We start from the raw sequence: 72,089 nt of genomic DNA, 5'->3' as shown, positions 1-72,089 counted from the left end.
CTTATTCTAAATTGAAGAAAAATAATTAATAGAAAGCATAATATACAAAATGGAAAATATTAAAAAAATTAATCTATAATATATTTTTTCGTTAAAATGGTATCAGAAGTTAAAATTACGAGTGATTAACTGAAAAATATATCACAGTCCAAGGTATCTTTCTTAGTATACAAGTCTATAATAATGGTCGTGTGCAACTACATTGCGTCAACATAGTATATTAATCGAGATCGAACTTGTAGTCCAGTTGATTTCATCTTTTGTCTTTAGATTAGGCTAAGGTTCGAATCTCCCTATCCTTTCTACTAAAAAAAACTTAGTATATTTATATGTAAAATAATATAATTTTATCATAATTTTTAACTATATATAATTAATTTATCTTGAATCAAAAAGATATAGCATGAACATAAAAATATTTGTAATTGTATTAAGTATAGAATAACTTTATTGTCTAGTCAGAGAAACCGACATTTATAATTTGTTTTAGTGATAGCATTTTTTTCATATGGATGAGGTATTTAATCAATTCAACTTTATGTTAATTTAAAGATAGCAATATATATTTGTGATTTATATCCACTATAAAATAATAATAATAATAATAACAACAACATAAATATTATATATAGGGATGACAACTTTTCCTACAGGTTTGAGGCCCCGCAGGAAAAACCCGAAACGGGAATAGGGATCCCCGATTTTTTCGGGTTTTGGGTTCGGGTTCGGGTTCGGAGATTTTTTTAAATCCCCGATGTAATTCGGGGTGGGTATGGGATTACTATCCCCATTTCTGAACCCGTCCCGAAAATAATATCGATAATAAAATAATAATATTACTAATATTAGTGATATAATAATATTATTATTTTTTAAAATATTAATAATCTTATTATTATTGATATTAATATTAATATTATCTCTAATAATAATAGATAATAATAAGTTTTGTTTTGAGAAAATCTCCGAATTCATTATCGTCTTACAATATTAATATTTTTGAAACGGGGATAAGGGCGGAGATGAGAAGTTGATCCCCGAAGTTTCGGGTTTGGGGATTCCCCGAACCCGAAAAACGGGGATTGGGGCGGGGATGAGGATGGAATTAGGGGATGGGGATGGGGATGGCAAACCCGCCCCCACCCCGGCTCATTGTCATCCCTAATTATATATATAAAGTGAATAGAATAGATAGGGTTATTTTACATTAATATTATATATATTTGCCTTGGTAAAATAGATTTTTTACCTTATATTTTGGGATAATAGAATCAAGAACATCTATAATTATCGATGTTACTTAATTTTAAAAATTTCGAAACTTTTAATGCTATTTGAAAATAGACACATATCTTTTTTTTTTTTTTAAAGATGCTTATGAATTTTAATTTATAATATTTATTTATCAACAAATCAAACTATATCACATGTCAACACCTAATTCCTCTCTGGCAAACTTGTTGCCAAAATAAAGATAAAGAGTTATTAAATAAGAAACTTATGAAGGAGAGAGTGAAAAAAAAACTCTTGTGAATTTTAATTCTCTTGATTTTGGAACAATCTAAAAATTTATTTGAAACTTAGAAATAACTTCTGATTATTTTTTTTTCGGCTGTAAGTTTTCTCATCTTAATTATATTTTTTTCTCAAAAAAATTCATGGAAGTTGGATGATTATGTGGGTGTTTCTTGATATCCATTTTGTCTTCTTCAATTGATCAAGAGTTTCTTGTCGGAACAAAATGGTAACTTTGAATATAATATGTCATTGGTCTTTTATATTTGAATATATACTTCACAAATTTAGTTTTTAAAAGCTCTCGTTGAAGAAACGCAAGCTACTGCACAAAGAGCTCAATTAATTTTGATGTTGGACTCGAGTCCAAAAATCTCACGATCGAATTCGAGTCAAGATACAATATGTATTTGTTAGATTACATGTCATGCAAGCTAATTTATGATTTGAGGATTTTATCGACTTATGAGTAATATAACAATATTTATTTTAATATAATTTATAATTTATATATATTATGACATTATTTTATCTGTATACTCATATAAGGAACATAGATACATGCTCTGAATATATTAAATTACAATAAATATAAGGTTGTACAAATAATGACAATCATGAAACACATATTTAAGTTATTGTATATTCTGAACAAATTCTTAGTCGATTCAGGACGCTAAAAGAAGGATAAATATCACTAGAGATCAATGCTAGTATATGGGATGTTATTTACCATGTTTCATTTCTAAAGACGTAGAGATATTTGAACATACATGTGTGCGCTCGCTTGATGATTTCACTGAACAACCTACCTAAGACTTTCCAAGTGGTTATCATTCATCGAATTAATATGTTCGTTGTTATGATTGTACACTATTAGTCATTGCGACCAATTACAATAATGAGTCTTTACATGTTAGGGCTGCGCTTTGACTCGTTTATCGACTCCATTAAGTCATTAAGTGGCAAAATTAGTCGCGACACATGTAGGAGTCAGTGCGTTGTAGTCGCGGATTAACCGGCTCGTCTACAGGTGGGGATATCCTATATCATCTGATGACATAATAGTTCATATAATATATGGCCAGAGTATGATATGTGCATTGGGTTAAAGAGGCTCCCTAGTTTCACATGTGAAGCCATTGTTTATATTCAAAGACATATCACATTATTGTCGAATTTATATGCAACTCTCAATGAGACAATGATTGCATATTTGAACATGATATATGAGATGAAAATATTATATTTTACGCTTACCATAATCGATTGGTTTTGCAAGCCCTACTAATAATACCTTGGTAATCATGGAGCTATTTTACAAGACAGTCTCACCATAATTCGATGGATGCAATTAAAAATAAATTTGGATATTCTTATGATCAATGTGTTTATGCATAGAATATGGCCAATTAAGGTAAGCTCATATAAGAGACACGTGTTGTCCCGAATCACAATGAGTTGTGAACCTTCGACCCGTTGTATCCATGAACAATTGAGGATCACACAAGCACTGATTTTCGTGTTCTTGTTGAGATAATCAATTTCAAATAGTTGAATTCGAATATTGAAGTTTGATGTGTTCAAATGTTTTAGCTTTATAAATGAGTTTATGAACAAATTCTATATTTGGATATTTTGAGAGTCAGCGACTACTAAAACAGTACGGAGAGTGCAGATGCTAAACTTTTATGAAATCGTTCCAAAATCAACAGCTGCTAAATATAGAGTAAGTGGAAGGTTGACTTTTGACTCATCGGGCAAAAAATTTGACTTTGAATCATTATGGCAAGCTATTTAAACCTGTCACGTAAGTGATATCTAATTGATGTGATCCATCTGAAATGAGTGAGCCGGGTAAGGAGCTCCGACGGATCAAACCAACAATTTATAGTGTTTGAGAATTTTGAGTGAAGATAATGGCTGAGATTAACACCTGCAAACAAGAAAGTAACTCGTGAATGGGCGCCGGAGGGATGTCCGGCGTGGCCACTCCGATGTTTAAGTCAGCAGGTTGAAGATGATCACAAGCAATATTTTAAAGAAAATATGTATAATGCTTAGAGTTCAAAGATTTTTCAGAATCCTTTAATGACATTAATACCTGCTATTTATAGTAGAGGAAATGGGGTAGGTACCTCGATTTGGCAAGTCGATTGCCCATACTCTAGCTTCTGATGGCTTCTAGGACACTCCAAGCCCAAGTTGTTCTGACAGATTAGACGGCATGTATCAATCATACTCGAGTGTGGTTCAATTCTCGAGGTAACCAGGGTAGTAGAGTTCCCGGCTCGTTGGTATAGAGCCCGGGCTATGATGACTGCCCGGGGAGAGGAGAAGTGCTCGGGATGAGGAGATCTGCCCGCATCCTCAGGAAAATGACTAGCTATTGGCTCTGTTTTGGGCTATCCAAATAACAAACCGGGTTGACGAGGACCTGGATCCTTATGGGGATATCACCACCCATCCCTAAAATAGTCGGGCTAGAGCTTGACTCGCTGTCCCGATCAGTCGTACTTGTTCTTCTGTTGAAACACAACTCGGTATGTGTAAGAGCATCGGGGGCTTTAAATATCCCATATAAGAAATGGGATACCGGGGTCTGATACAACCCGGGCCTTTACTGGGATGCCGGGGCCTCCTATCTCCCGGGCTTTAGATATTGTGTCGTTTAGTATTCTCGAGAAATTAATGTAATGTCATAATGGCGCATGCGTTAGTATTGATACCGCCGAAAATCGTTCGTATTCCGAGGTAATAATGAGCCTGCTTCCTCGATATCCGTACATGTCTTTTCACCTGCATGCACAATTTCCTAGACTCCTTTTGATCGTCCGGTTAGATTCGGATCCACGGTGGAGATTAATTCCTTCCCCTATATATAATAGCCCACCTACCTATTTTCCATCACTCCAGCAATTTATTATCCGAGAAGCGCAATGGCAGGTTTAAGTAGTTCGAAGGCTCCCGATATGGCAGAACAGTTCATGAAAACAGCTCTGGAAAGACGAAAGATAGAGCTGGAGGATGAAGTCTTCCATAAAGTACTTCGATTTTGGGAGGAGCTGCAAGGACTGCAGTTTCTCTATGAGTGCGGAAAAGCTACCACTCCTCGACTGGTAGCAAAGCTGGAGAAATATCGGGAACGCTTGTACGTTGCCGATACAGTGAATCTATTCGAAGATGACTACGTCTTCCAGCTGATGCTTCACAAGGAGAGGAAGCTTTTGACGAACATCACCGACTCCGACAGCTTCCTCAAGACGTCTACTGGAGAAATAAAAAAGTGGATGACCCTGTGGAGGGCTTTTGTAGAGGAGGAATATTTTAATGTAGTCCGCAAAAATTCCTATAAATAAAATGCTCATCCAATTTATTTTTGTTTTTACTTTGTTGCAAGAGTTTAATTCCATCAGATGATATATATGTATCACGAACTGAATAAAATAAATGACCATAACTGAAATGCCGGGACCTAAAGTTCCCCGTGCTTAAAGTAAAGTACCGGGGCCTTAAACCTCCCGGGATATAAAATAAGATGCCGGGGCCTTAAATCTCCCGGGCTATAAAATAAGACGTCGGGGCCTCAAATCTCCCGGGATATAAAATAAGATGTCGGGGCCTTAAATCTCCCGGGATATAAAATAAAGATGCCGGGGCCTCAAATCTCCCGGGATATAAAATAAAGATGACGGGGCCTCAAATCTCCCGGGATATGATGTGGTATCATAATGATGCACGAATCAGCATTAAATTCCCGCCGAAAAAAGTTTCATATTTCGAGATGGGTAAGATTGACGCTTCGATAACCGTACACATCCTTTCGTCTGCCTGGTATAATTTACGAGGTGCATCCAGATCGTCCACGTGTGCCTAAATCAACGGTTGGGATTTAACTCTCCTTCTATAAATAAGGTGGTAGAGACGAAAGGTGATCATTATTTCAATATGTCGAGTTCAAGTGATTCCAGTGCTTGCAGCAGTACAATCACTGACAGTGGTACACCTGCTCCAGCATTAGGCGAAATGCACCCCCAGATAGAGGCTTTGAAGAGGACCATTGAAGAATATATCTGGGTAAAGGTCACGTCTACCTGGCCACTGACCAAGTTCTGTTGCATGCGATGCTGTGGAAGGAATGGCATCAGTTGAACAAGATTTCAACCTCCGAGTCCTTCTCCAATCTTCACATTCGGGAATCGACTGATTGGCTAACTGAATGGCAAGACTATGTAGCCTCAAGAATGGCAGATGTAATACGACATCGATAATTTCTTTAATAAAATCTTAATTATTATACTCTGTTCCTTTAATCTTCTGCAAATAAATCGATGTAAACTAAATAATATATAACCAACTAATGAAATTGAAATGCCAGGACCTAATGTATCCTTAACGTAGAATGAAGTGTCGGGGCTTCGTGTCTCCCGGGCTTTGAATAAAGTGTCGGGGCCTCAAATCTCCTGGGATATAAAATAAGATGCCGGGGCCTCAAATCTCCCGGGATATTAAATAAGATGACGGGGCCTTAAATCTCCCGGGATATAAAATAAAAATGCCGGGGCCTTAAATTTCCCGGGCTATGAATAAAGATGCCGGGGCCTTAAATCTCCCGGGCTATGATGTGGGGTCATAATTACGCGTGCCTTTTTATTCCAACGATCAGGAACGTCTCGCATTCCGAGGAGCCAATAGGTCTGACACTTTAATAATTGCGCGTTCCTTCATATACACGCACAATTTCCCAAGTTTAGTTCAACCGTCCGATTTGATTCAAATTAACGGCGTAGATTGATTCCCTCCCTCTATAAGTATTGGCTGCCCTATTTTTCAAAAATCACTTTCAAAATCAAATCTTCGGCGAAGCTCTTGCAAAATTTTTCCTCGAAGCTCCTTCGTGCCAACAACCTACTTCCGGCGATCTTCTACCACTTTCTTCCTCAAAACTTGTAAGTTTCTCTTTCGAGCTATGTCCAATTCTACCTCTTCTACCTCTGGAGCTATTGCGCGAGGATCTCCTAGTGATGAGTCCGCCGCACTGCGCTCTGACTCCCCTCCGTCTCCCCCCCGCCGTTCTATTACCTTAAAATCCCTCCCAACCAAACCATCTTCTTCAAAACCCTTATCCTCGGGCACTTCCCGAGCTCCTGGAAAGGACAAAGGTAAGGGAAAAACTCGGGCCTCTGATAGGACTTGTTTTTACGTGTTTTTAGTGTTGGTTTTGAGTCGCATTCATGCATCATATTAGTTTGTTTAGTTTAATTTTGCATCTTTTTAGCATTATTTAGCATTTGACTGACCTCGTGTATTTTGTGGTGATTTTGTAGGAATTGAACCAAAGAGTGGGAGAAACTTTGGCATAATGTCGAAGAGGATTCGCTAGGGCGGTCAAAAGTGACCGCCCGAGCGAGCATTGTGGTCTGGCCGAGGATTATTTTGCGCAAGTGTCTCGCTAGGGCGGTCAAAAGTGACCGCCCCAGCGAAACCAGGGATATGCTCGAGGAAGCTTATTCGAGGATCTCTCGCTAGGGCGGTCAAAATATACCGCCCTAGCGAGAAGCGAGATTGAGAAAGATTTGTTTCCAAATTTCTAGGGACTCTATCCTACACCATAACCTAACACACGAGAACAGCAGCCGTTTTTTCATCTTTTATCAGACTTTTCATCATTTTTCTTGGAGAGGAGGCTAGGAGCAAAGGAGATTTCGAAGACCTCGAGATTTCCACGCGTCGTGGCCGTCATCCATCGTCATCTTTAGTATTTTCATTATTCAATATTTTATTTCTTACATTGATTGTTGGTTTTTATCATGAATTTCAGTAGCTAAACTCTAGATTTGTTGGGATTTGAGGGGATCCTACCCCGTACTCGGTGTTTAACATTATTTCTCGACGTTTTTATTAGTGATTTGTTTATGCTATTGTTATTTCTTGTTTCAATCGAAGCCTAGCTAACTTCCTTTGATTATTTCATGTTGTTAATGATTTCGATAGAATAATTAACAATACGATCAAATAGTATAAACCACGGATTCACAATTTTAGTAGATATACGGAATTGGGTACGTGTCGATAATGATAGTTCACCCGAATGAAAGCTAGTGGATTCCATAGAATGTAATGCAATCTTGAACTGTTAAATATTTGAGGACACTTGAGTACTGCATGTTTTTTATTAGTATTAATATAGCTCGACATAGTATATTAATTAGTCTAGGGAATTCCGTCGAACGCACGAGGTAAAAGTCGAGTGTAATTATTTAAACACGAGTGGTAGGTGAACTGATAATTCCCAACAAATTCATTTCTCATTTGATTTAATCCAAATTAATCATTGCGTTCTTGAACACGTTTTCTTTGCATTTTAATTATTTTAATTGTTTACTTTACATTAGTTTAATCATCAACTCAATTTATCGTTGCTAAAGAAATTTTACTTGAAAATAAAAATAGTGTAACGCAGTCCTTGTGGAACGATACTCGTATTCACTTACGTTTATTATAACTTGACTATCGTGCACTTGCGATATTTAAATCGAGCTTTCATTTATAAAATAAATTTTGGGATTATTCACTGTGCAAGTTTTGCTCGATCAAGTTTTTGGCGCCGTTGCCGGGGACTGTTGATTCACAATTTTTTATTTTTCATTTAAATTCTTTAGTATTATTTATTTTATTGTTATTTGATACTCTCATTGTGTTGCAGATTTTTCTTGTGGTGCATGCGAAGATCACTCGAGTTTAAGCTTGAGCCTTTTGACCCCGAGATCGAACGCACAGCTAGACGTCGACTACAGCAGCAAAGAGCGAAGGAAAGAATGGAAGGCGATCAACAAAGAGAGGAGCCAAGGCGTATACCGATGTTGGATTACGCACAGCCGTCTCTTGATGGAGCACGTCCAAGCATCGTAAGACCAGTCATCCGAGCTAATCAGTTTGAGATCAAGCCAGCTATCATTCAGATGATTCAGAACACTGTCCAATTTGGGGGAAGTGCACTTGACGACCCTAATTCTCATATAGCTGACTTTCTTGAAATTTGTGATACTTTTAAGTTTAATGGCATGTCTGATGACGCTGTTTGTTTGCGTTTATTTCCATTTTCACTGAGAGATAAAGCTAAGTCGTGGTTAAACTGTTTGCCTGTAGGGTCTATTACTACATGGGAAGATATGGCAAAGGCGTTCCTGATCAAGTACTTTCCTCCGTCGAAGACTATGAAGCTCAGAGCCGACATTACTACTTTTGCTCAATATGAGCAAGAGTCACTTTACGAGGCATGGGAGCGCTACAAGGACTTGTTGAGGAGATGTCCACACCATGAGCTGCCTCTTGGGTTAGTTGTTCAAATTTTCTACTACGGTCTGCTTACTCCTAAACGTACTATGATAGATGCTGCTGCCTGTGGTAACTTACTGAGAAAGACGGCGGAGGAAGGATATGAGTTATTGGAGGAGATGGCTGCTAGTAGCTATCATCCTCAGTCTGATAGGCAGAGACGAGGTGCTGGAGTTAATCAAGTTAATGATTTGTCGGCAGTTTCAGCACAGTTAGAGGCTTTGAATAGAAAGATTGATGGGATGAGCATGAGTGGGTCGGCTATGCGTCTGCAAGAAATTTTCTGTGATAAGTGTGGGGGTGAGCATGATGTGCAGGATTGCCAAGATGGCAATCCATTCTATGTGCCTGAGGGAGCACCGGTAAAACAAGTGGGATTCCAGAACCGTCCTAGAAATGACCCTTACTCGAACACATATAATCCGGGATGGAGGAATCACCCAAACTTTTCATGGGGAGGTCAAAACAACCAACATCGCCAACAAAGAGGTCCACCATATGTGATGCACCAAGGATTCAAGCCAGAACCGTCTCGGGAGGAGAAGTCCGATTTAGAGCAAATGATGACTAAATTTATTTCTGCAACAGAGACGAGATTTCAGAACCAAGATGCATCCATAAAGGGGTTAGAGAATCAAATTGGACAATTGGCTAAGTTGATTGCTAATAGGGAGCAAGGAACTTTACCAAGCAACACGGAAACTAACCCAAGAGAACATGTGAAGGCGGTGGAATTGCGTAGTGGAAAAACACTCGGGTCTAATGAGGAGAAGACCAAGCACGGTGAGGATGAGGTGAAAAATCGAGGAGGTAAGTCTTCTAACTCTACATCTACACCTATTGCACAGAATAAAATTGTTATCCCTCCACCTGTTCCTGCAGCAATGAAGAAAGCTAAATTAGATGCACAATTTGGTAAATTTCTTGAGATATTTAAAAAATTGCATATTAACATTCCTTTTGCTGATGCTTTATTGAATATGCCAAGTTATGCAAAATTCTTGAAAGATATCTTAGCAAATAAGCGGAAGCTAGAAGATCATATGACGGTGAATTTGACCGAAAATTGCTCCGCTTTAGTTCAAAACAAGATGCCTCCGAAGCAAAAAGATCCAGGGAGTTTCTCGATACCTTGCATTATTGGTGACATTAATTTTCATAAAGCTCTATGTGATCTTGGTGCGAGTATTAATCTGATGCCTTTTTCTGTGTTTAGGAGACTGGGATTAGGTGAACCCAAGCCAACTAGGATGTCGTTGCAGCTGGCTGACAGATCTGTCAAGTATCCACGTGGGATTATCGAAGATGTTCTGGTGAAAGTGGATAAGTTTATTTTTCCTGCAGACTCTGTGGTACTTGACATGGAGGAAGATTTAGAGATGCCTTTAATCCTAGGGAGACCGTTTCTGGCTACAGGGAAAGCACTGATTGATGTTGAGGAGGGGAAATTGAGACTGAGAGTTGGAGAAGAAGAAATTATTTTTGATGTTTTCAATACTCTCAAGCACACAATGCACAATGATAGTTGCTTTCGTATTGATGTCTTGGATTCGCTTGTTTGTGATTTTGTGCAGGATGGATTGAAAGAACCATTGGAGGCCACTCTCACTACTGAAAAGCAGGAGGACGAGCTAGACGAGGAAAAGATGGAGATGGTAGCTCATTTGAATGCCATTCCACCTTGGAGAAAGCAAGTGAGGCTTAGACTAGAGGAATTGGGAGACAGAAAAGATTTAATGCCTCAAAAGTCAAGCCTAGAGGAGCCGCCTACTTTGGAGCTCAAACCATTACCTCCACATCTCAAGTACGTATATCTAGGAGAAAATAATAAATTGCCTGTTATTATTTCCTCTTCTTTGACAGATGATATGGAGAGTAAGCTCTTGGGAGTCCTCAAGGAGCATAAAAGAGCGTTCGCTTGGAAGGTTTCGGACATAAAAGGGATAAGTCCTTCGATCTGCATGCACAAAATTATGATGGAAGATAAATACTCACCTCTAGCACAACCACAAAGGAGACTCAATCCAAAGATGCAAGAGGTAGTAAAAGCTGAAACAATTAAACTTCTGGATGCATGTATTATCTATCCTATCTCTGATAGTGCGTGGGTAAGTCCTGTACAATGTGTGCCTAAAAAGGGTGGGATTACTGTTATTACTAATGAAAAAAATGAGTTGATTCCCACTAGAACTGTTACGGGTTGGCGTGTATGCATAGATTATAGGAAATTGAATGATGCAACCCGTAAAGATCACTTTCCCTTGCCATTTATCAATCAAATGATTGAACGATTAGCAGGTCATGAATTTTATTGCTTTTTAGATGGATACTCGGGATACAATCAAATCACAATTGCACCTGAGGACCAAGAGAAAACCACTTTCACTTGCCCTTATGGTACTTTTGCGTTTAGGCGTATGCCCTTTGGTTTATGCAATGCACCTGCAACATTTCAAAGATGCATGACCGCTATATTTCATGACATGACTGAAAATTTCCTTGAAATCTTTATGGATGACTTTTCTATTTTTGGCTCCTCATTTAATGAATGTTTAGAGAATTTGAACTTGGTGTTAGTTAGATGTGAGGAGAGCAATTTGGTGTTGAATTGGGAGAAGTGTCATTTATGGTTCAAGAGAGGATTGTGTTAGGACACAAGGTTTCGGAGAATGGAATTGAGGTTGACAAAGCCAAGGTGGAAGTAATCAAAAACTTACCCTCACCTTCATCAATAAAAGGAGTTAGAAGTTTCCTAGGGCATGCTGGTTTTTATAGGCGTTTCATTAAAGATTTTTCCAAAATTGCTAAACCTTTATCCTCTTTGTTGATGAAAGATGCTGAATTTAATTTTGATTCTACTTGTCTGCATGCATTCGAGATACTCAAGGAAATCTTGGTGACAGCACCTGTTCTGACTGCCCCTGATTGGGAGCTACCGTTTGAGGTGATGTGCGATGCTAGTGATACAGCTGTTGGTGCGGTGCTGGGTCAAAGGAAGAACAAGGTATTTCATACCATCTACTATGCAAGTAAGACTTTAAATGATGCTCAATTGAATTACGCTACTACTGAAAAGGAATTGCTTGCTATAGTATTTGCTTTCGACAAATTTCATTCATACCTTGTTCTGTCTAAAGCAACTGTGTATACAGATCATTCTGCCCTAAAATACTTGCTTGCTAAGAAAGATGCGAAACCTAGGTTAATTAGGTGGATTTTATTATTGCAAGAATTTGATCTCGAAATTCGAGATAAAAAGGGTGTGGAAAATGTAGTTGCTGACCACCTGTCTAGGCTTGAGCATGTTAGAATTAAGGGCAGTGACGATGATATAGATGACTGGTTTCCTGATGAACAATTGATTGAGGTAAATGCGTATCCTTGGTATGCCGATTTTGCAAATTTTCTTGTCACTGGCACACCTCCACCTAATTTATTGTTTCACCAAAGAAAGAAATTCTTTTCAGACGTGAAATATTATTTTTGGGAGGAACCGTTCTTGTTTAAGATTTGTGCAGACTCCATGATAAGAAGATGTGTGGCGGAGGAGGAAACCAATCAAATTCTGAACCATTGTCATGACCGTGAGGTAGGTGGTCACTTTGGACCCATACGGACGACATCTAAGGTACTTGAATGTGGCTTCTATTGGCCAACTCTTTTTAAGGATGCTCGTTTGTATGTTCTCAATTGTGATAGATGCCAACGCACAGGTAATATTTCCAACCGTCATGAGATGTCTTTAAATAACATTATTGAGTGTGAAATATTTGATGTGTGGGGGATTGATTTTATGGGTCCTTTTCCTGCGTCTTTTGCAAAGAAATTTATTCTGGTGGCAGTGGAGTATGTATCTAAATGGGTGGAGGCAGAGGCTTGTATCACTAATGATGCACAAGTGGTGTTAAAATTTTTGAAGAAACATATTTTTAATCGATTTGGTGCACCACGTGCAATCATAAGTGATGGTGGCACCCATTTTTGCAACAAAATTTTTGATAAACTGTTGGGCAAATATGGTGTCACCCACAAGGTTTCCACTCCATACCATCCCCAAACTAGTGGACAAGTTGAAGTATCCAATCGAGAAATTAAGAGGATTTTAGAGAAGACGGTTAATGTGAATAGGAAGGACTGGTCCATTCGGTTAGATGATGCTTTGTGGGCGTATCGTACTGCTTTTAAAACACCTATAGGCACTACACCATATAGGTTGCTTTTTGGTAAAGCATGTCATCTACCAGTCGAATTAGAGCATAGAGCATATTGGGCGACCAAAGCACTAAACTTTGATTTTGCTCTTGCAGGTGAAAAACGATTGCTGCAGTTGAATCAGTTAGATGAGTTTCGGGGAAGAGCTTATGATCTTGCACTATCTTACAAGGAACGCACCAAACGAGCCCATGACAAACACATTATAAGAAGGGAATTCAAAGTGGGTGAAGCGGTGTTGGTATACAATTCTCGCTTACGACTCTTTCCGGGCAAGCTAAAGTCAAGGTGGTCAGGACCATTCGCTATAGCCAAGGTGTTCCCATCGGGTGCAGTGGTGTTGCATGATGGCAAGGAAGGGACATTTACTGTGAACGCTCAAAGGTTGAAGCACTATATTGGTGGCACAATTGAGCCACAAATTGGAGTCACTCGGCTCCATGACAGTCATTGAGGACATGGGTGAAAAGTCGAGCTCTAGACTATAAATTGAGAACTACTTATACTCCTTATATTGATTTTAATTATATTTTCTTTCATTATTAATCGCATCATTTGCATTTAGGTAGTTGAATGGCACTGCATCCATTCATAAAAAAAAAAAAAAGAGAAAGAGAAAAAAAAAACGAGAATGTCTCGCTATGACCGCCCCCGCGAGTGATATTTTTTTTTAAAAAGATTTTAAGTCGAGAACGCCTCGCTAGGGCGGTCAACAGTGGCCACCCCAGCGAAAACTCGTATTTTTCAAAATTTTGTCGGCGAGAACCCCTCGCTAGGGCGGACACAATTGACCGCCCTAGCGAGTCGCGCAGATTATAAAAACATTCCTCTTCTCTTTTCCTCTCCAAATTTCGGCGCCCCCTCCGTCTTTTGTGCTAAATCCGTTTTATTTGGTGATTTTTCAGGGTAAAGACTCCATCTTGGTCCATACCCTCCACAAGGAAGCACTTAGGCTACAAGATTTTCTTCTCCGGACGGCCACCTACACCAGCATACCTGTCACCCTTCCAGTTTCAATACCATTATCCTATGCCCCCAGCGGCTGAAGAGGGAGTCCCACCGCCTGAGAATGAGGAGGAGGACGATTTCTGATTAGGGGAGTTTACTGTTTTCCCTTTCTTTTTATTTTGCATATTCTATCTTTGCATTTAAATTCATGAGTTTTTTTTTTATGTTTTTAGTGTTTGTTTCGTTTTGTGCACTGAGGGCATTGCACAACTCTAGTATGAGGGGGGTAGATTGTTATGTTTACTTAGTTAATTGGTTTTAAATTGTTGCATTTCTTTTATTTGGTGTGGTTGAACCGGGCAGAGGCCCAGCAAGAAGGGGTGACCCGGGATTCCTCCCAGGAAGACCCTGAAGGCCACGTCCCTCTGACCCAGAGGAAGCGAAAGTCTATCACAAGCCCGGAGCAGACTTTGGCCGAGGGCAGCTGGGAGGTGGGTCAAAGCTCCTCTCCTGTGACCCGGTCAACCACCCCTCCCTTCCAACGATCTGACCAACAGCCTCCTCTCCTCGGGTTCGAGCAACAAACCACTCAACAACCTCCTCTCCTTGAGCAGTCTCCCCGAATAAATATTCTTGAGGATGGGCCTTCGCCACGGGGGATGAAGATTTTCAAACAGTTTCTCACTCCTGACGAGGAGGCTCATTTGAAGGATGCTAGTGCTTCTGCTAAAATTTTTGAGGGCTCGAACAAGCTCTTTTCGGTAAGTTTTTGTTAGTCCCCATAACCTTTTCTTGCTCCGATCACTGTTGATTCTTATCGACCTTGTTTTTGGACAGGCCGCTCATGTGGGGACCCGGACGCTAATTAAGTTCTTAATCATCATCGGGATAATTTAATCAATTATAATAAATAGGGTCTAAATTTTTTTTTTAAAATGCGGAATGTAATGGGATTCAATCTAATATACATAACAGTATTAAAGTACAAGTCTTGTACTATATATACAATCATTCAACTAAGGTTTAACAGCTAAATGTCAAGTGTCCAAACCCTATCTCTAATCCAAGTCCGTAGCCTCCACTCTAATCACGATCTATCTTCATCTCCTCGACCCTGAACCTGTCCCACCTGTTGTCATGCACACATACAAATACGATAACAGCCGGATAATTCCGGTTAGAATATAATCCCAATATAAATCAACGAACATGCAATCATATAAACAAAGTAAAAGCATGTAACAATTATCAGTAACATATATCAAAATCTGAAACATAATCAATATGAAATCGTAAATTAGACTCGTGACTCCACGGCTCATACTAGACTCAATCCTAGTCTAGGGATCCCGGTTTCCAGACGTTGGCATTCCATATCGACCAACAGTAATAGAAGAAACTCCGATTCTATCCACGTCGCTATAACCAAGCATCCAGTGTCTTGACCTAACCGTCACAGACTTTGGCGTTTTCACCAATTTCCTATCCTGTGACATCGTGCAATGTGCCCGTGGCGATCCCACCACTATCAGGCACTTCTGTCACAAGATCACTCGTCTAATACTCATATAATACGTGCTTTCTATAAATCAATAGAACAAGCATATCAATTTAAATCAATGAACATAATAATAATAAGTATGTGATTTAGGGAAACTCAAGTATATCCCACTTGAGTCGATGTCCCAATACCACATTGACTTATACCTTTCGTTTGTAGTCTCGGTCTGAAGCAATATCAGTTCTGAACTCAAGACTGTCTCTGTAAATGTCCAGTTGTTGCCTGTGTTGATAGGAACACAGTACTGAAGTCGGATTCAAATTCTGACGGGCGGATCTTTCACAAAAAGCGTAAGGATTTTTCACAACTTTCCCCTGAACCTTTCTCGGTTTTCTTGAGAAGGAAATGAAGAGAATTGCAACTTATATACATCAGTTGCATGGTAAAGCTACGTGGCTCGTCCTTTCACAAAACACGTCTCGCCGCGGGTGCGCTACCCTTTGGACCGCGGGTGCGCTGAGCATACTGGATAACTACCAACATTTCAGAAAGAACGACCGCGGGTGTGGTGCTTTTTGTACCGCGAGTGCGGTGCCTCTACTGTAGAAACACCGCGGGTGCGGTAGATTTTATGGCGTGGGTGCGGTGACCGTTCTGTATCTCTTCAGAAATTTCCTATGAACCACCGCGGGTGCACTGTCCTTTGAACAGCGGGTGCACTGTCTATACTGTCCCAACAATATATTTTGCAACTAAAATCGAATCGCAACGTCTCTTGTTCGGTCTTCGATAAATACATTAAATCATGCATTAATAATTGTTGATTACCAGCTCACATCTCGGGCATTACATTTCTCCCCCCCTAAGATATGATTTCGTCCTCGAAATCTCAAGTAATCATATCAAATGCCATCAAATCAATACAATAACTCAGTCAAAGTAATAGAAACTAAAATAACAGACTCACATCATCAAAATAACTCTGGGAACTCCTGTCTCATGTCTGATTCAGTCTCCCAGGTAGCTTCCTCAGTGCCATGACGAGTCCACTGCACTTTCACGAGCGGAATTGTCTTTGTTCTGAGCTGTTTTTCTTTAAAATCGATAATCCGAATCGGTTTTTCGACATAACTCAATGTCTCATCGAGCTCGGTCTCGTCTGGCTGAATAATATGAGAATCATCGGGAAGATACTTCCGCAGCATAGATACATGGAAGACATCATGTATTCCTGATAATGAAGGCGGTAAGGCGAGTCAGTAGGCACGATCTCCTATCTTTTCGAGAATTTCATATGGACCAACGTATCGTGGAGACAATTTCCCTTTCTTGCCAAATCTGACAAATCCTCGGAAAGGTGAAATATTCAGGAATACTCGATCTCTTGCCTCAAATACCAACGGTCGTCGTCGAACATTGGCATATTTGGCCTGTCGGTCCTGTGCTGCTTTCATTCTTTTCCGAATCAGCTTCACTTTCTCTGTCATATCTCTGATCATATCAGGTCCAATCTCAGGAATCTCAGAGATATCATCCCAATAAAGAGGGGATCTGCATTTCTTTCCGTACAACGCTTCGAATGGAGCCATTTCAATACTCGTCTGATAGCTATTGTTGTACAAAAACTCGCACAGAGGCAAGGCATCTTGCCAATTAGTGCTAAAATCAAGCACTACAGCTCTCAGCATATCTTACAATGTCTGAATCGTCCGCTCTGATTGTCCGTCAGTCTGTGGATGATATGCGGTACTCAGATGTAACTTTGTACCTAGAGCCTGCTGTAAACTCTGCCAGAAGTGCGAAGTAAACCGAGGATCACGGTCTGAAACAATCGACTTCGGCATTCCGTGCAATCTAAATACCTCTCGCAGATAAATATCGGCCATCTGGTCATATCTGTATGTCATTTTGTATGGAATAAAACATGCAGATTTGGTCAATCGATCAATCACGACCCAAATCGCATCACCGCCTCTGGAGGATCTCGGTAACTGCGTCACAAAATCCATGGAAATGTGATCTCATTTCCATTTAGGAATGGACAAACTCTGTAACAATCTCCTAGTTTCTTTCTCTCGACTTTCACCTGTTGGCAATTCAGACACTTTGCTACAAATTCAGTAATATCAGATTTCATTTGTTTCCACCAATATTGTGTCTTCAAATTATTATACATTTTCCTGCCACCAGGATGAATACTAAAACGACTGCTGTGCGCTTCTGTCAATATTCGGTGTTTCAATTCTGAAACATTTGGCACAACAATACGATTATTCACATACAAAATACCATCATGAACTTGATACTCTGATTGATGTCCAGCTCTGACCATAACAATCGAATTTTGTACGTTCTGATCAACTTTCTGTGCCTCTTTGATTCTCACTATCAATTCTGGTTCAGCTCGAATTGCACATAATCTCAGAGGCTGACAATCTGTTTCAAAAGCTAATCCAGACAAACAGCAGTCTTCTATCAAATTCGAGACACCTATCGTCGATAAGGAAAAGGAACATACCTTTCGACTCAGTGTATCAGCTGCTGCATTGGACTTTCCTGGATAATATTTGATTTCACAATCGAAATCCTTCAATAAATCGAGCCATCTTCGTTGCCTCATATTCAGCTCGGACTGTGAAAACAGATACTTTAGGCTCTTGTGATCAGAATAGATCTCAAACTTTTCACCGTACGGATAATGTCGTCATATCTTCAAAGCAAAGACAATGGCCGCCAATTCAAGATCATGAATTGGGTAACGAGTCTCATGTGGTTTCAGCTGTCTCGAGGCATAAGCAATAACATGCCCTCGCTGCATCAGTATACAACCCAATCCTCGATGAGATGCATCACAATAAACCACAAAATCACATGTACCTGATGGAATCGTCAAAATCGATGCACTGGTCAGTCTTTTCTTTAATTCAAGAAAAATGGTCTCACATTCCTCAGACCAAACAAATGGAGCATTCTTCTGATTCAACTGTGTAATCGGTTTGGCAATACTAGAAATATCTTTGATGAATCGACGATAATATCCTGCCAAACCCATAAAACTGCGAATCTCGGGCACTGATGTCGGTCTCGACCAAGAAATCACTGCCTCAACCTTACTGGGATCAACAGCTATACCGTCTCCGGATATAATATGTCCCAGAAATACTACCTGTCTCAACCAAAACTCACATTTCGACAGTTTAGCATACAATTTCTCAGCCCTCAAAATTTTCAACACAGTTCTCAGATGATCAGCATGCTCAATCATATTCTTCGAATAAATCAATATGTCATCAATAAATATAATGACAAAATCGTCAAGGTATCTTTGAAAGACACGGTTCATCAACCCCATGAATACAGCCGGTGCATTCGTCAAACCAAATGGCATGACAATAAACTCATAATGTCCATACTTGGTTCTGAATGCAGTCTTCGAGATATCAGGATCCCTGACTCTCAGTTGATGGTATCCAGATCTCAGATCGATCTTGGAATATACGGATGAACCCTGCAACTGATCAAACAAATCATCAATGTGAGGCAAGGGATATTTATTCTTTACCGTTGCTTTGTTCAGTTGCCAGTAATCGATACAGAGTCTCATTGAACCGTATTTCTTTCAAACAAACAGTACTGGAGCACCCCAAGGAGACACACTCGGTCTGATATACCCATTGGCCAGTAGATCTTCCAACTGTTCTTTCAACTCTTTCAACTCAATCGGTGCCATTCTGTACAGAGCCCTCAAAATCGGAACTGTACCTGGCATCAACTCAATGCTGAAGTCTATCTCTCGAATCGGAGGCAAACCAGGAATCTCATCTGGAAAGACATCAGCAAACTCACACACCACTGGAAAATCCGCCAATGATGGACTCGATTTCAGTAAATCAACTGAATAGACAAGGAATCTTTCCGCTCCTTTCTGTAACAATCGAGTCATAGACAATACGGATATCAAAAGAATTCTAGATCGAGGACCCTTACCATAGAATTTCCACTCATCTGCCATCTCAGGTCTGAATCTCACAATCTTGTGGAAACAATCGACAGTAGCTCTGTACTTGGTCAACATATCGATACCGATAATACAGTCAAAATCAGACAACCCAAGCACAATACAGTCTAATTCAATTTCATGCCCATCATACTGCAGTATACAATGTTTAACAGACTTCACTGATATCAAACCTGTCCCCAACGGAGAAGAGACAGACACTACAACAGACAATGACTCAATAGGCAATGTATGACTCAATGCAAATCGCTCAGATATAAATGTATGCAATGCACCAGTATCAATCAATACATATGCAGGATAACCAGAAATAAAACAGTTACCTGCAACAACATCATCAGGTGCATCCTGTGCCTGCTCCTCAGTCAAAGCGAACACTCTGGCCTGCTGTATCGGAGGCTGGCTCACTGTCTGGCTTCCTCCTGGCCTCTGCTGTGACTGAGTAGACGGTGCTGGCTGGAAAGAATGAACAGCAGATGGTCGTCTCCCTGTCTGAGCCACTGATCCAGATGACTCTGCACCCTGTGATCTCTGAGAATCTCTCTGAGGACAAACTCGAGCAAAATGTCCCTGCTGCCTACAAATACGGCAACTGCCGAACACTCCTCGGCACTGCTCAGTGGAATGCTTCCCTCCACAGGTGCTGCAATAGGGTCCTGTATAACTCTGGCCCTGACCAGTCTGTCTCGAGCCACTAGAACTGGAAGAACTGCTGCCAGACTTCTTGAACTGCTTTCCCTTAGCTTTCAGGAAATCTTTCTTTCCACTCCCACTGCCACTCTCAAATCTGGGAGATGGTGGAGGCATCTGTGGTCTCGGTGTTGAAGGCACAAACGAAGCTCCTCTCTATCTTATCAGACCGGTTTCGGCTCCCTTGGCTTGGTTCAGGGCATCGGTAAAATTATTCGGTCGCCCTGTGTTCACCAATGTAAAAATCTCAGGATTCAAACCATTGATGAACTGATCATCAATAGCTTCTTAATTCTCGGCCACGTGTGGAGCAAATCGCAACAAAGTAGAAAACTTAGTCACATATTCCTCAATATTCAGCTGGCCCTGTCTCAAGTTTGCAAACTCCGCTCCCTTATCCTTCCTGTACGACACTGGAAAGAACCTCTAATAGAATTCAGTTCTAAAGACATTCCAGGTAATAGTCGTATCTCGATGTTCCAATGCCCGTTTTGTTGTAATCCACCAATTCTTTGCCACATCATGCAACTGGTGCCCTATCAGTTTCACTCTCCTCTCATTAGTATAGTCCTAGGACTCAAACAACATCTCAATATCGTCTAGCCAACTCTCGCAATCCACTGAATTCTCAGTACCCTTCAGAGTTGGTGGATGGAACGACTGAAACCTTTTCAATAATGTCTCCATAGGAGTGGCTGTAACGTCCATCGGAGGATTCGAAGTACAACCCTGTTCTGGTATTCTTCTCAGAGGCATGTCTGATAATCAAAAGGATTAGTGACCCCAAACAAGAATTCTATTTCAGTCCTCCTCCGATCATCTTACTGCTGATCCAGAATCGGTGCTGATTCATTCTCAATAAAACATATTACCATATCAAATCAGATAAGCAAGTAACATGTATTAAAGCAGTAAGACATGCTAGCATTCAAAAGCAGGAAAGAACACACATTCTACCCCGCTCACTAGCTCTTATCTCAATCTAAAGGATCAATCGCTCTGATACCACCTGTTGTGGGGACCCGGACGCTAATCAAGTTCTTAATCATCATCGGGACAATTTAATCAATTATAATAAACAGGGTCTAATTTTTTTTTTTAAATGCGGAATGTAATGGGATTCAATCTAATATACATAACAGTATTAAAGTACAAGTCTTGTACTATATATACAATCATTCAACTAAGGTTTAACAGCTAAATGTCAAGTGTCCAAACCCTATCTCTAATCCAAGTCCGTAGCCTCCACTCTAATCACGATCTATCTTCATCTCCTCGACCCTGAACCTGTCCCACCTGTTGTCATGCACACATACAAACACGACAACAGTCGGATAATTCCGGTTAGAATATAATCCCAGTATAAATCAATGAACATGCAATCATATAAACAATGTAAAAGCATGTAACAATTATCAGTAACATATATCAAAATCTGAAACATAATCAATATGAAATCGTAAATCAGACTCGTGACTCCACGGCTCATACTAGACTCAATCCTAGTTTAGGGATCCTGGTTTCCAGACGTTGGCATTCCATATCGACCAACAGTAATAGAAGAAACTCCGATTCTATCCACGTCGATATAACCAAGCATCCAGTGTCTTGACCTAACCGTCACAGACTTTGGCGTTTTCACCAATTTCCTATCCTGTGACATCGTGCAATGTGCCCGTGGCGATCCCACCACTATCAGGCACTTCTGTCACAAGATCACTCGTCTAATACTCATATAATATGTGCTTTGTATAAATCAATCGAACAAGCATATCAATTTAAATCAATGAACATAATAATAATAAGTATGTGATTTAGGGAAACTCAAGTATATCCCACTTGAGTCGATGTCCCAATACCACATTGACTTATACCTTTCGTTTGTAGTCTCGGTCTGAAGCAATATCAGTTCTGAACTCAAGACTGTCTCTGTAAATGTCCAGTTGTTGCCTGTGTTGATAGGAATACAGTACTGAAGTCGGATTCAAATTCTGACGGGCGGATCTTTCACAAAAAGCGTAAGGATTTTTCACAACTTTCCCCTGAACCTTTCTCGGTTTTCTTGAGAAGGAAATGAAGAGAATTGCAACTTATATACATCAGTTGCATGGTAAAGCTACGTGGCTCGTCCTTTCACAAAACACGTCTCGCCGCGGGTGCGCTACCCTTTGGACCGCGGGCGCGCTGAGCATACTGGATCACTACCAACATTTCAGAAAGAACGACCGCGGGTGCGGTGCTTTTTGTACCGCGAGTGCGGTGCCTCTACTGTAGCAACACCGCGGGTGCGGTAGATTTTATGGCGCGGGTGCGGTGACTGTTCTGTATCTCTTCAGAAATTTCCTATGAACCACCGCGGGTGCACTGTCCTTTGAACAACGGGTGCACTGTCTATACTGTCCCAACAATATATTTTGCAACTAAAATCGAATCGCAACGTCTCTTGTTCGGTCTTCGATAAATACATCAAATCATGCATTAATAATTGTTGATTACCAGCTCACATCCCGGGCATTACAGCTCACCTGCTGATCTCGGCTTTTGAGGGGGTTGGAAGGGCTGGCACTATCTCTGGCAAGCGAGCCCGGTCTTTCCAAGATGCTCAGGAGAGGCTGCAAGAGGAGCTAGCCCGGGCTCAAGCCACCTATGAGGAAGAAGTGGCTAAGCTGCGCTCAGCTCTGGACAAGACTCAAGAGGATATTACTGAGGGCGTTATCCGAGAGGAACGTCTGCAGGGCTCTCTATCTGTCTTGGAATTGAGTCTCCGTGCCGTTTTCGAAAAGACAGAGTTGCAGTTGCATCGGGCTGAGAGAGCTGAGAGTGCCCTGGCCCGGGCTGAATACGATAAGGACAAGTTGCAGGCTTCCTTCCTCCAATCTTCTGAGTTCAAGAAGGCCGTGGTGGACAAGGCCTACCCTCTTTTTCAGACCGGTTTTGAAAAATGGCGGAAACAATTTGAGGAAGCCGGACTCTTGCCCCAAGATAAGGAAAATTTTCCTGATTTTGGTCTGGCCATTACATCCCTTCCCAAGGATGGTGAGGAGGAGAAGGAGGCGGCCCAAGAAGAGCAGCCTGAGCCTGAACACGTAGATATAGACTAATATTTGTATTTTCTTACCTTTTCCTGTTCTGTAACTTTTTGGCCCTCGGGCTCTTATTAATGAAAATTTCATTTTCCCTTTATCCTCTCTGCAATCATACCTTGATAAGTCTTTCAATAACTAGGGTGATATACCTGCTTGCATGAAAATAACCAGAAAATTTTCTAAGTGTTGCGAATTAACCGGTAACTTCAAATAAGTACCCGAGATCTTGATCCTCGTAATGCATAAAATGCCTCATACTCCGCAAGTGACTCAGATATAAGCAACCTAAAACCCGGATATAAATCTCGACGCGTATACCAACTAGAAAAGTTGGCCAAGAGAGCATATTTTTGGGTTTAGACTGGTCGAGGTGCGGTGCCCCGAGCCAGGGTGTAGTGCCATGGGCTTTTAAGAACCAAGGTACGGAGCCTTGGGCTGGGGATCATGTCCCAGGACTTGGGAATTGTCGAGGTGTGGTGCCCCGAGCCAGGGTGTAGTGCCCTGGGCTTTTAAGAACCAAGGTACGGAGCCTTGGGCCGGGGATCATGTCCCAGGACTTGGGAATGGTCGAGGTGTTGTGCCCCGAGCCAGGGTGTAGTGCCCTGGGCTTTTAAGAACCAATGTACGGAGCCTTGGGCCGGGGATCATGTCCCGGAACTTGGGAATGGTCGAGGTGTGGTGCCCCGAGCCAAGGTGTAGCGCCCTGGGCTTTTAACAACCAATGTACGGAGCCTTGGGCCGGGGATCATGTCCCGGGACTTGGGAATGGTCGAGGTGTGGTGCCCCGAGCCAGGGTGTAGTGCCCTGGGCTTTTAAGAACCAAGGTACGGAGCCTTGGGCCGGGGATCATGTCCCGGGACTTGGGAATGGTCGAGGTGTGGTGCACCGAGCCAGGGTGTAGTGCCATGGGTTTTTCTTCAATAACCGGGGCCTAGTACTTCACGTTATAAGATAACAGAAACATTCATATCATTCTTTGAGAAAATATATCTTTCGTTTATTTCTTCCATCAAATAATTACATCTGTCATGCATAGTACTTCTTTAAATTAAATACATTCCAAGGCCTTTTGAGGAGATGTCCTTGAGCATCTTCTAAATAAAAGGATCCCGAGCTGACTTTTCGGGTGATTTTATAAGGTCCTTCCCATCGTGCTTCCAACTTCCCAACGTCCCTAGCCGGGTTGACCTTCTTCATAACTAGATCACCCACTTGGAAATCTCGTATCCGGACCCTTTTGTTATATGAATTCATAACCCGGCTTCGATATGCTTCCATTCGAATGAAAGCTCGATCTCTTTTTTCTTCCACCAAATCCAACTCCATAGCTCGGGACTGATCATTGTTGTCCGGGTAAGATTCTACCCGGGAAGAGGTTTGCCCGATTTCAACTGGGAAGACTACTTCAGAACCATATATCAAGTTGAAAGGAGTTTATTGGGTAGGTGCTCGGGGAGTAGTTCTGTAAGCCCAGAGAACACTGGGTAATTCTTCCACCCAATCCCTTCCTTTGCCTTGTAGTCTCGTTTTCAGTGCTTGCACAATAATTCTATTGACAACTTCTGTTTGACCATTAGCTTGAGGATATGCCACAGAGGTAAAAGATTGAGTGATCTTCATTTCCTGGCACCACGATGTAAGTCCTTTGCCCTGAAATTGTCTCCCATTATCTGAGATTAGTCTCCTGGGCACCCCAAACCGGCACACAATGTTTTTCCACAAAAATTTCAATACTTCCTGCTCAGTAATTTTTGCCAAGGGCTCAGCTTCTACCCACTTGGAAAAGTAATCCACGGCTACTAACAAGATTTTTTTCTGATCTCGGGCAATTGGGAAAGGACCCACGATATCCATGCCCCATTGATCAAAGGGGCAAGATGCCCAGATAGGCTTCATGAGAGTAGCCGGGGTGTTTTTAAAATTCGAGTGATGTTGACAGCCCTCACAAGATTAGACCACCCGAGCAGAATCTTGACTGAGAGTTGGCCACCAGAAACCGGCAAGCATTGTTTTCCAGGCCAAAGACATTCCTCCGAGGTGCTCAGCACAACATCCTTTATGAATCTCTCGGAGGACATAATCGACCTCTTTCTCGGACAAGCATTTCAAAAGAGGTCCCTGGAACGATCTCCTGTACAAAATATTGTTTAAGAGAACAAACCTGGGAGCTTGTCTTTTAGTTTTCTAAGCTCGGTCTTTGTCCTTAGGCAGTTCATTACTTACAATGAACTTAATCAGAGGTGTCATCCAGGAGTCCTCTGGTTTTGGTAACATTTCTTCCTCGGTAGAAAGGATCAATCGGGAAACATGCAAGACCTCCCGGGTGCTTACTTCTGACAAGGAAGCAGCCATTTTTGCCAGAGTATCTGCCTCGCTATTCTCTTCCCGGGGTATTTGTTCAATACCCCAATCCGTAAAAACTTCTGCTCGGGTTTTGATGAGCCGTAAATACTTTAACATCCTGTCATCCTTAGCTTCATAGACGCCCTTTATCTGCTGATTAATGAGTTTCGAATCAGAATATAGAATAATCCGGGAAGCCCCGACTTCCCGGGCAGCTTGGACACCAGCTAGGACAGCCTCATACTCGTCCTCATTGTTAGTTACCCGGGAGTCAATTCTCAGCGCTAGTTTAATCTTTTCTCCCAGGGGAGATATTATCACAACCCCTACTCCACACCCAGCAAGGCTAGACGCCCCGGGCATCCACGAATACTCTCCATACTTCCTCCTCATTGGGTTGGACCATCTTGGATAAAAAATCTGATAGAGCTTGTGCTTTGATGACCACCCGGGGTTTGTATTCAATGTCATACTCCCACAACTCTACTGTCCATTTGATCATTCGCCCGGATACTTCAGAGTGAGTCAAAATCCTGCCGAAAGGACTATTGGTAAGAACAATGATTTGATGTGACAGGAAGTAGGGTCTTAGCTTCCGGGCGGTCATGATCAAGGCCAAAACAATCTTCTCCACTTCGCTGTACCGGAGCTCGAGTCCTCTTAGAGCATGGCTGACATAGTAGACAGGCTTTTGATCAGAGCCTTCTTCTTTTACCAGAACTGAGCTGACAGCATACTCTGTAGTAGATAGATAAACAAATAGTTTTTCCCCAGGCTCCGGCTTTACCAACACAGGGAGCTCTGCAAGGTGAATCTTCAAGTCCTGGAAGGCCTGCTCACATTTTTCATCCCACCCGAATTGCTGGGCCTTCCTTAGAACCTGGAAGAAAGGATAACTCCTGTGTGCTGACCGGGATATAAATCGAGACAGGGAAGCAATCCTCCTGATCAGCTTCTGTACTTCTTTGACAGATCGGGGGGATGCCATACACAACACGGACTTGACTTTTTCTTGATTCACCTCGATCCCTCGATCTGTCACTATGAATCCCAAGAATTTGCCACTCTTGACACCAAAAATGCATTTGGCAGGGTTAAGCTTGATCCCGTAATGCATTAGAGTGGCAAATGTTTCTTCCATATCAATGATGAAATTCACAACCTCCTTGGACTTGGCCAGAATATCATCCACATAGACTTCCATATTTCGTCCCAGCTGCTTCTCAAAGACTTTGTTCATTAGACGCTGGTAAGTAGCCCATGCATTCTTCAACCCGAAAGGCATTATAATATAACAAAATGTACCTCCCGAGGTGATGAAGCTGGCTTTATCTTGGTCACTCTTGGCTAGGGGAATTTGATGATATCCTTGGTATGCATCCATGAAGCTCAATAGTTCAAAACCCGAGGTGGAGTCCACCAGCTGGTCAATCCTGGGCAAGGGGTAATGGTCTTTAGGGCAAGCCTTGTTGAGATCGCGGAAATCTACACACATTCGCCACTTTCCGGTGGATTTAGGTACCAGCACCACATTCGAAAGCCATGTGGGGAATTGAATTTCTCGAATGTGGCCGGCCTTCAGCAGCTCCTTCACTTGCTCATCAATAACTTTGTCTTTTTCAGGACCAAAGTGTCTCTTTTTCTGCTTCACCGGGTGAGATCCCGGGAGAATGTTCAGTTGGTGCTCCGATATCAGGGGAGAAATCCCTGTCAACTCCTGCTGGGACCAGGCAAATACATTAATATTAGCTTTTAAACAGTTAATCAAACTAACTCGGGTGGATGCATTGAGGTCCCGAGCCATCCGGATTTGCTGGCCTGGTCCGATTTCTATCATCTCCTGCTCCTCCTCTGCTACAAAATGTACTTCCCCTTTCTCCACCACTCTTCCTCCAACTTCATCCATCCTTTCCTTCTTCCCTTCTCTCTTGGTTTTGCTCTGATCAACCCGGACTGCCTCCACATAACATTTTCGGGAAGAAGGTTGATCTCCCCTAACTTCTCCTACCCGGGCTCCCACATGAAACTTTATCTTTAGATGGTAAGTGGATGCCACAGCCCTTAATTCATTCATAGCCGGCCTCCCCAAAATGATATTGTATGAAGATGGGGAGTCCACTACAGTGAAAGAGGTCATCACTGTCTTCTTGAGATCCTGAGAGCCTAGGGTTAGTGGTAGGACAATCTCTCCTTCCGGGTAGACCACGTGGCCAGCAAAGCCAAAGAGGGCAGTTTCCACAGCTTCCAAGTGAAAACCCTGCAAATCCATCTGCGCAAAGACATCTTTAAAAATCACATTTACAGAACTGCCCGAATCAACAAAGACCCTCAAAATGTCATAATTTGCCACACGGGCTTGGATAACCAGGGTATCACTGTGGGGCAGATTCACCCCTATCAAATCTTCTGGGCCAAAACTGATGACCGCCTCGTTCCTCCTTGCTCCCTCTACCTCCATACACTCCCTCCTACTTCTCGACTTTCTCGCCCGGTTGGAGTCTCCATCAGTAGAGCCTCCTGATATCATTTTAATCAACCCCGTCGCAGGGGGCAAATTATTTTTCCACTCGGGCTCAGGCTCCCTTCTTCTCCCGGGTTCACTCCTCGGGTTATTCCTCATACCTCTCCCTCGGGCACTGGATCCTGGTTTCCGAGATGTCCAAGGTGGCAATCTAGGCCTCTGGTTATTGTGACTGGGTCCCAAGATGGACGGTAAGGCATAATTTCCCTTCAATGTTTTGCAATATTCGGTGTTATGATAACACACTTTGTGGAAAGTGCAAAATTCTCTTTTCTCTGGCAAGGATAATTGATGGTCTGGGGCCAGGTCCCTACTGCATTCTTGTACTTCCCTTTAGCAGGCCATCTTCAGAGGCACGTGCTGAGAAAAGTGCCCTGGATTACCTCTCTTTTGCCCCCTCTCCTCGGGCTTAGATACCCGGTCTCCTCTCTTCTTTTTTACAGCCTCTCTCTTCTGCTTCTGAGCCTCTTCCATATTGATGTACTTCTCTGCCCGGGATAATAAGTCCTCGAAATTGCCGGGCACCTTCTTGGTCAGTGATTTGAAAAACTCACCCTCCCTTAAGCCCTGGGTAAATGCGGTAGTCTTTGTCTCAGTGGCACAAGTGGGGACATCCAGAGCCACTCGGTTGAATCTTCGAATATAAGCCCTTAAACTTTTCTCCGGGCTCTGCTTGACTTCGAAAAAACTGAAAGCAGTCTTCTTGTACTTTTTGCTGCTGCTGAAATGGTGCGAGAACAACTTCTGGAAATCTTTGAAATAACTAATACTCTGGGGGGCCAAACCCTCAAACCATCTCTGAGCCGAATCTACCAATGTTGTTAGGAACACTTTACACTTTATTCTATCAGTGTAACAGTGCAGCATGGCCATGTTCTCAAATCTGGCCAAGTGTTCCTCAGGGTCTGCGTTGCCATCATAGTCTTTTATTTTGGCAGACTTGAAATTTCCAGGCAGGGGTTCCCGGACAATAATGTCAGCAAATGGGCATCCTCTAGTGATTGCTCGGGAAGTGCTCCGGTTCTCCAATTGTCCTTCCAGGACCTTCATCTTCTGCCTCAGCTCCAACAACTCTTCCGCCACGGTTGGAGATTTGGACCCGGCACTGGACTCCTCAGCCTCCTATCTCTCCTCCTCCTCCCCCAACTCCTGCTCTTGCTCCTGCTCACGCTCTTGTCTATTTCCGAGCGGTGTAACATGCTGAGAAACTTCTTTTCTGGCCATAGCTTACTTCACTGCATCGGATATCATCTTTTTCAATTCTTCCGGGGTCATGGTAATGAGATTTGGCCCGTTGTTATTAACACCAACTTGTCTGGAGGTCTGCCCTCCATCTTCCTGAACTCGAGAATTATCTTGGTTGGTTCTTCTCGTACGAGCCATATCAACGTCTTGGACTCAAGTATTTCCCACAGACGGCGCCAATGATGTGATCCCTCTGAAATGAGTGAGCCGGGTAAGGAGCTCCGACAGATCAAACCAACAATTTATAGTGTTTGGGAATTTTGAGTGAAGATAATGGCTGAGATTAACACCTGCAAACAAGAAAGTAACTCGTGAATGGGCGCCGGAGGGGTGTCCGACGTGGCCACTCCGATGCTTAAGTCAGCAGGTTTAAGATGATCACAAGCAATATTTTAAAGAAAATATGTATAATGCTTAGAGTTCAAAGATTTTTCAGGATCCTTTAATGACATTAATACCTACTATTTATAGTAGAGGAAATGGGGTAGGTACCTCGATTCCAGTGCCACCTACTAAGTATGGTAAGTCGGTTGCCCATACTCTAGCTTCTGATGGCTTCTAGGACACTCCAAGCCCAAGTTGTTCTGACAGATTAGACGGCCTGTATCAATCATACTCTAGTGTGGTTCAATTCTCGAGGTAACCCGGGTAGTAGAGTTCCCGGCTCGTTGGTATAGAGCCCGGGCTACGATGACTGCCCGGGGAGAGGAGAAGTGCTCGGGATGAGGAGATCTGCCCGGGTCCTCAGGAAAATGACTAGCTATTGGCTTTGTTTTGGGCTATCCAAATAACAAACCGGGTTGACGAGGACCCGGATCTTTATGGGGGTATCACTAATAATTCATCAAGGTTATGATCAAACAACAATAATGAGTTTTATGGTCAATGGGCTTGGACTGTCTTAGTAAATCCCCAACTAGTAGGAAACCTAGTTGGACTATGTAACTGGTTAGAATCCTAGTTGCACCATGTAACTAGTAGGATTCGTAGTTGGACTATGCAACTAGTTAGAATCCTAATTGGATTCGTAAGCACATGTGGCTTAATTTCTAAGTCTATAGTTTTGACTTAGACAACACAAAATTTCTTAAAATCAAAGCAAAGAATCTTCTATACTCTCTCTCAAAGGAGCCGCACCTCGCCTTACCTTGGGAGTTAGGCCGACACTCAAATTAAAAACTGCCGTATCCGTTGTCATTATCTTTGTCTATTGTGTTTCAATACAAATATTATTTAGTTTTTTCTAATGCAAACTAAAGAAGGAATAGAGATTGCAGTCATGAACCTGATATTGGAGATTGAAGAAATGAATTTCAAGTTTATTATTTGTGGATAATTACAAGAAGAGCTATCCCTACTATTCTCAGGATAGTTAGAGTCCAAAATATTAATCACTTGAAGGTAATCCAATAAGCACACTATGCATGTTTATAATCCATGCCACATCAAAGAGATTTTGTATGACAAAATATTTATAAAAAATTTAAATTCTACTGCGTTCTTGGAAACGAGAAAATAATACACTAATAGTATTCAATACCAAAAAAACTAAAAGAGATAAAAATAAAATAAAATTCTTGCATGTTCTTCACCGTGGCTAGAAAAACTTGAGTAGATCACATGAAGTAAAAAAATTTCCAATGCTAAGTTTCGGAAAATCTTCCTCAGTGCAAAAAAAATTCGTAAAACTCTTTCTCTAGTGAATTTGTACACTTTTATTAATCTCACTCTCGATGTTAAATTTGAAAGCTCTATGAATTTTTGGAACTTACAATAATGATTTAAAGTTGTACTAAGATCGATAGATTTTATATAATGAATTTCAAATTTTTTGACTTGCTTAGAGATACAAAATCGAAGTAAATTTCAGCAATTTTAATAGTAATTTTGACGGATTTCAAATATACCTAATATGAATGTCATTTTAAATTCTTATCTCAAAATATCGTTCTCAAATCAAATATTTGACTCCAAAACAAATCTATCAATATAAATACAATCTAATTTCTTTTTGTCCAATATGTTATATGATTAAAGACATCGAACTTATAAGATAGTGATAAATCTAAATTGATAGGTAAATAAAATTTTAAAATCTAAAAAACATTATGAAAGGCATAAAGAAACTAGTTGCAAATTGACAGGGAGAGAAATCTTTATAATCAACAATAAATCTTGCACATAGGAAATTATGGCTAATTGCATCAGACTCCTTTGAAAAGTTTAAAAGACATAAAAATTTTTTTTTTTTTAAATGAATAGGCTAATATGTCCTATATTTTTAAGAAATCAAGTACATTTAACCAAATATTAACAACATTTACGCACATTTACCTCATTCGTAAGTGGTTTTATGTCTGATTTTTAAAACACGAGGTTTAAATACATTTGATTTTATATCGAGAGTTTTTCATATTTTTAATTAAATTTTTATAAAAGGTGATAATATAATTTATCACAAGAAATTAAGTTCCTTGATTTTAGAATTAAAACTAACCAACCACCAAACATATATCCCTGTAGATTTTTCAAATGAAAGTATCATGGGATCAAGTTAGGTTGCCATTGACACCTTGGTCAAGTGGCATTATCTCTCTCGAATTTGAGAGAAATATCCACTTGTACCAATCTCTCATTCCTTACACGAAATGAATAAATAAAAATACATAGATAAATTTGCATATATAACTGATACTCACGAAAAATTTAAGGGTCCGATTCCAGCAAGTGTCACTAGTCCAGACGCAGGTTTTGAAATTATCATGTGCCTGAAATCACAAATAAGATCGTTAGGAGGGGGCCAGGAGGGTGTCCTAGCGTAGCCCCTCCGACGCTCAAGTCAGAGACTGAGGATATATGAGGGGAGCAACTAAAGGTGCTGCTGAAAACGACATAGTGAATAATTGAATTAACATTCAAACCTGGAATTTATAAGAGAATACATGGGCCCTTGATGGGCCTGTCTTCCATTTGGGCTGGGGATGGGCCAAGGGTAATGGGTCCATCCATGGGGTATCACCAGTCTCCCCCTCCCGAGTCGAACTGAATCGCAGGTTCGAAGTTCGATTAATTGTGTTGTCCTCGGTTTACGGGGCGTGAGTTGTGCATTCTCCTCCTGCCGCACATTAGTCTCCAAAAATTTGGAAACAAATTAAATCACCTTCCCGTCCTCAACGGCCAGATCTGCTCAGGGCCTATCCCCTCCTTACTTCATTGTCATTATTCCCACACAGAATTTCCTTCGCGCTTCATTCATCAGCTCTTCCTCGCCCAGCGACCGCTCGCCTCGTCCCGCTCACCTGTATAGCATTCGTTCTCGCCCCACGTCACCTCACTTCCTCGCCGACCCACTCTAGCGCTCGCCCTGCCCTCGCTTTCCTCTCCCACGCTCAACCTCGCCCCACATCGTTCTCGCCCGTCCTCGCCTTAGCTTGCTGCGCCTCGCCTACAGCCCTTTCACCCTCGCCTGCTGCACCTTGCCTACAACCCACTCACCTCACCTGCCTCGCCTCGCCCTTCGCCATGCTGTCTCTCCCACCACAGCGCCCCTTCACCCCGCCAGCCCTCTCCTCTCGCCCTAGCACTGCGCGAGCTCGCCCACAAGCCCTCACCCTTCGCCTTGCACTCCTCGCACGATCGCCCAACAGCCCGAGCCCACGCCACCATCTCGCCTCGTCCAGCTTGCCTCCTAGCCCTAACCCACCGCCCAAGCCCATGCCATCATCTTGCCTGCAGCAGCCTTGCCAGCACAGCCCGCTCACCCCTCGACCGCTTAGCCTCACTCTCGCTAGCCCCTACGCCCGCACTAGTCTCGCCAGCCTCTCCTCACCCCTCCAACCGCGCGTACGCTCGCCTCCGCCTTCCTCACCCTCGTACGCTCACCCCACATTCTAGCCTCGCCCACAGCCCCTCTGCACTCGTCCCACGCTCCAGCCTCGCCCCCAGATCCTGCCTCTTCGGACGCTCGCCTCGCCCCACATCGTTCTCGCCCCTCGCCCCCTCCTTGCTCGCCACATTCCACCTCGCCCGCTCCACTCTCGGCCATACCATCACCGTCTCGCCCCCTCGCCCACCACGCCAACCTCGCCTTCGCCCTCTCGAAAGCCCTTGTGCTCGTGCACACCTTCTCTCGCTTACGCCCCTCACCCTCGCCACCAGCACTTGCATGCTCGCCCTTGCACGCTCGCCCTGTGTGCCTAGCCATCGCCTTCCCTTCACCTCGCTCCGCCTCTGTCTCGTCACCCAAGACACCCCTCGCCAACTCGCCCAGCTTCGCCCAAGCCAACGCTGCAGGCTCGCCAAAGACACCCATCGCCAGCTCGCCCCGCCCCTTGCTCGCTCGAGCGTTCGTCCAGTACGTTGAGAATTTTGATACATTCCCTTGTGAATGGTTGCAAACGTTGTTCGCAGCGGCAAACATTGTTCGTTAACGACAAACAAAATAAATTTTTCTAACACAGTATGCCCTCGTCGCCCCCAACTTCAAGGTCCTCTACTAAGCTTTTGAAGAGAAATAGTTTCCACTTCCCCACGCCCTTGACTCCTCTGCTAAAATAGTCCTCAGCAGGAAAATAAAACTCTTACCTCATCATATCATAACTTCTCTGCTAAGCCGGGCCTTTGCAGGAAAATAAAAATTCTCCACCCTCATACTCTAACTCCTCTGCTAGGCGACGCCTTAACAGGAAAATAAAAATTCTCCACCTTCACCCTCTGAATCCTCTGCTAGGCGACGCCATAGCAGGAAAAAAAAACTCAACACCTTCACCCTCTAACCCCTCTGCTAGGTGACCCCCATCTTCTAACTCCTCTCTTAGGTGATACTTTAGCAGAAAAATAGAATTCAACACCTCCACCCTCTAACTCCTTTACTAGGTGATACCTTAGCAGGAAAATAAAACTCAACATCCCCCATCTTTAACTCCTCTAGCCACCCCCACCCTCTAACTCCTCTGCTAGGTGATACTTTAGCAGGAAAATAAAATTCAACACCTCCACCCTCTAACTCCTCTGCTAGGTGATACTTTAGCAGGAAAATAAAAACTCAACACCCCTCATCTCTAACTCCTCTGCTAGGCGATGCCTTAGCAGGAAAATAAAAATTCTCCAACTTCACCCTCTAACTCCTCTGCTAGGCGATACCTTAGCAGGAAAATGAAAATTCAACACCCCCCATCTCTAACTCCTCTGCTAGGCGATGCCTTAGCAGGAAAATAAAATTTTTCTCTTCCCCAACTCTGCTCCTATGTTAGGCGATGCCTTAGCAGGAAAATTTAATTCTCATCCTCCACTCTGCTCCTCTGCTAGGCGACGTCTTAGCAGGAAAAATTTGATATCTCCCAAACTCTGCTCCTCTGCTAGGCGATGCCTTAGCAGGAAAAATAAAAATTTCCTCCTGGCTCACTCTGCTAGGCGGTGCCTTAACAGGAAAATTTTAATATCTCCCAAACTCTACTCCTCTGATAGGCGATGCCTTAGCAGGAAAATTTAATTCTCCTCCTCCACTCTGCTCCTCTGCTAGGCAACGTCTTAGCAGGAAAAATTTGATATCTCTCAAACTCTGCTCCTCTGCTAGGCGATGCCTTAGCAGGAAAAATAAAAATTTTCTCCTTCCAAACTCTGCTCCTCTGCTAGGCGACGCCTTAGCAGAAAAATTTTAATTTATCTCAAACTCTGCTCCTCTGCTAGGCGATGTCTTAGCAGGAAAATAAAATTTTTCTCCTTCCAAACTCTGCTCCTCTGCTAGGCGACGCCTTAGCAGGAAAATTTTAATTTATCTCAAACTTTGCTCCTCTGCTAGGCGATGCCTTAGCAGGAAAATAAATTTTTCTTCTTCGAAACTCTGCTCCTCTGCTAGGCGACGCCTTAGCAGGAAAATTTTAATATCTCCCAAACTCTGCTCCTCTGCTAGGCGATGCCTTAGCGGGAAAATAAAATTTTTCTCCTTCCAAACTCTGCTCCTCTGCTAGGCGACGCCTTCGCAGGAAAATTTTAATATCTCCCAAACTCTGCTCCTCTGCTAGGTGATGTCTTAGAAGGAAAATAAAATTTTTCTCCTCCCAAACTCTGCTCCTCTGCTAGGCGAATTTAACTTTTCTCCTCCCCCACTCTACTCCTCTGCTAGGCGATGCCTTAGCAGGAAAAATTTAACTATATCATCCTCATAATACAAGAACATCCGCGAACTTAATATAAGAACTCGGCTTTATTAAATTTCAACTGATAACGTAAGACAAATTCAGGAACGAAATACATCACAAATAAAGTAAAGATTAATATTCTCTAAGGTGGTAAGCGTTCCCTGGCCTCTTTAGAGCCATACCCAGTGCATTCTCCAACTTTCCTCTCTGCTCCTCTTGTACCTCCACAGGACAAAGTTACCCACTTACAAGCTTCTCCGAATTACTGTACAACTGTAAGACTGAGCTCAAGCTTCCATGTGAATGCTCGTGACCTCTCTTTTCTTCTTCCATCACGATTCTTTCCTAACAATGACGTGCGACTTCTTGGTCCCCGCACAAGATTCCAACTCCTTTTCCCACAGAAAACTTAAGCTTCTGATGATAACTGAAAGCTACGGCTCTAAAATCCTTCAGAGATGGCCGTCCTAGAATTCCATTATAAATTGACAAGTAATCCACCACGGTGAATGCTACCATTTTGGTTACCTGCCGAGGATAAGTCCCCAAGGATAGGGGAAGAACAATCTGACCCAAAGGCAGGATGGCGTGTTCTGCAAACCCATACAGCGGGGTGGAGATCAGCTCAAACTCAAATCCTTCCACCTTCATTTGATCCAACGTGCTCTTGAACAAGACGTTCACGGAGCTTTCATTACCAATAAATATCCTCGCCACATCATAATTGGCAATGGTGGCCGTCACCACCAAGGCATCGTTATGTGGAGTCACAACGCCTCGGAGGTCTTCCGGCCCAAAGCTGATGACGGGGTCTTGTGGTAAGTCTGCACCCCTAGATATCTCAAAGTTCTCCAACCTTCTCCCATGTGCCTTTCGAGCTCGCCCAGAGTCTCCATCAATAGCACCCCCCGAGATCATATGAATCATTCCTCTCGTCGGGTGGTTATCCTCATTCATTCCCCTCCTTGGTTCGATGGGTTCCTGAGGAACATCTTGACCTCGACCTCCCCCTCTCTGCTCTTGACCATCTGATTTATCCATGGAGGGCCTTGACCACGCCTAGGGGACGGGCGAGACCTCGGTCGACTCCCGGATGCGGATCCTTCACGTCTGTCCCGTGAAGGCAATCTAGCATTGCTCTTAGCCATTCGCGACTTCTCCCACCTCTCCTCGGGCACCCTCACCTCCATCACCTCGTCACGACTCCTATCCAGAGAAACATGTGATGAGAATTGTCTTCTGTCTCTAGCTTTATTCTCCTCTCTTTCCCCTGCGCCCCTCTTCCTTCCTCCTCTCTCCGCTCCCTCAACTCTTTCTCCCCTGGGCCGCTGCTCCATCCTCTTGTGCGGCTGGGCATCCTCTAGATTTACATATTTTTCTGCCCGAGCTAACAAATCATCATAGCTCGACGGAGGTTTATTGACCAGCGATTTGAAAAATTCTCCTCCCCTCAGTCCTTGGGTAAAGACACTTATCATGATGTCAGGGGTAGCCGCTGGTATTTCAAGCGCTGCACTATTGAAGCGCTGGACAAACTCTCGAAAAGTTTCATTCTCTTGTTTTTTCATCACGAATAGGCTCAAATAATTTTTCTGGTGCCTCTTGCTGCTAGCAAATCGGTGCAAGAAGGTAGCTGAAAAGTCCTCAAAAGAACGTATAGAGTTGGGCTGCAAGGTGTTAAACCTTTGCTGGGCTGACCTCACTAATGTGCCCAGAAACACCCTGCACCTTACTCCATCCGAATATTGGTGCAACAGAGCCGCATTCTCAAATCTCCCCAAGTGTTCTTCAGAGTCAGTATGTCCGTCATATTCTCCCACGTTTGACTGTCGGAAATTTGGAGGAAGTCCTTCTTCCAAGATGGCCAATGAAAAAGGACTTCCTCTCTTGCGTACCGGCGCTCGGCTTCCTACCTGCTGCCTCAACATCCATATCTCCTTCCATGTCTATCCTATCTCACTAACTTCCCCACTTTGGAGGGGATGCGCCTCTTCAACCCGGCTTTGGTGGCCCTCCACATTCTTCTCTTGCTCCTGGTGAGCGGCCTGCTCTTCTGCAAACATAGACTCTCGATTCCTCTTCATTGCCTCATCCACTGTCCGGGTGATAAATTGGCCCAACTGTTCCAGGGTCAAGTTCCCCACATTCTCATTGGGATGGGTTTGCTCGACCCTTGTCTCCTGAAGGGGCTGCTAAGCTCTTGTCTCTTGACGAGGTTGTTCCTGTCTCGTCTCAAGATGCGGTTGTTCGGGTCCCTTCTGAGGACGCGATGATGCTGAGGTAGCTCTTCTACTCCCTTTCTTGCCTACCATCTCTACGTCTCAACTCAAAGTTCCCACAGACGGCGCCAAGTGATACTCACGGGAAATTTAGGGTCCGATTCCAGCAAGTGTCACTAGTCCAGACGCAGGTTTTGAAATTACCCTGTGCCTGAAATCACAAATAAGATCGTTAGGAGGGGGCCAGGAGGGTGTCCTGGCGTAGCCCCTCCGATGCTCAAGTCATAGACTGAGGATATATGAGGAGATAAGCTAAAGGTGCTGCTGAAAAGGACATAGTGAATAATTGAATTAACACTCAAACCTGGTATTTATAAGAGAATATCGGGCCCTTGATGGGCCTGTCTTCCATTTGAGCTAGGGATGGGCCAGGGTTAATGGGTCCATCCATGGGGTATCAATAACATATAAAATAATATGGAAAAATACATTTATTTGATAAAAATATTTCACTTGAGACTGTAGCTTAAATTTTTTTGGAAAAAAATAAGTTTATTTTTCTTTTAATGTGCGCCGAGTAAATTACATAGCTAAGGTAACATACAAATCATGCTAGACAGATAAGCCACATTGGGCAAACCATCTGCAACAAATAGAGTAGTCAATTTGGGTTGGTCCGGCTACTAAAAAAGGACGGGTTGGGTTGTGATTTTGATGGCCTGTCTAGAAGGAGTCAAGGCATGGGCGAGTTGGGATGCCCATTTTTTTAAATATTATATTATTTCTAATAGTTCCTGTATGGTGCACAAATTTTAAAAAATTTATATCATTATAATTATTTAAATATGGTTGATAAGTTTTGAAATATTTATATTATTTATAGTAACTTACATATAATCGATTAATTTTGAAAGATTTATATTATTTATAATTGTTTATGTATTCTTTTTATTTTTTGGTTGGTTGGGTTGAAGGTTAGAAAAAATACCGAATTTTTGGTATACTGATGTTACCGTACCGAAATATTCAGTACGATAACGATATGAAATTTGAAGTTTTCGGTATATACCAAAATACTGAAATAATATATATAAATAAAAATGTATATAATATTTTTAAATAATAAAGTTAAATTTTTAAAAAATATATAAGATATTTTTGGGTATAAAACGATATATATCGATATTGTACCAAAATAAAAAATATAACTTCTGTTTGGACTCATCATGTTGGAATAGTCCAAATAAAAGTTTAGTGAAGCAACTCGACTCATAGTTAAAAATTTAAACTGTTAAGAAGTCTTATCTTTGCCGCCTAACCTTACAGCTAGCTAGAGGATTGAATGCTGAGCCTCGACTTGTTAAAAAGCTGATAGGCTTCAGAAATAACAGGATCTCAGACATTGTTACAAAGATAGCGGATGAAGAAGTCGCACATGTTGCGGTTGAAGTTTATTGGTGTTCATTGATGTCTTCAATCTCCAGACACATGTTGCAGTTGGTGTTTATTGTCTAAATGGATTTGTTTTGTATATATCTTTCTCAGTCTCTTTGACTGTCTTGAGGGATTTGTTTAGTATTGGTGATCACTGGCCTTGTAATTATAAGAGAAAGAATTTTTTTTATATATACTTTCAGTATGACGGTATTTTACCGATACCGTATCGAAACTTCAGCATACCGACTTTTCGATGGTAACAGTATCATCTTTCTCATACCGGTATTTTCGGTACGATATATGGTATCCGAAATTTGATACGGTATACCGTACCGACCACCTCTAGTTTGGTTTGGGGTTTTCCCAACTGAACAAGCTTGTGGTCCACCCACCCCGCCCCGTCCAGTTCAGCCCGACTAGTTTGACAACTCACTCGCAAAAATGTTGGTATGAGGATCAAACTCTTGATTATTGACAAATATTTACCTACTCTACCAATTCGGACACTCACTCATTTGAGGAGTGATTCCTCAAGTTCTCATAATTTAGTTTTCCCGTTGAACCAAGATCTTGGGATCTCCAATCAACAAGGTTGGGTTGCCACTATGAAAACTTTATTTGGTAGGTTTTAAACCCATTTCTCTTGACAAACAGTACATTTGATCTCTATTTAATGCTTTTGTAAACGGATCCGCTAAGTCATCCTTTGATTTAATATAATCAACAGATAAAACTCCATTAGAGATAAACTGTCGCACATTATTATATCTTCGACGAATATGTCGAGACTTGCCATTGTACATACTGTTTTGTGCCCTTGCAATTGACGACTGACTTTCGCAATGTATTAAGATTGCTGGCACTGGACTTATCCAACATCGAATGTCCTTTAGAAAGTTGCGAAGCCATTCAGCTTCTTCTGTAGCTTTATCAAGCGCTATGAACTCCGATTCCATAGTAGATCTAGCATTGCAAGTTTGTTTCGATGACCTCCAAGAGACTGCTCCTCCACCAATGGTAAATACATAGCCGCTGGTGGATTTGGAGTCATTGGTGTCAGAAATCCAATTTGCATCACAGTATCCTTCTAAGCACACTTGTCAACGCCTTCCAGTGTGCATCACTAAGGTTACTCGTAAACCGACTTAACCTGTGGGTTACTTATAAACCGACTTAACATTGTTAACCGCACAAGCGATGTCAGGTCTAGTACATTTAGTGATGTACATAAGGCTTCCAATAATTCTGGAGTATTCCAGTTGGGAACTGGTTCTCCACGATCTTCGCCAAGTGGACATTTACGTCTAAAGGCGTTTTTACTGGGGTAGATTCATAAACGTTAAACTTCTTCAACACTGTTTCTACATAATGAGACTGAGATAAGACTATTACTTCTGGAGTTCTAAATATTTTATTCCCTAGAATTAAATCAGCAATACCCATATCTTTCATATCAAAATGTTTTGTCAACAGTTTTCTTTGTACCCTTAATCAACTCTTGGCTATTCCCCATTATCGGCATGTCATCCACATATAGACATACTAACACATAAGATTCTCGAGTGCCTTTAATATATACACATTTGTCACACTCATTAATCTTAAATCCATTTGACAATACTACCTTGTCAAATTTTTCGTGCCACTGCTTGGGCGCTTGTTTAAGTCCGTATAGTGACTTAATTAAACGACGGATCTTTCTTTCTTGTCCTTTAACAATGAAGCATTCAAGTTGCTCCATATATATTTCTTCTTCAAGTTCACCATTTAAGAATGCCGTTTTGACATCCATTTGATGTATCTCAAGGTTATGCAAAGCTGCAATAGCAGTGAGCACACAAATGGATGTTATTCTTGAAACTGGTGAATACGTGTCGAAGAACTCATGACCTTCTCTTTGTCTATAGCCTTTGGCCACAAGCCTGGCTTTGTATTTTCAATACTTCCATCTACTCTCATTTTCTTTTTCAATATCCATTTGCATCCCAATGGCTTGGTACCTGGTGGAAGATCCACTAGTTCCCAAGTATGGTTTTGCAAAATGGAATCCATTTCAGAGCTGATGGCTTCTTTCCAATAGGGAGCTTCAGGGCTAGCCAGAGTATCTTGTATGTCCTTTGGTTCATTCTCCAACATAAAAGTATGGAAGTCTGGACCAAAGGACTTTGAGATTCTAGCCCTTTTGCTTCTTCTTGACTCTTGCTCCTTTGAAGAGCCGTCCATGGTATAGCATTTTCATTTAGAGTTGGCTAATGTGTAGGTACTTGACCTTCATGCTCTGTCTCAAGTTTTCGTTTGCTAGAACCATTTTCTTTCCTCTCTTTACAAGGAAATATATTTTCAAAAATAATGCATTTCTTGACTCAATTGTCATGCCCGTATTCATTTCTGCATTTTCAGATTTGTGCATTATAAACCTATATGCACTACTATTATGTGCATATCCAATGAATATGCAGTCGACCGTCTTTGGTCCAATTTGCTCTTGTTTAGGCTTTGGTATTTCAACCTTAGCTAGACACCCCCACACTTTAAGGTACTTGTAGGAAGGCTTATGACATTTCCACAATTCGTAAGGTGACTTGTCATTTTTCTTGTGGGGTATCTTGTTCAAGATGTGATTAGCCGATAGTATTGCTTCCCCCCACAATTTTGGGGTAGTCCTGAACTTATTAACATAGCATTCATCATATCTTTCTGAGTTCGATTCTTTTTTTCGGCAATGCAATTCGATTGTTGTGAATAAGGAGCAGTCATTTAATGAATTATACCAACAGATGTACAGAATTCATCAAACGGTGCTCCGTATTCGCCCCCTCTATTGCTTTGAACCCTCTTTATTTGTTTGCCTAGTTGATTCTCAACTTTGGTCTTATAACCTTTGAATGCTTCAAGAGCTTCATCTTTCAACCTCAAAAGATATACATAATAGTACCTTGTATTATCATCAATGAATGTCACGTAGTATCTTTTCCCTCCTCTAGTTTGCACAAACTTTAAATCAGCAAGATCGGTGTGTATTAGTTCTAGAGAAGTTGTAAATCTTTCAATCGAGTGGTAAGGCGCTTTGGTCATTTTTGCTTCAACACATATCTCGCATTTGTGTGTTGGATCGACGTTGTGTTTAGGAAATAATTCCAGTTTCATTAAACGTTGCAAGGTATTATAATTTACGTGTCCTAAACGGACATGCCATAAATGAGAACACTCAAGCAAGTAAATAGAACTTTTGTCTTTTTTACTTTCAACAACATTTTAGCGTATAGCCATTACATTCAACTTGAAAAAGTTCTCATCGAAATATCTTTTTCCAATAAAATGACCATTCTTGGTTAATACAACCTTGTTAGACTCAAATACTAGTCTAAAGCCGTGTTTGACCAACAAAGACCCCGACACGAGGTTCTTTCTTATGTCTGGTACATGAAGTGCATCAACAAGGGTTACTTCCAAACCCGATGTCATCTTCAGTACTACATTTCCGGTGCCCACCACGTCAGATGTAGCGGAGTTCCCCATGTATAGTTTTCTCCCGGTCGATGGAGTGTATGTGGAGAACAATCCCTTATTGGAGCATATGTGTCGAGTTGCTCCAGTATCAACCCACCACTCGTGGGGTTTTCCACCAAATTTGCTTCCAAAATAACTGCAGATAAATCAAGTTCAGAAAAATCAAATGGTACCGACCTTTCTTGAAATACGTTGGCTTGAGGATTTTCTTTCTTTGGCTTCCTACAATCCTTAGCCATGTGATTAGTTTTCCGCAGTTATAACAAGTGCCTTTGAACTTCTTCTTGTTTGGTGGTTGTTGGACTTGTTGTGGTTGCTTCTCAAACTTTCTCTTCTTCCCTTTAAAACTCGATTCAACAATGTTCACCCTTGCTGCCATTTTACTTGCCTTGGCCTCGGTGCTCTTGTTGTCCTCTTATATCCTCAATCTCAAAATGAGATCCTCCAATCCCATCTCCTTTCTTTTGTGCTTCAAATAGTTCTTGAAATCCTTCCACAATGGAGGGAGTTTCTCGATCATGGCAGCAACTTGGAACTCATTCCTTCCGCATGAATCTCGTGCAAGAGAATTTGTAATTCTTGCACTTGACTCATCACGGACTTTGAGTCCACCATCTTGTAGTCCAGAAATCTCCCAACAATAAACTTCTTCAAGCCCGCATCCTCCGCCCTGTATTTCTTATCAAGCATATCCCAAAGTTCCTTGGCGGTCTTGACAATACACATTGTACAATGCATTGTCAAGTCCATTTAGGATGTAGTTCTTTCACAAGAAGTCACTTTGGTTCCATGCATCCAAAGCGGCCCTCATGTTGGTGTCTGTCTCGTTTTCAACAATGGTGGGAGGATCTTCCTTCAAGAACCTTGATAAACTCAAGGTTGTGAGATAGAAGAGCATCTTTTGTTGCCATCTTTTGAAATCTGTACCAGAAAACTTCTCTGGTTTCTCTCCTGGTGCAACAGTTCCATGTGGTGTTGTAGATGATGATGCCATTGAGATTCTTCTTGCAAATGATTAAAAACTAATTTCTTCTTAAGATTTTTGTTTGTGGTATTCAAATATGAGAGGAAAAGTAAGAAGAAAACAAAGAAAATGGCTTGTAGAAGCAAGTGTTGAACACTTTTTCCTTAAGAAGAATTTGCCCCTCACAATGTGCTTAAGGTGTGGCAATCTTCTCCCAAGATATAACTACAACTTTTGAATAATGAGCACTCAAATATTCAAGTTCTATAACAAGGAAATGAATGGAACTCTCTCTTGTTGAAGAATGAAGAAGAACAATATGCAAATGCTTGGAAAATTATTTGTATGTCTTTTGATTTTCAATAAATCAATCATTTAATGTTTTTCATGTGAAAAGACATGATCTTTCATTCATTTAAAAAATATTTGAATTATTTCGTTATCTCTAATTATAATTGATGATAAAAAATAATATTTGATCTTACAATTAATATCAAAGTTAAAAGATTAACAAATTGATTATTGTTAAATGTAAGCTATTGTACCATTTGGGAGTGATTATTAGAAGCAATAATTGACTTTGTTGGAAGAATAATCCAAACACGACACTTTAGCTAATATAAAATTTAAAATATTTGAGTTACATAATTATCTTCGGCTATAATTTTTTATGGCGTGGAAAATATTTGTTGGATCATTAATCCAACGTTGAGCTTATATTTAAATAATTATATATTATAGACTGTCAAATAAGATAACTCATTAAAAATGATTTAAATAAGGCTTCCAGTTATTTACACTTTAATGTATCTTATAAGGTATATACATTTAATACATAAAAACTGATTGACTTAGTTTATTTGATTGATTAACTTATAAGGTATATCTTATAAGGTCACACGAAAAAAATATTATATATTATATCATATTAATAGTTAGAGAGCGTAAGATAATTTAAAAGATTCTCAAGAAAAATGTGTTGATCCGAAAGATCAAACCATAAGTATTTATAGGATCAACACTTATTGTGGATTTAGGTACATGTTCATTTATTAATCTAATTTCTATAATTTAACATAAGATCCTAAATTTCAATTATGATTTTCATCTATAATTTGATTCCAACATACATTCGATCCTATAATAAATAATATAAGAACCCCTCCTTTTAGTTTCCAAGTCTTTCATATTTAAATTTATGGTTGTAAAGATTATATGATCTATGTGATTAAAACACATGTTCTAAGGATATCCATTTAATGCATAGAGATAGGCCGTGTATATTTTATGAAGAGTAGGTCTGTTGTCAGACGGTCTCACGAATTTTTATCTGTGAGACGTGTCAATCGTAACGATATTCACAATAAAAATTAATACTCTTAGCATAAAAAGTAATATTTTTTCATGGATGACCCAAATAAGAGATCTGTCTCACAAAATACGATCGATGAGACCGTCTCATACAAATTTTTATCTTTTATGAAAACAGAAATACAGAAAGAAGAAAGCATATCAATTTATTTATGTTTACCTTTCTACGGGGATTGCGTCGTTTTCTATTAATAGTAACACTCTGGATAGTGTTCTATTTGGATAATGCGTATATTCTCTAACGAACAAAAAGTAGGCCAATCAATGTTCTTCCATTGCTTTTGTATCTTTATAATTATAATATATATACAGACACTAACACATACGTATACACATCTAATTGAATCATTTAAAGTTGCCTTTGGATTGATCTTTTTAGTCGATATATATATATAATATGGTATCAGAGCGAAAACTCACCGTGATGTGTTTGACTATCTTTATTAATCACCTGATAATATTTTGTAAACTTCACGCTCCACTTGTTCATCCATGTGCACGATGAGATGTGTTAGATGTTCCACATCAACTGTATTAAGTATTTAAAAGTTGTATATATGAATTTAGACAATTTTTTTCCTTAAATTAGTTTTTGACGTTGAATTAGTTCCAAGTTTCAATCTTAACAAACGTATATAATTCATCTAAACCTGCCAATAGCTCCCTAACACCCACGCGCACGAACACACACACATAAAATTACATTGAACTATGTTGAAAATTTCCCCATGGAGAATTGTGACAGGGAGGCTATTGGCCGGATTGGATGAAAACTATTGGCATTAAATATTCTTTTAAGAGAAAAATAGGCTATGGAATCATCCAAGGGTCCAACTTCCTAGTGGAGTTAGGCTCGTCCACTTGCTTTAGATCATTCAACGAGTTTAAAGACAAAATAGACCTTCCTCGTATAGTCAGTCGTACGGAGATGCTAGGTGGATAATAGGACAACTATTATTTGTAATTTGACCGATATTAATTTATTTATTTTTTGTTTATTTATACATCTATATAAAATTTGAAAATACAACAATTCTACCTCGCAATAAAATACAAGTAGTTACGAAGAAAAACAAAAATTACGTTTTCATTATAATTTTAAAAAACAATAATTTACTGAAATGCATTTGTAATTTTTATATGGCAAAAACTTGTGTGAGACGGTCTTACGGGTCGTATTTTGTTAGACGGATATCTTATTTGGGTAATCTATGAAAAATATTACTTTTTATGCTAAGAGTATTATTTTTTATTGTGAATATCGGTAGGGTTGATCCGTCTCACAAATAAAGATTCGTGAGACCGTCTCACAAGATACCTACTCTTTTTATATTACCTAATATACCCTTATTGCGACAGTTATTATAACTAACGATAACCCACAAAACATTTACATACTAAAATAAACCAACTAATCCCATTAGAAATTCATTCTAACCAATTATAAATTTTTTAATTAAAAAAATCACTGAAAATTTCAATATTAGTTCTCACCATTTATACGTTACAACTAATAATTATAAAAAACAGCCTTCAATGGGGTGTCTGAATTATTGGAGTAAGTGAATGTTTGACCAATGATTATGAATTCAATTATCCATGCCAACATTTTTTCGAGCGAGCTTTTCATACATAAATTAAAAAAATCTAAGTTTTTAAATATTTTTGTCATGTAATATTGATTTGATTTTACAGCTTTGAGAAAAGCAAATTTGTTTAGCCCAAAATAAAATTACTTGGCTGAAATCATGTTACTCTAGCCCAAATAATGTGTACCAGTGAGATAACTAGATGTAATACTAATAATAAAAAGGGGTTTTAATGTCTTACAAAAATGGTCAAATTAGAATTACAAAAATGACAAAAACCTGTGTGAGACGATATCATAGGTCGTATTTTGTGAGACGATCTCTTATTTGGGTCATCCACGAAAAAGTATTACTTTTTATGCTAAGAGTATTACTTTTTATTGTGAATATCGGTAAGGTTAACCCATCTCACAGATAAAAATTCCTGAGACCGTCTCACAAGAGACCTACTCTACAAAAATATAAAAAAAAATATCAAGTTGAAAAAATCCATTAATCCATCATTTTTTTTTAAAAAACACGTTAAATATTCTCTTAAATTATTAAAGTACGTTACATCATATAATATTTTATATTTCATTTCTTGACATTTTGCATTTCAAAATCATAGGTTGTATTTTTCCGAGTCAGTGAATCTAATAAAGCACTTTTTCTATTTTATATTCATTTTAAAAAATAAGTTTTAATTTCAAATATCGTATTTTACTTGAAGCAAAATAAAGATTAGTTTAAAAAAAATTATTTGTAGCTATATAGTATATATACTGAAATTTAAGGATACAAATTCTATACAAAAAAAAAAGTAGTGATGCTTAATTTAATGGATAAATCCATAACCAATTATGGAAACTAAATCAGATTACATTAATTGAAAACGAATTCGGAACCGATACAATTAGGTCTATTTGATCTGATTATTATTTTAATTTCTTTAAATTCCCCACTTAAATACCATTATGTACCTACTACCTACTTAATTAATCATCGCATTTCTCCAAATTTATTCTCATATTTTTATTACTTGATAGTAAATACTTTTGGTGAATTTTTTTTGAGTAAGTCTCTTGTGAGACGGTCTCACGAATTTTTATCTGTGAGGTAGGTCAACTCTACCAATATTCACAATAAAAAGTAATACTCTTAGCATAAAAATAATAATTTTTCATGGATGACCCAAATAAGAGATCCGTCTCACAAAATACGATCCGTGAGACAGTGTCACACAAGTTTTTGCTTTTTTATAGTAATAAATATGTCGTTTCACACATTTAACTCTAATACATATTTAATTCATTATTGTAAAAAAAAATCATCTTACTAAATCTCATATTTAATTTTTGTAGAATAACGTAATAAAATCACAATTTTCAAAACAAAATATGCACGTGTGTGTATATATATATTACTATATATAATACAAAAGTACCATAATTAAGTAAAGAGACCCGCCCAAAATTCAGTGAATCAAGAGCTATAATTAAGTAAAGAGACCAGCCCTACTTGAACCAGTTGGGTGATTAGCTAGACTTGGACATCCGGGTCAAACCAGCACGATCAAACAACACAGTAAAATCAGCTTTGTTTCATAAAATTGTCAGCAACGTGAACATGAGTGCGGAAAATGTACATAACCTTTCTAAACGACTATATTCTTGTTTCGAACGTTCATATCATTCTTTGAGGTCATAAATATAACACTTTCAAGATATAATATGGTTTTTGATGTCGATTCAAAAGATGAGAAGCTTAATTGAAGAAATCCAACTGAAAAAAGAACAAGCCTCAACAAGAGAGTACGATGAACATAATGAGAGTTGAGCTTTAAAATCCTACACACCGAAGAAAGTTTCCAGAACACCTTTTAATGTTCAAGTACAAGCGCACCAAATTGATTGAAATAACAATAAAAATCAGATTTATAATAAGCAAACGATTATAAATTCATAATTTGATCGTTAGTTCTAATCTTATATGCTAATATGCGATAAAAACAAAGGATTACAATAAAAAAAGACGCTGAAATCCAAGAAATAAACTCCTAACATTATTTTCATACTTAAGATAACCCTATAGGAATTTGAAAAACATAAAATATAATAAAGATGATGACAAACAGCTAGAAACTAGACTATAAATATGAAAAATTCTTGAACTAGAATAATGAAAATATTTGGATTGTTGAGTTGTGTCATTCTTCGGTCCGTTTATTGTAAATTGGAGCGAATAGTTGCTCAACTCCCCACTTCTCCCACTTTTTAACCGTGCACGACTGGCCTTTCATTTTCTTTTGACCATCATTTTACTGGGTCTATGTAGGGATGGCAATTTCCTCCGAACCCGTTGGAGGATTCGATACCCGACCCGAATAGAAGAGGGTATGGAGGGATTTTTAGACCCAATTAAATAATTGGGTAATCGGGTATGAGGATTTTCGGGTTTGGGTATGGAGGCGGGTTTGATATAATCCGACCCACACCCGACTCGAATACCCGTTTAAATAAATAAATAATATATATATGTATGTATATGTGTATATGTATATATATATATATAAATTATATTTATTAAATATTCATCTTCTCAAATCCAAGTAATTTTGTTCAACTAATATAAACTATTTTTAATATTTTGTTATTTTTTCTATAAAGTTTATTTTGCAAATTTTTATCATTAATAATTTTTCTTATTGTTCATTTAAATAATTTTTTAAATATTCATAACTTCAATGAAACAATTTAAATTTGAAAAAATTCAATTGTATATGATAATAGGGTATTTGTGTAGGGTATGGGTATCCGATAATCCGATGGGTATGGGGATGGGGATGAAATTAATACCCGATGGGTATGGGGATGGATATGGGGATGAATTTAATAAATAGGTATGAGGATGAATGTATGAAATCCGACCCATACCCTACCCATTGCCATTCCTAGCTCTATGCAGTGTGTACACACTGTTTGGGTCAAAATAAATTTAGCTTATTTAATCATTATCGTCAAAATTTCATGTGCTTGTCATGTCAGACCTGAATTTTTTTTTAGTGCATACAAATGCCCTCACAGTTATTGGATCATTGGGCAAAAATTCCCACACACATATATATTCTCTTATAACCCATTCTAATTTTTCTCTGAAGCCCAAGAAGATCAACTTTTGTGAACTTTGGCAAAAAAAGACAAAAGTGAACTTTGATAGAAAAGATAAGGAGTCAAACTACGATTTTTGGTCTCATTCGAAATCCAAATTCAAAAAATAGAACATTTTCTTTCCTAATCTTCTCCAAATATTTTGACAGAAATATTGATTTCCTTAAAATTTAAAAATTCTCATATTTAAATCCCCAACTACCTTTGTTGAAGCTTTGATTTCAAAATCTAATATCAGCAACCATCACTGTGGGGATCCGGACGCTAATTCATTTTCTTAATCATTATTAAGATTCAATATAACAATTAAGTAGTGTGGGACATAAATTTTTTTTCCTAAAATGCAAGTGCGGAAACGTAATGTATTTAATCTGATATACATGTCAACATAAAAGTACAAGTCTTGTACAACATCTCTTTATCTCAATCTAGTGTTCAACAACTATACATCAAGTGCTGAATCATATTCTACCTCTGAGCTCGGATCTCCACGCTAACCGTAATCTCTCATCCTCTTCCTGATCCTGATCCTGTCCCACCTGTTGTCATGCACACATACAGACACAACAACAGCCGGATAATTCCGGTGAAAAATACATTCCCAGTATAAATCTTGTATACATGCAATCATATAACAGATATAAAAGAATGAAACCAATATCAATAACATATATCAAATCTGAAAGACATGAATCGATATAAAACTGTAAATCAACTCTGATTCACAATATCTGACTCATAAACTCTGACTCGACTCTTTCCTAATCTAGGGATCCCGATCGAAATAAGAACGCAATAATCTCCCACCTACTCTCCCGATCGTTGTGGCGGTACGTTCTTATTTACGGACTTTGGTCCTCTCTATATCGAATCTCGGCGATAGAAGTCGCTCTTCTTCTAAGCCACATCAATATGACCAAACGTTCGGTGTCTTGGCAACTCAGCCGAAGACTTGGCAACTCAGCCAATAACAAGGCACATCAGCCCATGACTAGGTACATCCACCCATGACTCCTCACATAGCATATGCTTACCTATAACTCAATATAATAAGCATATCAATCTCAAACATTGCAACATATCGAGGCAATGACAATTCAGTATGTGATTTTGGGAGACTCAAGTTAAATCAAACTCGAGTTGTGCAATCCCGAATCAACATTGATTTATACATTTCTCTTCTCGGTCTGACGAAGTCGAAGTCTCGAATTAAAATCTATCCATACTCAATCTGGTAATAACAATATCGAGGAGTATAATACCAATACACCAGTCAAATCAATACTGAATATAATCAGAACTCAATCAAATTCTGTTTCAACGGCATAACTGCATAATCTCAGTATACCCAGCGATACAATATCAGTCAGATATCAATCCCAACATCTCATAATTGATAACAACACAATCTGATATCAAATCTCAATCCAATCAATTCTGATATCAATCTCAGTTAAATTCATTCTAAAAATCATAATAATTTCATACGGTATCCGTTCTTTGATCTGGTTTCGATTATACGCTGTCTACTATGTCAAGAACACCATATATGAATCATATCCGATTCCTTCCATATCATATTTTCAAATCATATGAAAACGTAGTAAAACTTACGTCTTGTCGAAGACTGTAACGAAAGGATCACAGTACTAAAGTCAGATTGAAATTCTAACGGCTGGATCTTGCAAAATCAGAATTCTATGAGGCGTAAAGGCGTAAGGATTTCTCGTAGTTTCTCTGGAACTCTTCTCGTTTCTCTTTTTTCTGATCGAATTGAAGGAAACTGATAGATATATTTGATATATATATATATATATATATATATATATATCAAGTTGCATGGCCATGATATGTGGCTTATTCTTCAAGCATTTCAGTCGGCGCTCGGGCGGTGATAAATTACCGCTCGAGCGCGGAACGTTCTGTCCGAGTATTTTTCTTATTGCACACTGGCGCTCGGGCGGTCACAAACTACTGCTCGGGCGCCGAACCTTCTGTCCAAGTGTTCAGCTTGTTCAACATTGGCGCTCAGGCGGTCAAAAACTACCGCTCAGGCGCCAGACTTTTTGTCCAAATTTAATCTTGTGATGCATTGGCGTTCGGGCGGTCTTTTCCTACCGCTCGGGCGCCAGTACAGTTCTGTCCAATTCTTGGCTTGTTATGCACTAACGCCCGGCTTCTCCTTTCACATCTTACCTTAGCCCCTATAATCTCAATTCGGTCAATTAATTAATGTCTGATTACAATACTAAAATCTCGGGCATTACGATCACTCTCTCTTTCAATCTCACATTCGATGAAAATAACCATCACTCACAGTCGTCATTGGTGCACCGTCCACTGTCGCATATTTTGTTGTGTTTTTTCATTCGTCCTGAATCATCTAGCTCGACATTTAACTCCCTTGTGCAGAACACCTTATTCACATCTACTCTACTCCTGCACAATCTACAATCTACTCATTGCGACGATGTTATCCACACAATACATCATCTTTGTTGAAAATGACACCATTGTCAACCCTTTCGCACATGTTTCATGCCTAAAGTTCTCGACTCCTACCACATGACCTCCATTCACTGATCATGCACTATCAAGTTTTCTTAGGAATCATCACCCCATGTCTCTTATGTCCTTTCCGACAACAATGGGTGGTTTCAAATTTCTTTCAGATGTCCAACCCCCACTTCTCTCAACGTTGACCGGCTGCCACATCTACTCTAGTCGTGAGGATTTTCCTTGTAGATGATGCATTCCTGCATCACCCAGCTTTCGTCTCTCCGCTATATTCTCAACGAGTCACTGTCATGCTCTTTCCTTCCAACTGAGTTTGATCTTCCAACAAGTAAAAACTAGCTTCATTAGCGACTCTCGGGCCATTTTTCCCTCTTCATCCCCAACTCTATTTATTTATTTTCCAAATTTTTACTCCGATTTTAGCCAACATCGTGCAATGGCTCGACACTTTAAAAAAAAATAACGGAGCTTCCAAACCTGCTTCCAAACTGTTCGGATCCATCGAACTTTGATCGGACCATCCAATTTCATTATCCGGATAAGATCAATCAGAGCATGACAAGTGGCAATGTGATCGGACCTTCCGACTGCATTTGGGACCTTCCGATCTCTCTTATCCAGAGAAATCCACTAGAACAAATGAGATTTTGACATGTGGATATAAGACAATCTAGACCTTCCGAACTCCTACGAGTGCAGCCTATAAATAGAATGTGAATACATTTGGAAATGGCACCAGTTCATCTTCTCGTTTTTTCCCTCGGTCTCTAGCTGTGTTTTTATGCATTTCTGGAAAACTTTTATAGGCGAGTAAAGTTGTGAGGTTCTTTCGGAGAAAAAGACAATTCAAAGATCAGTCGAGAAGCTAGCGTCCCCACCAGTTTAACGATGGACACATGTATTATAGGATAGTATTTTCGAGCACTTTAGTGAGAAGTTATGGTGATTATAAGACATGCTTTAAAATTATGAATCGAGCAAGGTAGTAAGACCCTGGTTTTGTTGTAACATCTAGGATTAGGAGGTTAGGCATTACAGAGAGTTTTAGAGGTACGTAATATACAGACTGAAATGACCAAAATAGTATAATTCTTATATGTTGCATGATACATGTTTTACTACTTTGATATATTTATGATGAATTGCATATCATGTTGAGTATGAGAGTCACAGTTGCTGATGGGTCGAGAGGGATCTGGTAACAGACGACATTTTAGGCCCGCTTCTTGATATTGAGTGTCAGAATCAGAGACTACACACTCGGACGTCTCTATACTGAGCATGAGATTATGGATTTGATCTTTGAATATCTGAGCATTCTTGCATTTCAATATTTTAAATTTATATTAGGCTATTTTTTAATTAAAAAATTGTTAAAGAAAGCTAATTTTAATCAATTTAAATATGAGCTAAAATAACTAAAATCCCATGAAGAATACTATTTGCATGAAAAATTAACAATTTTTTCATGAGTTAAGTCAGGCTGGAGATCCGTCCTGCGAAAATAACCTTTGAGATTGTCTAACGAGAGTTTTTGTTTATGATTTAATATGATTCTGATTCGAGATTGAGTTAATATCCCAATCCAGTAAAAGTTCAATCCGTTATAATACAAGATTGGCCCGATTCCTCATAATCTAGAATCGAATTAATTCGATTTAAAACCGGTCCGATTTCGTCCGATGACATGCCTATATAAAAATAGAGTAGGTCTCTTGTGAGACGGTCTCATGAATCTTTATCTGTGAGACGTGTCAATCCTACCAATATTCACAATAAAAGTAATACTTTTAGCATAAAAAATAATACTTTTTCATGGATGACCCAAATAAGAGATCCGTCTCACAAAATACGACCCATGAGACCGTCTCACACAAGTTTTTGTCATAAAAATATGACAAGCAAGTGAAGAAACACTATATCATATAACCTCCATGATTATGAACATTCATTCCATCACGTTTTCTTTTATAATTAATTAATTGCATGTTTTACTTTGTCAAATAGTCTTTTGTCAATTACTCTAATGTTAAAAGAGCCGAACATACACTCACTTTTCTATAGTATGAAGAAAAATTACTTTTATTGTATACTCTTAATTATAAGTTATGATTATTAATTTATATATTATTTTTTTTTGTTCTTTTTATCGACATCTTCAATATTCTTAGCCTTTTCACGTCATCTCCTACGTTATCGTGCCTAATTGGAAAGAGGATAAGTCAGTGGAAGTTGCCTGCCTTAGGTGGATATTTCAAAGCTCGTTATATATTATATCAAAACAAGCAATCGCCGGCAGATAATGAAAACATATTAATATTAATTCAATTTTTTAAATTTTATTATATGTGAAATAAGTATTGTTGTCTTTTTATGATTTCGAGTCTCTATATTATTATATATTTGTTTTAGTACGTTATATTTGTTTATTTGTTGGTTTTACAATTTTGATAATTTTTATGATGGAATGCATCATATTTGAAGTCGATATTTTCACTGTCACGTATTAGCATGCTCGTTAATAAATAGCAAAAATTGCGAAAAACTGAATCATACATGATTAAAACCAAATTTTGATAATACAGAATATCAAAATCGCAAAACGATAAATGTATTTTAAAATGTATTGAATCAAAATTGATAATTTATTAAAAGACGATGATAAATTAATCTGATGATAATTGGTAAAGCTCACGAGCTATATGTTATTGATCTGATGATAATTGGTAAAGCTCACGAGCTATATGTTATTGAATAAAATATTGCAATCTTATCAGCCAATATTAACATAAAATATCATTAGCATCACCAAATCCGTTCCATTAATAAACAAGATTTTTAGATTGATCATTTATACATGTGAACTGCCATTACTATTATTTTTTTATTGGCATAGGTCAGTGGTGTAAATTGCAAGGTATATATATATATATATCCGACCTTGTGTTTCTTGTGTAGTACAACGTTGTAAAAGTCAAAATAATTCTTGTACTGCAAAATTACGACATTAAACTATATTAATCCGAAGTAGTACTGACCACATAAAGGGTAATTAATTCTCGTATTTTATGATCAATCATCCAAAAATCATTGTTCTAAATTTGTCAAAGAAACTCTGAAGTTCATCATGGCTTCCATAAAATTTTCGAGGTCAATTTTCTTGATCACATTCTTAGTCATCGTGTTGCTACAGTGTCACAGAATCAAGGGTCACGGTGGTGGTGATGATCATGACGAAGACACCATGGACTCCGCCTCGGACAGCGGCGGTGGAAGTCTGCACTCGAAAGGGTTGATTCTGGTGAAGGTTTGGTGCCTTATCATCCTCTTTGTGAGCACATTCGCCGGCGGTATTTCTCCCTACTTCTACAGATGGAACGAGAGTTTTCTCCTGCTGGGGACTCAGTTTGCCGGCGGGGTTTTCTTGGGCACGTCGTTGATGCATTTCTTGAGTGATTCGACTGAGACATTTGGCGATCTCACGTCGAAGAGTTACCCGTTCTCGTTCATGCTGGCCTCTGCGGGTTATCTGCTGACCATGCTGGGTGACTGTGTGATTGTTTACGCGACAAGTGGTGGAGAAAGGGAGGCTAGGGTGGAGGTGGAGAGCGGCAGAGCCGTGGAGGAAGGCGGCAAAGAGGCGGCACATGCAACGGACCCGGTTTTCTTGAGGACCACTTCTCTGGGGGACTCCATACTTCTTATACTGGCTCTGTGCTTCCACTCTGTTTTTGAGGGTATCGCTGTCGGAGTCGCAGGTGAACTGATTTCTTCTTTTGCACATAGTGCAGCAAGTTTGCAATCAAGGCTTGTTGGAGGAAAATCCAAAATCGAAACAATTCTCTAATTTTCTAGCTCAAATTATCAACTACTTTCGTATATTTATTAGTAAGTTTTCTTTTTGTATAGTATACCGGCGAGAACTAGTGGACTTTTTGCTTTCTGACCATTGTTTGTGGGAATCGTATTGTCCTAAGGGTAGAATTATACACACATATTTTTGTCAACGGAAGGTAATAAATAAATAATATATAAATAAATAAATAAATAAAAGGTCCAAGGAATGTGATCGGATCAAATATTTAACTAATGCAAAAGGCTGACGATCAAAAATGTTGAATTTGTAGATACGAAGGCGGATGCATGGAGAAACCTTTGGACAATTTCACTCCACAAGATATTTGCAGCTATTGCTATGGGGATTGCTCTTCTAAAGATGATTCCGAAGAGACCCTTATTAGCAACAATTGCTTACTCGTTCGCTTTTGCTGTTTCAAGTCCGGTTGGGGTTGGGATAGGGATTGCACTCGATGCCACTACACAAGGACGAGCGGCGGACTGGGTTTACGCTATTTCGATGGGACTTGCTTGTGGAGTTTTCGTGTATGTAGCCATTAATCATCTAATGGCAAAGGGATTCAAGCCGCAGAGAAATTGTTACTTCGATACCCCGTTTTTCAAGTTCTTCGCGGTGCTGCTCGGTGTGGGGGTGATAGCCGTGGTGATGATATGGGATTAGCCTGACTTTATGATGAGGGTTTTCGTGACCTTCCCATTTCTTGATCAAAATATGTATCATTGTCTGCTGACAGAAGTTCGTATTTTAAAAGGATTTTGCACGAGGAAAATAGATGAACAGAATTATAAATGTGTATTTTCAGATCTTCATTTTCTTGAAAATGTGTTTAAATAATTTAAAGTGATTCGATGTGTATGATAAAGATTTTGTGCGTCTGTTCGTTCTCATATGGAACTTGTGCTGCATTAGAATCCAAGTTCAATCGCATCAAATTATTTACTTAACTTGCTCCATCTCAATATCACTATTTTCTCACATAAATCTGGAGTAGGATCAGCTAAGTTAATGATTTAGATCGAAGCGAGCAGACGCGTATTGTGTTGGTACGATTAGTGGATTCGTCTCGTTTCATATTCGACATATGTTTCATTAAATAATAAGTCTGATTCGTTAACTTCCAGGATCTGTTTTGAATTATATTGGGGTCCCAAATGATGTAACTAAGAGGCATTAATTCGGTAGACCGAAGAAACAAGAACAAAAAGATTTACGCGGGTAGACTAATTCGACCTACGTCCCATGGGAGAGCAACTATTCTTATTAACTCTTCAAACAAGTTTCAGAATTTACAACAGAGAAAATCTCTCAGTGCACAATTGCAGGGAATTTAGTCACACTTCTTGCCATTCTCTCCTATATTTCACCCAATTCTCTTACCTTTTTCGCTAATGAAAATTCAGTAAGTAGATGAAAGTCTATCTCTCACACTCAAATGATCTCTCTAATTTTATGTTTCTGGTGTGTCATATGGAGATATAAATATGAAAATAAATAATAAAATTAGACACATAAATTTACGTGGAAAACCTTTAAAAATTATTAGGGTAAAAACAAGGAGCAAAATAAAAAAATTCCACCATAATATTTTATGGTATACAACCGCTCACTGTGTTTCTAAAGAGAACACGCTCTCTTAATACATGAGAAAACTATCTCATCAATATTATAGAAATAGTAGAAGTAGGAAAAAAACTCAAGAATATGATGAGTTGCTTGAGAATAAGATGACCTGAAGTGCAAAATGAAGCACCTATTTATAGGAGCATGGCTCTATTTGAACGAAGGAAAATTTTGCTTCGTTCAAATTTTGCACATGTCTCTTTAATCAATTGGTAGCAAAATTTGACAATCAATATTCCACCAACCTAATAATTAATGAGTTCCTATTTTGTCTTACCAACTTGATCATTCTTGTCTGACATTTCTTACACTTGGAGATTTAATTGAATATCAAATATATGTATATCTTTTCATTCTTGTCATTTACTGTTGCTTACGTTTCTGCTAGACCACTTGAGGATCTACATCACTCAGACTTATCAGTGGTCACTGTCTTGATCAGAACATCAACTATGTTATTTTTTGTATGGATGTTATGCATATCCACACTTCATTCCTCTACTATTTCTCGAACAAAGTGAAATTGGACTCCAATGTGTTGAGTTCTGGAATAAAGGCTAGGTTTCTTGCGATATACAAGACACTTTGACTATCACAAAACAAAGGAACATCATCTTGTTTGTGTCTGACCTCCTCCAATAACATTTTAACCCACATTGTCTTCTTGCAAGCTTGAGTAGCTGTCATGTATCCTGCCTCCGTTGTAGATAACGCAACAATTGTTTGCAGTTTTGAAACCCAACTTACTGCTCCTCTTGTAAGTGTAAACACATAACAAATAGTAGATTTTATCTTATTAGGATTACCTGCATAATCCGAATCGAGATAGCTCATGAGTGTAAAATCCGATCCTCCAAACCTAATGCAGTATTTAGTACCCTTAATATATATAAGGATCATCTTAACCATATTCCAATTCTCTCGTCCAGGATTCGCCATATGCCGACTAACTGCTCCCACTGTTTGCGCTATGTCTAGTCTTGTACTGATCATGACGAACATAAAACTTCTCATGGCTAATATATGGTACTCAAGACATCTCCATCTTCTCTACTTCATTGCTAGAATACATCTTAGAGGATAACTCGAAGTTAACAGGAAGAGGGGTCAAATTGGCTTCTATCTTGCATCTTGAAGCATTGCAAGACTTTCAAATAATTTTTCTGAGAAATCCAAATATATATGTTACTTTTGTCTCGGTGAACTTGCATTATTAGAATCTTGTTTGTTGGTCCCAAGTTCTTCATATCAAATTTCCTAGCCAACTATGCTATTAATTCTTTGACAGGATCTTTTGTTAGGGCCTACTACCAACATGTCGTCCACATACAACAGAAAAATGATATAAGCATCACCAGACCTCTTGAAATATGTACAAGAGTCTGCATTCAGTCTGTTGTATTCAAGACTCATAATATATGAATCAAATCTCTGGTACCAACATCTCGTTGCCTATTTGAGACCGTACAAAGATTTGTTTACCCTACAAACCAAGTTCTCTTTTTCTGTTTTCCCAAAATCTTCTGGCTGGAGCATATAGATTTCTTATTCAAGATATCCACGAAAAAATGTTGTTTTCATTTCTAGCTGTTCTAGTTATAGGTCAAACACCGCACACAATGCCAACACTACACTTACTATTGTAAGCCGAAACACAAGAGAAAATATCTCATTGAAGTCAATGCCTTCTTTTTGAGCATATCTTTTTACCACCAATCTAGTACGATACCGATCCACTTAGTTATTGTCATCACGCTTGATCTTATAGACTCATTTGTTACCAATGGCTTTTCTCCCTTGTGGTATCTGTCTAATGCCTCCAATTCTTCTAGCATTGCTGTCATCCACATGAATACATCTGAGATTTGAGTAGCATCATGGAAACTCAATGGCTTACCATCCAATGTTAAGAGACAATATGCAATATTGCTTTAAGTGACATAATCTGAGAGCCAACCTGGTTGTTTTCTGTCTCGAGTTGACTCCATTATATTGAAAACCTCAGACACAACATATTTTTTTTCCTCATGCTCCGGTACTGCTTCACAAGAAATTTGATTTTCGCATGTCTTATTTTCCACCTGAAACGTAGTAGTTTCTGAATTCAGTGTGCACTTTTCTGCCTTTAATTTATCTTCCTCGAAATTAACATCCCTGCTATTGACAAGCATGTCACAGTAGGATCCCACAAGCGAAACCTTTTTACTCCATCAGCATAACTCAAGAAAATACACTTTCTAGATTTTGAATCAAACTTCGATCTTTCTTGATCATTGTACAAATACACATGAATCCCAAATGCAAGAAAATGAAAATAATCAGTTGACTTCCCGGTCCACATCTCCATCGACGTCTTCAAATTATTCGCCACTCGAGGATAACGATTGATGATATAACAAGCAATTTTGACCGCTTCTGCCCAAAATGACTTGGCTAGACCCGTGGTTCTGAACATACCTCTTTAACTATTCAAAAACGTCATGTTCATCCTCTCCATCACTTGATTTTTTTGAGGTGTGTAAGCCTTCATGAACTGTCTTTTGATGCCCTCGTGTTGACAAAATGCATCAAATTCGTCACTGATATATTCTTATATGTTGTCAGTCTTATAATACTTGATTTTATTTTCAGAATCAAGTTCAACCTGCGCTTTGAAATCTTTGAAGACCATATCTAATTTCTTTTTGATTGGATAGACCCAATATCTCATAGAAAAATCATCAATGAACGAGACAAAATATATTGCTTCTCCTAGGGATACAACCAGTGCTTGCCAACATCCAGATGAATCAGGCCCAATATGCTTTTGCTTTTGGCAGTAGAAGTGCCAAACTTTAATCTATTTTGTTCACTGGTAACATGATGTTCACAAAAGGGTAGTGACACTTTTGTAAGTCCCAACAAAAACTTTCGTTCTGTGAGAATTTTCAACCCTATTTCTGACATATGTCATAGTTTTCTTTTCCATAACACTGTTAATCCTTCTTTTAAACCAATCGATGAAACTACTAGTTCCGTCTCTTTGTGTGTTTCTCCCAAAAGTACATACATATTTACAACAATGATATGAATCTGGCCGGGCATGGTGTTCAAGGGAGTGATGAGCAAGGAAGAGGGGCTCGTGATGCATGGGAGTACGTTGGAAAGCCAAAAGAACCTTATTCAAGCATTGTTGGATCAGACCGAGGCTACATGGACGTGTACACGGACCTGTACACGGGGTCCGTGTCCATTACACTTGAGGAAGAGAATTCTTGAGCCTACACGGACCCGAGCACGGACCTGTACACGAGGTCCGTGTCTATTGTTTTCCCGGAGAGTAATTTTTCCGAGCATACACGGACCCTTACTCGGAGGCCTACACGGGGTCCGTGTCCGATACGTGTTGGCGAGAATTTGTTCCTAAATTAGAGTTTTAATTATTTTGGTAACTAGATTTCATATCTTTTGATTTGGTATCAATATATAGACGAAAATCTATCATTTTAAACAACTTTTGTTCATTATTGATTGAGTTTATAAAAACTTTTCTTTGAGAATTCTCTCAAAAACAAGCTTAAGTTTCGTTATAACTTTTGCGTCGTATCAAATCAAACTTATCAAAAGATTTATCTTTTGTGGCGTTTGTCAATCGAATATCACGAGGGTTGCCAAGGACGGGTTCTTTGAAGGTTCTCTTGAACGCGATTGTTTCTATCGTTGATTAATTGTTGCTAGACCGCGTGATCTAGAGGCGATTATCACACCTATCAATTACTTGTTTCAAAGATCAGGACAAATCAAAGATCTCGTGGGCGGGATCGTATCAAACAACCTTTTCCGCCTTCATAACCACAAGTGCGCCTTTCACAATTTCATGATCACGTTCTCGATAACGATTTTGCACTCTATACCATCCAATTGCCCCAAGGACAAAAGATTTTTCGTCAGTTTCTTCAAATGTTGTACTTTCTCTATGGTGCAAATGGTGCCATCAAACATTTTTGTTTGATAGTACCGACCCTAACGATTTTCAAGGCATGATCATTTTCCATGATTACAGATCCTCCTGACACTAGTTCATATTGCTCGAACTATTCTCTCCGAGACGTCATGTGCTACCGCTTAAGCACTGGCCAGATTTCCTTGACAACCCTTCTCGATATTCGTACACTCTTTTTAAAATGCCATTTATCATAACATTTAAAGCCGTAAATATTTTTCTTCTTACTTCTTGACTTTGATCTACCTCGTCTTTGGTTCCCACTGGAGTCACAGTCCATAAATTTTCCTCTTATGATCGATAAAGCTTCTGCCTACTTCAAAGTTGCTAACCTATTTTTTTTATTCTTGTGTCGAATCTATTTTCCGAGACCGCAGTTAAGACATCTTCGAAGTTTAAAAAGTCTGTGAGGATATCGTTGGTTAAATTGATGATAAGTTGATCATATGAATCAGGTAGACTTTGACGTAAAAGCTCCGCACATTCTTTTTCCTTTATTTTACGCCTCATAGACGTGAGTTAGGCAAATTTAATATTTAGAGTGCTGATACGATCGGTCATTGATGAGGATTCCGCCATCCCAATAGTATATAGCCTTCTCTTTAGGAAAATCTTATTGTGTAGTGACTCGACTTCATATATCTTTGTCAAAGTATCCTAGATAGTTTTTGCTGTTTTTATATCAGATATACTTGACAATATTTCTCCTGTTATGACCAAGTGTAAATTGGCAACAACATTATCATTCATGTCATTCTATTTTCCATTATCCATCATTTCCCCCAGTCTATCTCTAATAGTCGCCAAAAAAATTTAATTTTTTAAATTAATTGGATCTTTATTTTCCACATTATAAAATTTATGCCATTGAACTTTGCTATCTCATACTTACCTGTTATTATATCTACAACAATTAAAATATTCTAGACTTAATAAAAAATCTAAAAAAAAACTTTTTTAATGTGAAAGATCAGGCAAGGCTGTAATCACAAAGCATATTCAAAATTTTAAGAAATTTTATATCAAGGCTCTCATACCATTTGTTGGTTCCAGATATGACATTTGCAGATTTAAATATGAAAATAAAGAATAAAATTGTACACCGAGATTTACGTGAAAAACCCTTATAATTTATTAGGAAAAACCACAGACAAGATAAAAAGAATTTCAATATAATATTTTATGGTGTATAATCGCTCACTATGTTTTAATAGAAACACAACTTTCTTAATATAAGAGAAAATTACCTCACAAATATTATAAAAATAATAGGAGTAAGAAGAAAACTCATGACTATGATGAATTGCTTGAGAATGGGATGATATGAAGTGCAAAATTAAGCACCTGACTCTATGTGAACGAAGTAAAATTTTGCACGTTTCTTTTCAATCAAATAGGTAGAAAAATTTGACAATCAATCTTCCACCAAGCTAAGAATTAATGAGTTCACATTTTGTCTTACGAACTTGCTCATTATTGTCTAACATTTCATGTGGACCAATTCTACAAACTAAATACTCCTTGTCCCAGACCAAATCCTTGACTTATAACATCAGGCCGAATCGACTACAGATGCCTCTCAATCTTCTCCTCCCCAAATCCAAATTCAACAAGATCTCCCAAAGGTTCCACTAAACTCTGTGGATGAAGTTGTAATATCATTATCACGATTTTACTTTGATCAATCGAATATGAATCCTTCCTCCCTTATGCTTCAAGTCCAAATGGTACAGATGAAAGGAGTTCATAAGGAAGTAGAGTCTACCATTGAATCAATTCCAACTTCCCCGGATGGTACAAAAAATTAAAGAAGGTCATACTCTTTCTCCTGAGAAGTTTGCTGGCTCAGAAATTGTTATTTACAGTGCAGAACATGCGCATAAGAAATGGTGGTTGAACAACGATTATAAGATCCACAAATTCCAACCGCTGTCTCAACCGCTTATCTGCAAAAGGAAAGCTCTTCTATTCCTCTTCTCCATCAGCTACAACTCCGATCAGACTCTCCAATTGTTGAAGAAGATTATATGTGTTATATCAATTTAAATGTCTTTTATGAGTTCGATGATAATTCCTACAAGGTTCCAATATATCAAGTTCACATGCAAATAAAAAATCTCTCCACAACCTTCAACAATGTCAAGGTCAAGCAGTTTGCACATACCGTTGCCTTTGAGAATTTTCGGAAAGATGTTCTACGTGATCTTGGTTCTCTAACTTCATGCTTCTCAGCACTTATCTAGCCACAGCCAAGCGTCAAATGTAAAATTTTGGCATCAATCCATCAAGTCAAATAAATCGATCCCAACAACACATGGACTCCATATTCGGTCATCTCCAAACTACCATTGGTAGTCAGCTGCAAGAAATTATTGATCATATGCAACATGGTGATGTCAAAAAGGGAAGTACTAGATTAAAAAAAGTTAGAGGAGAAAAAAAGACGTGTTGACGTGGCTAAATTTGAAGAAGACAAGAGGCAGTCTGACGAAGATACGAGGGAAAAGGATGGAGACAGTGGCGATTCAAACATTAGATGATGATTTGATTTAACATTGTAGATGTAATAGGATTTTAAAAATGTACATACCTGTAAAATTGTCATTTCATTATCTCAATGAAATACAATTATTTTTTTTCCCTTAAATCTCAGTTATGCTGTCTTTTTTGTAACTAATTTTATAGTTTTGCAGCTTGGTTTTGTCATCACCGAAAAGAAAAAAATTGTTAGAATATTTCTATCACCCTTAAGTTTTGGTGATTGACAAAATAAACAACATCTAGCTGTTTCAGGATCTAGCCAATATCTTTTATGCAAAACAGGTTTTTCAGATTACTAGATAAATTCAGAAATTGTAAGTTGTTTAGGAGTTAAAACCGTTATGTCAAGAAGTCAAAATTATATATTTATTGAACTCCAGCTGCAATAGATCATATGAAAAAACTGAACGGTCCAAAAATTCAATGTAATGGAAAGAATCAAATCGTCTTACTCCAACTGCATTACAAATGGGCAGTTTTGAGCATTTCTAGAAGTATATTGCAAGTCAAATTGTTCAGATGAATGCTGCAAATGAAAATATCATACAGTATCCTACCAACCCCCGAAGTGACATAATGTTTCTTATTTGGTTTACGATCCGTCAACTTTTCAAATAGCATAAACTTAAAGTCACAAAAATAAGAAGAACATTAAAGAGCACTAAATGATACGTAAGGCGAATGAAAATGACTTGTCCAACTGTCAAAAAACATTAAATATGATCGTTGAGAAGTAAATCCGATCATTGGAGCTTTTCAACTATAAATATGCAGAATATTCAAAGTGAAAAACAACAGAAACTCTGAACAATCAAGTCTTCCAACTGCTGAATTAACAAATTGTATAGTCTGCATATTTTCATATTGTTTGAGCACACTCAACAGCTTTCATTTCAAGCTGTTCAACCAAAGCACACGCTTACCAGATTAACTAAGATATTCAAGTATCAACCTGTGCTACCCCAACCAAGTCAACTCGTTAAAAAGCTGATATTTGGGTCATTGTTACTTATTGTGTTTGTCTCATGAACCAAAGATTATTAAAAATACATGCCTTGTAAACATATCATTAAAGTTTCAATTTAGACGGTGTGATAACTCCTAACTGAAACAGGTTCTTATAAGACATTGTAAAACCAAAGTCCTTTAGTTAAAACCTTCCTAAGTGAAAAAAAGGTGACATAAGAATTTTAACTTTGAACATCCATGAAAACTTGTGTCATTTACTTACGTTCTTCACATTTATCCACATTCAAGTTTTCGGCTGTTTCTTGTTAAACTATCAACCATTTATTTATCTCTAATCAAATTAGACCGTTTTCACAACTACTCTATTAGTGTTTCATTAAAGCTAGTCGTTCAAGAATAGTTCTTAACATCTTAAAAATTATAAGAACACTTTAAAGTTCAAAGAATTTTTAAGAATTTATTCGACCGCCTCTAATTCTAACTCGATCCTAACATAAGTTATTAATCTTATTGTTTGATAAGTTCAATCAACAAAATCTAAAAAGTAAAGTTAAATAAGATTAAAAGAAATCAAAAACATTAAAATTATCTAAATAAAGGCAATGAATGATATAACATAGAATAAAAAGTGTCAAAATTGGAGAGTAAAATTATGGGAGTGTAAATATTATTCTTTTTTATCATTAAGGGCAAATAATTATAGTAGTATAATTCACAATAAGGATTTGTAGAAAAAAAATACATTTTTATTTTCAGTTACTTTCCCAAAACGTGCCATATTACAGAATATTTTACTAAATAATATATTTTTAAAAAAATTACAATATCTCCCGTTAATCATCATCTACACAAATATCAATAAATAGATAATTAATAATATTTATAAATAAAATATAACCTTGTTAGATATCCGCAATAAAAATCTTCTCTCAAAAACAATACTATTTATCTTTTGGCAAAAACATGTGGGAGACGGTCTCACGAATCGTATTTGTGAGACATATCTCTTATTTGGGTCATCCATGAAAAAATATTACTTTTATGCTAAGATTATTATTATTTTATTGTGAATATCGTTAGGGTGATCCGTCTCACATATAAAGATTCGTGAGATCTTATCTCCAAAATGTTGGAAATATTGGGTTTGAGGCTCACTAACTTTCGAAAATTTATATCAAATGGTTATGTTAGATAAAATCTAAAATTGACTTGAAAATTACAATCTACATTTCAAGTAGATAATTTTGAAATATTAGTTTGCTCAAAATGAATTTCGAGTGAATAAAAAATTAATTTTTAAAGTTAGTAATTAATGTTAATTTAATATATATATATATGAAAATGAAGAGGGACTTGTGCAATGATGCAATTATATGATTTTGTTATATCGTGCATGTATATGAACTTATGGTATTTAGAGATCGATAATATTTTATTATGATCTTTATTTCGAAGGGACATGATTGTGAGCTGCGGATGGAGCGTAAATTTTCGATCTCAATGAATTAATGAAAATAATAAAATATTACTCCAATTTTCTAAAATTTCTCAAATTACCCTTTATCTTCATACTTAATGGTACGTGGCATTGTTTGACATATCGAGCCCGTTCTTAAAGGCTTATATCCTCAAGACATACAGTTACGCAAGGTTTTCAGCCTATATACCATAATGAAATGATCAATTTTTTTAAATAAAAAGCTCATCATGCTTCCGTATAATAAATTGAAAATTTTACCTTTTTTACCAGAATGTCGTCGGGTTATATCCACCGAGTTTTACAGACTGCTCCTCACAGCCTAACCACGCAGTCGCAATAGATGGTTCCTGACGCAGATTACTTCAACAGCACTTAGCACAACCCTGTTTCGTTTTCTACCACAGGGTGTATGATAAATAGTTAAATCTGAAACTAATACATGAGAGGGGCAAAAGCCTTTGTTCTTTATTCAAACATACAAAATATTATTACATAGTAACCTCCTGTAGAGGAGGAAAAACTTGTTTAGCTACTAATAGTAGCTGAACTAACAACACACATAAACTTGAAAGAGAAAATATTACAAATATTTTGAAGAAAAACGAAGAGGTTGAGTGATGTCTTCATCTTCCCTCTGTCATCTTATTTATAGAAGCCCTTTGCGGATTTGATTCTCGTACTTCAATTCTTGGCATAACTTTTCTTTAATGCCTTCCAGCTGTGGTTGGCATTATCTCTTGAGTGGGTCGAGTGAGTGGTTGAGTGGTCCCATCACTTGAATTGTCTTCTTCCTAGATTATTAATTTAGAAACAGCTCGTTCTTTTGACCTTATCTCTTGGCATAACCTGTAGATATGCGTTTGTATTAAATCAGCTGAGATCTCGTTCCCTTCTTCTTTTAACAGTTTGTAGAGATCTTTAGTATTCATCAGCTGCTTTCTTATTCTCTTGATTTGTCTTTTAGAAACCTTTAAATATGTGTAATACATTTTTCTTCAGGTTTCAACTTTGTTCTTGTGTATTTTTATTGGTTCCCATTTATTCTATTTATATTTTTTATTGAGTCCAATTTTTCTTGTCATTTAGTGGGTGAGTCACATGTCCACTTATTTTTGTCAAGGAATCTTAAACTTTTGATGTCCCCGAGGAAAACGTGATTGTGGTCCTTCACCACTTGGTCATGTTTCTGCAAGATGCTTCCTGTCTGACCGAGGTCTGAAGCCCTTGCCAAATTCTGGCTCTTTTGGATTCGGGCATTCTGGGTAGATATGTTCTGACCATATTCCCACATAAGCCATATTGCAAAATTTCCGACGAGTTTCTTTACTCCCCGACAGCTTGCTATTCCACAGAAGATTTCTTTTCTTCTCGAATAGATCTTCTGCAAAACTTGTGGTTTTTTCTGTCATAATATTTAACATTAATGATTCGTTTACCGAATTATGATAAAATTTAAACGAAAACTTGACTTTATCCATCTCAGTTAGATAGACCCATAAACTCCTTGCTCTTCTGGTAGAAATATCGTCTTCAGTAATTGAAGCAACAAGGGGTGTTTCTTCTGACGGAGGATTCTTGATAAATTTTTGAACATTTGTATCTGGTCTCCTTAACTTGATAAAATGAAAGGCTTCGTGTAGGCCTTTTCCTGCTGGTTCTGGTGCTGTACTGAAAAAGTATAGCTCTAGATCAATATCTCCTCTGGACAAATAATCGTTATTTGCCCAAGTTTCATGAACAGCTTCCTCGATCCATTTCGGTAATCCTAAAATATCTGGAAAGCTAGGCGATGTGGTATAAACTGAGGCAAGAGCCCCGAATTCATACCAAGCTTTGACCTCCTTTGGATATGAATTTGGTTTCATCCATACCCTAGGATATTTTCCAGAAACATCAACCCTGATAGTAGCTGGGTTAATGCCTACTCTTGTTTTCAATTTCTCCCAATTTTGTTGGTACATCTGTAATGAAGAAATTGTAGCTTCATTAGTACCAACCTTAGATTTACCCTTGTCAGTATTCGGTATAAGGTTTATCTTTCCCTCTTCAATCCCGAGGTGAAGGGTTGACTTGAGGACTCGAGATAAGGATCTGGAGTCTCAATTTTTCTTTAGCCGACTCATCTAGAGATGATCCTGACATAACACTTGTGCTAGGGGTATTTGAATCTCCTGCTCCAGGTATAGAAACATGTACTCGAAAACTCTCCATTTGGGAAACCAGTCGCTTCTCAATGCCTTGGAGGATATGCCTTTGTATTACATACCATAACTAAGTATAAACCTGTAAACATCCAGTAATTCGATTAGAGACAACTCTCTTATCGGCTTGTTGTATCTTTCCCGCAACTTCTGCGGTTAAGGCCAGCTTGTTGAACTCGGTTTGAAGCATTTCAAGGTGTTCCCTCAAATGCCTCTACATTTTCATGATGACATCGATATCACCGCTGTCCATCTCTTGTTAAAAAATCTGCAAGAATATTTTCATAAGATTTTATAATTACTATATCAAAATATAATTTTGACATAGAGCTTGCCATCCTAATAATCTTGTCTTCTCAGGTTTAGATTCTATTCTATTCCTTAAGAAAGCTTTCCCCTGTGTGTTATCAACCTTCAAAGTAAATTTATTTGCAAATAAAAATAATGGTCATTTTTCAAAAACACTTTTTACTGCATAGAATTCCTTTTCGTTGATATGCCATCTTATGGCTTCTGTATCCGAGAAAAGTCCACTGTAATATCTGCATGACTGTTCTCCTTCTGGTGTGAGCTTGGTTAAAACTGCCGTCCATCAATGATCACTGGCATCTGTATATAATACCAGATAATCTTCATTATGAGGAATAGCCATTTTCGGAAGATTTTTACAAATCTCCTTTAGTTGACTAAGTCCATGTGTGTATTTTTTCGTCTATATAAATTTGGCATCTTTTTTCAGTAATGGACTGAACACCTTTCTGTGTCTTGCTAGGTTTTTAATAAAAATCTCAGCAAAATTAACAAATCCTAGAAAACTTTGAAGTTGTTTCTTTTCTTTTAATTCGTTTGGGAAATTTTGCACTTTCTCTACTACAGGATCCTGCAAAATTATTCATGACTCATCGATTTCTATTCCAAAGAATTCAATCTTTCTTGTGGAACGACTGCTATCTTTTCGGATAGAACCAGCCCTTCTTTTTTGCAAACATTAGAAAAGATTTATAAAATGTTTGATATGTTCTTCCATATTTTTAGATGCGATTAAAACATCATCCATATAGACAAATATAAACTTAAAATAAATTTTAAATAGATTATCCATTTTCTTTTGAAATATCTGGGTTGAATTAGCTAATCTCATTGGTAACACTTCCCAATATAACGTCCTTGTGGAGTGGAGAAAACTGTGAATTTCTTGCTTTACTCATGCATCCGAATTTGATAAAGTCTAGATTTGCAATCGAATTTAGAGAATATATTCGCATTGCGCATGAAACTGATTAGATGTTCTCTACTAGGTATAAAGTATCCATCGAATTCCAGAATCTTATTAATCTCTTGATAATTAATAACTAGTTTGAGTTTATTCCTTTTATTTAACCATTCTGCTGTATGGTGAAATTCCTGCTTTGATCAAACCAAGGTCCAAATATTCCTTGATTATAATCTGCATATCCCTTTGATCAATTATATTCAATTGGATGGGCTTGCAAAAGACAAATTCATACTCTTTTCATTCCTTAATTTTAAGGCAAGCTTTGAGTTGATTTTTATCCCATCATGTCAATGGATCTTCATTATAATTTTCTTTGATCCTTTTCTTGACATCTTCTAAGGATACATTAGATTCAAGCTCTACCTTATTCTTATGTAGAGCTATCTTAAGGCATTTTATTACTTCTGATTGGAGCTCTTTATCTGCTCTTAGTTGGAGCATTGTTTCTTCAAACCGTCTAGAATCCTTCATTTTTGGGTTCAGAAGTTTTCCTTCATCACCACGCTTGCTGCGAAACTGGATCGGCAATTTTCTGTAAAATGCCTCTCTTAGTCTTTGGACTATGATTTTGTGATCACAAGATGTTGTTAACACTAATCTTCTAGTCTCATTTTCTTGCGTATAAGACTTATACATTTATAGGAAATTGTTTCCTAGCAAAATGTCAGCTCTTGTATCATGAAAATAAATTGGTGGTGTTTTTACCTTATACCAAGGTGTTTGTCCAGCACCTCCAATGACAATTTCAGTCATCTTAATTCCCTTTGCATAAGATTAAGATTTTTCGAGAAAAATATCTGCCAGCAATCTTTGGTAATTCTTCTTCCAAATTATTTAGAAAAACTCCTCTTTTTTTGTACAAATTCCAGCACCTGAATTAATAGAAGCAGCAAAATATTCTGCCTTATATTGTTCATACAACATTCCTACAGGAATGTATATCGATAATGGGCTTGTGGTCATTGGATTTTTCATATCATATCGTCTGCCAAAAACTCCATTCCACACTCTAGTCGTTTCCAAGGTTTGTGTTCCTCTAGAAACTCTAGTCCAAGAACCAATCGGTCTCGTTCTTTCCCTGGAATCCATTGGATATGAACTTCCAATTCTCCGATCTTAATAATTCCTTGGTAAGTTCCTATCATAGGTTGTTCTAAATAGTATATAATATTACAAGTAAATTGATTCCTCTTTTTTGTAATATCAAATATTATTTCTACTTCCTTCCACCCTTCTGAGCAGCTAAGCTTTCCTATTGTAGAAAATTTTTTGGCTCCTTTTGGGTTTTTTGGACAGGTGTTTTTCCCCACCTGTAACTTGTAATTCTATCTCCTTTGAAAAAATATTCTTCTTGATTTCAATCTAAGACTTTGATTCCTTTGTTGAATCGGTTTGTCTTGCATTTGGATATATGTCTCCTGTATTAAGGGAAACTCAACTCTTTCTGGATACATTGCCTGAGCAAATTTCCCAAATATCTCAGGTATTTCAATAAACTGATTTCTTATAAACAATTCTGAATTATGTATATTAGATAGAGCATATGAAATTTGGTAGGTAATAGAATATGGTCTATTACCCTCTTTCATTTACTTGAAATTTTGATGCAATATCAAGGCTCGGCTAAAATCTCGATCTGCCAGGTTGTAGGCAATTCTTGGATAGATTACGCCTATAATTTTTCCTGCACAGAGATTTCCTGAGATAGTTCTCAGTAATGAATCTTGAAGGTTACCCATTCTTTTATCGCATATAGCAATATCAATGGGTGAATCTATTCCTCATTTGAAAGTAGCTTTTATCATAATCTGGATTGCTCTGATATGAATCCAGGACATAGTATGTGCT

The 72,089-nt window shown here is 38.8% G+C and overlaps 3 protein-coding genes and 1 non-coding gene across 4 annotated transcripts; 1 reads left to right on the top strand and 3 right to left on the bottom strand.

Annotated features, from left to right (window-relative positions):
• Nucleotides 1-8,735: 8,735 nt before the first annotated feature.
• On the bottom strand, nt 8,736-8,842 carry LOC142504656 (small nucleolar RNA R71). The gene has a single exon (XR_012804282.1). It is a non-coding gene; the product is annotated as a small nucleolar RNA R71 (small nucleolar RNA).
• A 16,416-nt stretch (nt 8,843-25,258) lies between these two features.
• LOC142504379 (uncharacterized) lies at nt 25,259-28,271 on the bottom strand. Its single transcript, XM_075617255.1, has 4 exons — nt 27,072-28,271; nt 26,296-26,918; nt 25,532-26,057; nt 25,259-25,426 (listed from the first exon to the last, which is right to left on the bottom strand). The coding sequence occupies exons 1-4, from the start codon at nt 28,269-28,271 to the stop codon at nt 25,259-25,261; spliced, it is 2,517 nt and encodes an 838-aa protein (XP_075473370.1).
• Nucleotides 28,272-28,505: 234 nt separating this feature from the next.
• On the bottom strand, nt 28,506-29,222 carry LOC142504378 (uncharacterized). Its single transcript, XM_075617254.1, has one exon. The coding sequence runs from the start codon at nt 29,220-29,222 to the stop codon at nt 28,506-28,508; it is 717 nt and encodes a 238-aa protein (XP_075473369.1).
• Nucleotides 29,223-55,368: 26,146 nt separating this feature from the next.
• On the top strand, nt 55,369-57,116 carry LOC142555149 (zinc transporter 2). The gene is made up of 2 exons (XM_075665857.1): nt 55,369-56,071; nt 56,441-57,116. The coding sequence occupies exons 1-2, from the start codon at nt 55,441-55,443 to the stop codon at nt 56,830-56,832; spliced, it is 1,023 nt and encodes a 340-aa protein (XP_075521972.1). The 5' UTR covers nt 55,369-55,440; the 3' UTR covers nt 56,833-57,116.
• The last annotated feature ends 14,973 nt before the right edge of the window (nt 57,117-72,089 follow it).

Source organism: Primulina tabacum, chromosome 9 (genome assembly GCF_025594145.1).
Source record: "Primulina tabacum isolate GXHZ01 chromosome 9, ASM2559414v2, whole genome shotgun sequence".
In the NCBI taxonomy this organism is placed as follows: domain Eukaryota; kingdom Viridiplantae; phylum Streptophyta; class Magnoliopsida; order Lamiales; family Gesneriaceae; genus Primulina; species Primulina tabacum.
This window is presented reverse-complemented; position numbering and strand designations above follow the sequence as displayed.

Excerpts from the sequence above, each read along its gene's own strand:
- LOC142504379 (XM_075617255.1), bottom strand. The coding sequence starts at position 28,271 with ATGAGGAATAACCCGAGGAGTGAACCCGGGAGAAGAAGGGAGCCTGAG. Across the intron at positions 26,058-26,295 it reads CTAAGAGGACTCGAGCTCCG|ATGGTCCAACCCAATGAGGA; the intron begins GTACAGCGAAGT and ends TTTTTATCCAAG. Across the intron at positions 25,427-25,531 it reads CACCTCTGATTAAGTTCATT|GGACCTCTTTTGAAATGCTT; the intron begins GTAAGTAATGAA and ends AGATCGTTCCAG.
- LOC142555149 (XM_075665857.1), top strand. The coding sequence starts at position 55,441 with ATGGCTTCCATAAAATTTTCGAGGTCAATTTTCTTGATCACATTCTTA. Across the intron at positions 56,072-56,440 it reads TATCGCTGTCGGAGTCGCAG|ATACGAAGGCGGATGCATGG; the intron begins GTGAACTGATTT and ends TTGAATTTGTAG.
- LOC142504378 (XM_075617254.1), bottom strand. The coding sequence starts at position 29,222 with ATGAAGGTCCTGGAAGGACAATTGGAGAACCGGAGCACTTCCCGAGCA.